Below are 72,089 nucleotides of genomic sequence, written 5' to 3'. Positions count from 1 at the left end.
AACCACTCCACACATTTCTTGTTAACAAACTATATTTTTGGCAGTTAGTTAAGACATGTACATGACAAGTCATTTTTCCAACAATTGTTTACAACAGATTATTTCTCTTATATCTCACTGTATCACAATTCCAGTGGGTCAGAAGTTTACATTCTGTCACTGTCACGTTCTGACCTTTATTCCTTTGTATTGTCTTTATTTAGTATGGTCAGGGCGTGAGTTGGGGTGGGCAGTCTATGTTAGTTTTTCTATATTTTCTATTTCTGTGTTTGGCCTGATATGGTTCTCAATCAGAGGCAGCTGTCTATCGTTGTCCCTGATTGAGAACCATATTTAGGTAGCCTGTTTTCCTTTGTGTTTTGTGGGTGGTTATTTTCAGTCTTTGTTTGTCTGCACCAGACAGAACTGTTTCGGTTGTCACTTTGTTGTTTTGTATTTTTGAAGTGTTCAGTTTCTTATTAAAAAGATGAACACTAACAACGCTGCGCTTTGGTCCTCTCCTTCTTCCACCGACGACAACCCTTACAGAACCACCCATCACAAAAGGACCAAGCAGTGTGGTAAGGCGCAGCAGCGATGTCAGGACTCCTGGACATGGGAGGATGTTTTGGGCGGCAAGGGTTGCTACACATGGGAGGAGATCCTGGCTGGAAGGGATCGCCTCCCATGGGAACAGGTGGAGGCAGCTAGGAGAGTAGAGGCAGCCGGAGAGAGGAGCCAGCGATACAAGGGAACACGGCTGGCAAGGAAGCCCGAGAGGCAGCCCCAAAAATGTATTGGGGGAGTGTGGCACGCGGGGAGGGAGTGTGGCACACGGGGAGGGTGTGTGGCACACGGGGAGGGTGTGTGGCACACGGGGAGGGAGTGTGGCACACGGGGTGGCACACGGGGAGGGAGTGTGGCACACGGGGAGTGTGGCACACGGGGAGGGAGTGTGGCACACGAGGTGGCACACGGGGAGGGAGTGTGGCACACGGGGAGTGTGGCTAAGGCAGGTAGGAGGCCTGCGCCAACTCCCCGTGCTTACCGGAGAGCGAGAGGGACCGGGCAGGCAGCGTGTTATGCGGTGGAGCGCACGGTGTCCCCGGTGCGTGCGCATAGCCCGTCGGCCGGGCTAGAGTGGGCATCGAGCCAGGTGCCATGAAGCCGGCTCTACGCACTGGTCTCCTTGGGCCGGCGTACATGGCACCAAAACCTTGAAATCAGCCCTTGCCTTGACAGGAAGCCAGTGTATGGAGGCTAGCACTGGAGTAATATGATATCATTTTTGGGGTTCTAGTCAGGATTCTAGCAGAAGTTTATTTAGTGCTTTATCCGGGTAGCTGGAAAGTAGAGCATTGCAGTAGTCTAACCTAGAAGTGACAAAAGCATGGATTAATTTTTCTGCATCATTTTTGGACAGAAAGTTTCTGATGGCTTTAGAAGCTTCTGATAGGCTCATTGACATAATTTGAGTCAATTGGAGGTGTACCTGTGGATGTATTTCAAGGCCTACCTTCAAACTCAGTTAATATTAGCTTGACATCATGGGGAAAAAAATAAAAATCAGCAAAAGACCTCCACAAGTCTGGTTCATCCTTGGGAGCAATTTCCAAATGCCTGAAGGTACCACGTTCATCTGATCAAACAATAGTATTCAAGTATAAACACCATGGGACCACGCAGCCGTCATACCGGTCAGGAAGGAGACGTAATAGAACTGTTTGGCCACAGTGACCACCGTTATGTTTGGAGGAAAAAGGGGGAGGCTTGCAAGCTGAAGAACACCATCCCAAACGTGAAGCACGGGGGTAGCAGCATCATGTTGTGGGGTGCTTTGCTGCAGGAGGGGCTGGTGCAATTCACAAAATATATGGCATCATGAGGCAGGAAATTATGTGGATATATTGAAGCAACATCTCAAGACATCAGTTAAAGAAGTTAAAGCTTGGTCGCAAATGGAGCTCCCAAATGGACAATGACCCCAAGCATACTCCCAAAGTTGTGGCAAAATGGCTTAAGGACAACTAAGTCAATCTATTGGAGTGGCCATCACAAAGCCCTGACCTCAATCCTATAGAAAATTTGTGGGCAGAACTGAAAAAGCGTGTGCAAGCAAGGAGGCCTACAAACCTGACTTAGTTACACCAGCTCTGTCAGGAGGAATGGGCCAAAATTCACCCAACTTATTGTGGGAAGCTTGTGGGAGGCTACCCAAAACGTTTGACTCAAGTTAAACAATTTAAAGGCAATGCTACCAAATACTAATTGAGTGTATGTAAACTTCTGACCCACTAGGAATATGATGAAATAAATAAAAGCTGAAATAAAGCATTCTCTCTACTATTATTCTGACATAACACATTCTTAAAATAAAGTGGTGATCCTAACTGATCTAAGACAGGGAATTTTTACTTGGATTAAATGTCAGGAATTGTGAAAAACTGAGTTTAAATGTATTTGGCTAAGGTGTATGTATATTGGTATATTTTGTTTATTGGTTGTGTGGTGCATTGGCACAGAAAAATTTTGGTGAAGAATTAGTCGCATGTATTTTATATAATTATAAATATGACATCAAAATGTTGAAAATCTGATTCCCTCCTTGCTGAGAATTGTCTACAACCGGCTCTGATCGTGAAGTAATGAAACAGGCAGGGAGAGTGAGCTCCTCTGTGGTGGTCGGTCGAACCCTCAACCTTCTGGCCCATAGCCCTGCGTGGCATCGACTGTGCCACAAAAGCATGCTGAAGTGGCAAAGCTGATATCAATGTTTATAAAGACAGGGTCACTACAGTTCTTGTTATTTGTGGTCATTAACATTATTTTGAGGTAATTCTATTAAAGAGGAGGGTGTTACATTTATTTTACAGTACAATTGGGGAGGGGGTGCATTTTTTTAATGACACCTTGATTTGGACCAGTGTCTCCCACCCCCCAGTAAATTCAGATCTGTCCCTTAAATGCATGAAGAGAAATGAACAAGTGCACACTAAGATCAAAAGGGCTGGAGTAGTGATGAGTCAAGAGCGACCTCCCGGTCGCCTCAGGAGGGCCGAATATGATGTGCGCCTGACAGGTGTAGTTCCCAGCATCTTCCTTGGTGACATTGTTGATTACCAGGGTGGTCCAGCTTTCCCCACTAGTCAGATTGTAACCTGGTTCCAGCTTGAAGGTACTGTCAGCCCAGTGGGCAATCTGTCTTTTATCGTGTTCCCACCTGATGCGGTTAGCATTCTCTACACCATGTTCCCATCTCAACCTGCCCTCCTGACCAACCGTGGCTTTCCATTCTCTACACCATGTTCCCATCTCAACCTGCCCTCCTGACCAACCGTGGCTTTCCATTCTCTACACCATGTTCCCATCTCAACCTGCCCTCCTGACCAACCGTGGCTTTCCATTCTCTACACCATGTTCCCATCTCAACCTGCCCTCCTGACCAACCGTGGCTTTCCATTCTCTACACCATGTTCCCATCTCAACCTGCCCTCCTGACCAACCGTGGCTTTCCATTCTCTACACCATGTTCCCATCTCAACCTGCCCTCCTGACCAACCGTGGCTTTCCATTCTCTACACCATGTTCCCATCTCAACCTGCCCTCCTGACCAACCGTGGCTTTCCATTCTCTACACCATGTTCCCATCTCAACCTGCCCTCCTGACCAACCGTGGCTTTCCATTCTCTACACCATGTTCCCATCTCAACCTGCCCTCCTGACCAACCGTGGCTTTCCATTCTCTACACCATGTTCCCATCTCAACCTGCCCTCCTGACCAACCGTGGCTTTCCATTCGATGGCTGCAGCTACGGGTGACAGAAAAACAAACAGAGAGGCAAGTTGCTGCATATCAACAGAGTTGAAGTTGATTGTTTGAGCATCTATAGACCATACTGTATATAGGTGACTATCCAAATAGTGGAGCTGCAAACCTTTCCCCCACAACGGAAAAGCACTAATCTGACAAACACACAGAGACTTGCCCATGAAAGAGACTCCCAAGATTAGTACCAGGATGGTTATCTTCATCTCCATCTCCTGTGACGAGAGTCGACACAAAGGCTACAAGATATGCCAATATATCATAAAACATATAGACATATAAGTATCCTTCTGCCGGAGGTTATGCAATGACATCTTCCTCTTTCACTCTGTGACATGTCCGTAGACTGTTGGCAGCACCAGGAAACTACGAGGCTTTGAGGCCTACTGCTGATTATTGTCTTGGAGCTGTTTATGTTGCATTAGTTTTAGGGCCACAACCACAGACAAAGCAGAAGCTACGAACGTAGTTAGCCACCACATAAATCAGTTGCAATAGAGAATCCTGAGAAACGATAGACAACACACAACAATATTCTAGCCTGCAGCTTCAAGGCTTCTTTATATGTGAAGCCTGCTTATAAATCGTTACCCTTTAAAAATATTGGAATCTGTAAACATCTCCTAAAGTGAGTTTACACAATTTGTCTTACACCAGTGCATTCATTTTATTAGACTCCTAAGGAGGAAGGAGCGAGTGTATTTTAGAGAAAGTCACACTGTAGGAACTGCCAATGGCAATAGGAAATATTGACCACAATTTTAAAATAAACCTCTGGACCCCAAGACCAAACTGTCTACTACGGTCTACCTATGTAAATAGTTAAGATAGATCGATAAGCCTCAAAATACAAACATACTGCAACATATGATAGGTAGTCCTAGTCTTCTGGTGTGTTCTGTTGCATAAATTAGACTTATTTCTGTAGGAAGAGGAGAGATCAGTGGTTGGGAACTTTGTGCTGTCAATCACATGATGCAGAATGAACACAGGTATTACATTGCCTTCTCTTCTGTACAGGACCACAACCCCAGACAGGAAATTACAGTGAGATGAAACTTGACTAAGTCTTTACCTAAACTTTTAGCCTTTTAGTAACACATTACATGACCTCAACCACTTCATCGACTAACCTCTAACCTCTGCTATACTGTCTAGGTGAGAACTAGTAGAGAAGAGTTTGGAGGGGATTAAACATGAAATAAAAACGGAAGTTAGGAATGTAACTATGGTTCTACTTCATACCTTTCAGACTGTCAGTACAGTTTAAAGTATGGATTATATCCCTCGCACTCCGCGCAGGTCGAGTAATAATAACAACTAAGTCACGCAGGCGACATGACAGCGTGGGAGGACGTGCCCCCACGGTTCATATAAAACCCTACGTCAGACCACGCACTGTTGTAGAGAATCTTCTCTCCCATAAGATTCAGAGTGACAGAAAAGTAGTGACGGTCTTACAGGTATACGTAGAACCATATTTACATTCCTAACTTCTGTTTTACTTCATACCTTTCAGACCGTCAGTACGGTTGAAAGTACGGATGACTCATACCAACAGGGTCATGCGGAATAGCACTACTAACCTCTGATTAATGCACCACTACCACTGGAAGAATGGCAGAGCCCATGGTGTGGCAGGATACGACGTTGACCTTGTAAAATCTTCAGAACGGGCAGGGCAGCTGTGCGTATGTCATTCAGTGGGACGCCTTTCAGTGTGCCCCCGCGGTTCATATGTGTTCAGATGTGGCAACACTTCTGGTCAAGTGACATATCACACCTTCTGGGACAGGGAGCCCTACACCCTTGTAGGCCGGAGTGATGAAATCCACAACCCACTGTGAAAGCCTCTGCTTGGACAATGCAAGGCCATTTGACTTCCCACCGAAGCACAGAAACAGCTGATCTGACTTAGTGTAGTGCTCCGAGGCTTGCATCAAGGACCCGACACAGGAGATTTGCTCGCTCCTCCGCAGCATTCTGGAAAGGAGGGGGGCAGTAGGCTGCCAGCTCGATGGCTTGATTGATGTGAAGGGGTGATAAAACCTTAGGCAAAAAAAGCTGGATTGGGCCATAAGGGATTGCCTAGGTCATCTGCCTTCCATTGTAGGCAGACAGGATTCGTATAGAGAAAGTGGAGCTCACTCACATGTTTCGCTGATGAAATAGCTAAGAGGAAAGACGTTTTCAGAGATAACACTTGTATGTCCGACTCCGTATGCTTGAAATGAGGTTTTTGTCAAAGCCTTCAATATTAGTGGCAGATCCCAGGATGCCACATGGACGGCCCCCTGTGGGGGATGCAGACGGTGGACACCTTGTAAGATTTGGCATATGAGTTAGTGGGCCGCTGCCGATTTTCCATCAATGCGTAAATGGTTAGCCGATATGGCTGAAGCTCTCACTGCAACGTCTCGATAATAGCAGGATCGCAGCCGATCAGTAGAGGGTCGGGCTCTACGGAGGCTACGCCCATAGCTGTAGTTGGTCTGGTCTGGGCTGGGATGCCATATCCTGCCGTCCAACTGTGAGAGCAGGTCCTGTCTGTGAGGGAGCTGCCATGGCTCTCCCTCCAGAAGACTAAGGGTTGGAAACCAGGGTCTCTCTGGCCATCTGGGGGCTACAAGCAGCATCCTGTGCCAAGCCTGAGAGACCCTGTGCAGCAATGCTAAGATCAGGGGGGGTCGGAGCGAAAGCATACAGTAGGCCCTCTGAACCGCTGCCATATCATCTTCACCATTTGTGGGTGAAGTCTCCATTCCCCCGGGGACAGTTTCTGTCGCGACAAGAAGTCTGCAACATCGCACACCTTGCCTGGGAGATGAATGGCTCGTAGGGAGGCCAGTTGTGGTAGGGCCCATATCAAGAGTTGTTGGGCCACTTGTAGGGACCGTACAAACCTTCTTCCCCCTTGATGATGGCTGATGTGGAACACTGTCAATGTACAGTATTGTCTGATTGAATCAGGACATGTTTGTGTTGGAGAACCGGCAGAAAGTGATTCAGGGCTAATTACACTGTCTGAAGTTCTAGCACGTAGATGTGCTCTTTCCTCCCAAGCCTGTTAATGAACTGTCGGTCGTCAAGACTTCCCGCCATGCCGGAATTGATCCGAGAGGGACGCCTGTAGTCAGGTAGGCTCTCTTCCTCCACGACAGCGGAGTAGAGTAGCACTCCCTTCCTTGTCATCCGTATTTTGGTGCTCTGTCCCGCTTGGGGTCTAAGCGGAGGTCATTGAACCGCACCTGTAGTGGCCTTAAAGACAGCAGGCCTAACGGTGTCACTGCGGAGGAGGCAGCGAGCATGCCCTTCAGTTGTTGGAAGGTTTGTACCTTCACCAATGCATTCAACTGGAGTTGTTGCAGAAGAAGAAGAATGCTGTCCATGTGCTGAGGTGTTATACTGTACATGCCCTCATAGTGCGAGAGATCAGAGCCATGCCAATAAAGTTTACCTTTTGGCTTGGCGGGAAGTTGCTCTTTTCGCTGTTCATGGTAAGACCCAGTGCGGTGACGTGGGTCAGTGTCAGTACTGTGCCCTTGGCCACACACTTGCAAGAGGTGGCGCAGATGAGCAGTCATAGAGGTAAGGAAGGATCTTGATCCCTTGTAGGTGGAGGGAGCTCAGGGCTGCCCTCACTCATCTTGTGAAGACGCGAGGAGCCAGGGAGAGACCGATGAGTAATACCTCAAACTGGTATGCCTGGCACTGGAAACTCATCCGTTCCGGCAACAGAGGAACATGAAAGTAAGCATCCTTTAAGTCCAGGGACGTGAACCATTCCCCTGCGGCTACGGTCTGGAGAACGTCGACTGTCCGCAACATGTGAAAGAGAAGAAAACATTGAACCATTTGGATGGAAGCCTCCGTCTTTCTTCAGAACCAGGAAATAGATTGAGTAAAAGCCATCTTGCTGTTCTGATGCTTTTACTCTTGTGATCGCGCCCTTCTCCAGGTTGAGGGTGTAGGCTTTCTGGGGGTCTGTGATAAGTCATTCTGATCCCTAAAAATGGTGGGAGCTGGCGTCGGAACTGCAGCCTGTACCCTTGTGAGAGGGTCATCACCACCCATGGGTCTGAGGAGTGGGATGACCAGTAGGTCAGGTTCTGCTGGGTAAATCGGTCGACAGCCGACCCCTGCCATTCAGTTTCTGCCCCCACTCCTGTTTGTGGGATTGGGGGACCGCTGACCACGGCCACGGCCACGGCCTCTTGGGGGTTGGGGGTATGGCTGCAATGCCATCTGGGTCTGGAGAACACCCGTGTTAGGCTGGTTGTAGGACCAGGGGCGTGTGTAGGGCTGGGCCGAGTGAGAGCAGTAAAGGTTCCTCTACCGTCTTTAATGACCGAAAAGAGCTTCTGGACATCAGAACTGGGATAACTCACCTCAAATTGGACGAGGAGTTCTTCTTCAATGAGTTGGATGCGAGGGATATACTACGGACACCCGACCAGGCCCAGAGCCCCGTGATTCGCTGGAAATGGAAACATAGTTTGAACTACTCCCCTCTGGGCACAGGTATAGGGCACCCCTCAGCAGGAAAAACAGAACTAGACAATCATTTGTGCCAGGTGTGATATCCCTCCAAATATCTCGGGCTAATGTTCCTGTCGACCCAGTAAGGCCAGCAGGCTAATGTTCCTGTCGACCCAGTAAGGCCGGCAGGCTAATGTTCCTGTCGACCCAGTAAGGCCGGCAGGCTAATGTTCCTGTCGACCCAGTAAGGCCGGCAGGCTAATGTTCCTGTCGACCCAGTAAGGCCGGCAGGCTAATGTTCCTGTCGACCCAGTAAGGCCGGCAGGCTAATGTTCCTGTCGACCCAGTAAGGCCGGCAGGCTAATGTTCCTGTCGACCCAGTAAGGCCGGCAGGCTAATGTTCCTGTCGACCCAGTAAGGCCGGCAGGCTAATGTTCCTGTCGACCCAGTAAGGCCGGCAGGCTAATGTTCCTGTCGACCCAGTAAGGCCGGCAGGCTAATGTTCCTGTCGACCCAGTAAGGCCGGCAGGCTAATGTTCCTGTCGACCCAGTAAGGCCGGCAGGCTAATGTTCCTGTCGACCCAGTAAGGCCGGCAGGCTAATGTTCCTGTCGACCCAGTAAGGCCGGCAGGCTAATGTTCCTGTCGACCCAGTAAGGCCGGCAGGCTAATGTTCCTGTCGACCCAGTAAGGCCGGCAGGCTAATGTTCCTGTCGACCCAGTAAGGCCGGCAGGCTAATGTTCCTGTCGACCCAGTAAGGCCGGCAGGCTAATGTTCCTGTCGACCCAGTAAGGCCGGCAGGCTAATGTTCCTGTCGACCCAGTAAGGCCGGCAGGCTAATGTTCCTGTCGACTCAGTAAGGCCGGCAGGCTAATGTTCCTGTCGACCCAGTAAGGCCGGCAGGCTAATGTTCCTGTCGACCCAGTAAGGCCAGCAGGCTAATGCTCCTGTCGACCCAGTAAGGCCAGCAGGCTAATGTTCCTGTCGACCCAGTAAGGCCAGCAGGCTAATGTTCCTGTCGACCCAGTAAGGCCAGCAGGCTAATGTTCCTGTCGACTCAGTAAGGCCAGCAGGCTAATGTTCCTGTCGACTCAGTAAGGCCAGCAGGCTAATGTTCCTGTCGACCCAGTAAGGCCAGCAGGCTAATGTTCCTGTCGACTCAGTAAGGCCAGCAGGCTAATGTTCCTGTCGACTCAGTAAGGCCAGCAGGCTAATGTTCCTGTCGACTCAGTAAGGCCAGCAGGCTAATGTTCCTGTCGACCCAGTAAGGCCAGCAGGCGTGGACTAATTTTCATTATCCAATTACATGTTCATGTATTTAACCCTCTGTTACCCCATGTTTGTTGTGCGTGATTATTCCTATGTTCAGTTCGGTTTATGATGGCTGGTTTTTTGACGGGTGCTCTGTTCACCCGTGCATAATATTCCCGTTGGTTATTGGTCAAGTGTATTTGTTTACCTTGTGCCTTTATTTTTTGAGTAAAGTACGTTGCTCACTCATTTTGCTCTCCTGCACCTGACTTCATGCACCAGCTACACTCACCTTCTGACAGTATGTAAACTTCTGACCCACTGGGAATGTGATGAAAGTAATAAAAGCTGAAATAAATCATTCTCTCTACTATTATTCTGACATTTCACATTATTAAAATAAAGTGGTGATCCTAACCGACCTAAAACAGGGAAATTTACTAGGATTAAAACTGAGTTGAAATGTATTTGCTGTATGTAAACTTCCGACTTCAACTGTACCTCTGCAACAGAATCCTGAACTTCCTGATGGGCCGCCCCCAGGTGGTAAGGGCAGGGAGCAACACATCTGCCACGCTGATCCTCAACACGCGGGGCCCTCATGGGTGCCTGCTTAGTCCCCTCCTGTACTCCCTGTTCACCCATGACTGCGTGGCCAAACACGACTCCAACGCCATCATTAAGTTTGCTGACCACCCAACGGTGGTAGACCTGATCACCGACAACGATGAAACATTCTATAGGGAGGAGGTCAGAGAACAGGCAGTGTGGTGCCAAGACCACAACCTCTCCCTCAATGTGAGCAAGACAAAGGAGCTGATCGTGGACTACAGGAAAAGGCGGGCCGAACAGGCCCCCATTAACATCAACAGGGCTGTAGTGGAGCAGGTCGAGAGTACCAGAGCGCCAAGTCTCGGACCAAAAGGCTCCTTAACAGCTTCTACCCCCAAGCCATAATACAGCTGAACAATTAATCAAACGGCCCCCCAGACTATTTACATTGACCCCCCCACCTCTCTATTTGTTTTGTACACTGCTGCTACTCGCTGTTTACTATCTGTGCAGTCACTTCACCCCTACCTACATGTACAAATGACCTCAACTAACCTGTACCCCCTCACACTGACTCGGTACCGGTACACCCGGTACACCCTGTATATAGTCTCGTTATTGATATTTTATTGTGTTACTTTATATGATTTTTTACTTTAGTTTATTTGGTAAATATTTTCTTAACTCTTCTTGAACTGCACTGTTGGTTAAGGGCTTGTAAAGTAAGCATTTCACGGTAAGGTCTACACTTGTTGTATTCGGCTCATGTGACAAATAAAGTTTGATTAGATTTGTTCTTCGAGCTCAGAATGTGAAAATACATTATTAATTATAAATATAAAATATTTGTTATGCAATATAATACAATATATACTAATTAATCAAATGAACTGAAAGAATAGTAACCGGAGACGGAATACAACAGCTACCACAATACAGGGTAGAGAGCTACAATCATTTCGCAATATAATTTCAAGTGAGCCTAGCTATGACCACAGGGCTGGAGCAGGAAAGATATCAGGTTTAAATGTAGGCTTATTTATGCGAAACATGCACAAATGGCCGTCGTTTGGTAGCATGCTAGTGATACCAGGGGAGAGGAATGCCTAGGGGAGGCAATCCGAATCTCACGTTTTATAGCTGGTTAGGCTAACCTTCCTAGATGTGTTTATCTAGGGAAGAGACCCGTTTGAGTTTTAAGTAGTTGAAGGAGAAGTAGTGCCCGGTGGCCTTAATAACAACCACAGCAGGGATATATTGACAAGGTTAACACACACACTAACTGTTGGTCTAAATAAGTACAAGACAAGGAAGCCTGATATCCTTATATAAAAGGGATAGGTAGGGGAGACCTGTCACACAGCCTTGTAGGGCGAATTTCGCACTCTGACCCACAGGTCACAGGCTGTTGGTGACAGACTGACAGTACACACAACTCACACAGTTTAGTTTACGGGAGCAGCGCAGCAGTCAACATGCGCGACACAGCTAAACTAACTGCGAGAAGGATATTAGAGACAGTGCGTGGTCTGATTTACGGTTTTATATGTCTTCCCACGCTGTCACGTCACCTGCGTGATTTAGTTGTTATTATTACTTAACCTGCGCGGAGTGCGAGGGATATAATCCATACTTTAAACTGTACTGACAGTCTGAAAGGTATGAAGTAGAACACACACACTACTACTACTACCAGTAGATGGCAGTACTTTTCATATTTAATGCTAGCTGGATGTTGCTCTGAAATGTTTTGTGTGTATACAGTATCATTGATTGGCTGTGTTGAGTTTGTTAGCCTTTATACTCTGGGGCCCAGGACAGCTTGGCTGGTGTGTTTTACACCCTAATACACTATATCATACCATTCAGTCAGTGAATCTAAGTCCGCGCTCCCAAAGACACACACGTGTGTGTACGCTCACACAGACACATGCACACACACACCAGTCAGCTTTAGCCACATTAAGACTTTATTACAAAATGTTTTTTTTGTTAAACATGACATCATAAAATACAATAGAGTTGTAAAAGAAAACATTTCCCTACTGTGCAAAATCCCTTTAATTCTGATATTCTGATTGTCTTACTACAGTCATTAATCATGTTAATAAAAAATCACACAAGACGTTATTTAACAGCCTGGTGATAGGCTATCATTTGTCACTTGTTACAGTATCAACAACAAACCCTTTTTATCTATACCAATATTTACACTAATATATCCCTTATCGGTGTTGTAGAACTCGAGACCATCTCGCAGTGTCTGCTTTCCACCAGACACCGAGAGATTAATTCACCTTTCAGCAGGACAATAACCTAAAACCGAAGGTCAAATCGACACTGGAGTTGCTTACCAAGAAGATAGTGAATGTTCCTCGAGTCCATTCTCGAGACCACATATTAAGTGTCTCGGTCTTGTCTTGTACTCACTCTTGACTCTGTCTCAGACAGTTAGGTATCAAAATGTTTTCCCGAGACCAGCAGAGTAAAAAAATGAATAATTATCAGCTCCCATTCAGTCAGGGCATAAAACCACTTAGCCAGGTCAAATATATACAACACTCCTTTCTTGAAACATTGATACAGTATCTTAACAGCCTTTATACCTGTTATAGACATGTTGCGCAATGGTGAACCTATAGGTCTTCAGTATGTAACAGGTTAGTACAGTGGTGAATCTATAGGTCTTCAGTATGTGACAGGTTAGTGCAGTGGTGAACCTATAGATCTTCAGTATGTAACAGGTTAGTACAGTGGTGAACCTATAGGTCTTCAGTATGTGACAGGTTAGTGCAGTGGTGAACCTATAGATCTTCAGTATGTAACAGGTTAGTACAGTGGTGAACCTATAGGCCTTCAGTGTGTGACAGGTTAGTACAGTGGTGAACCTATAGATCTTCAGTATGTAACAGGTTAGTACAGTGGTGAACCTATAGGTCTTCAGTGTGTGACAGGTTAGTACAGTGGGAACCTATAGGTCTTCAGTATGTGACAGGTTAGTACAGTGGTGAACCTATAGATATTCAGTATGTAACAGGTTAGTACAGTGGTGAACCTATAGGCCTTCAGTGTGTGACAGGTTAGTACAGTGGTGAACCTATAGATCTTCAGTGTGACAGGTTAGTACAGTGGTGAACCTATAGATCTTCAGTATGTAACAGGTTAGTACAGTGGTGAACCTATAGGTCTTCAGTGTGTGACAGGTTAGTACAGTGGGAACCTATAGGTCTTCAGTATGTGACAGGTTAGTACAGTGGTGAACCTATAGATCTTCAGTATGTGACAGGTTAGTACAGTGGTGAACATATAGGTCTTGTGTGACAGGTTCGTGATTCTGAAAGGACCGTAACACCAGCGCACTTATGTAGGAGAGTACACTTTTTGTAAAACACAAAGGGCCAGTGGTCTAGTTGAGGGTATATGCAGGTATAAGCCATATACCCACTTTTGTTTTTGTGGGCATTGCTTCTACTTAAGTTTTAAGGCTCGAGGGGGTGTGGTATATGGCCAATATACCACGGCTAAGGGCTGTTCTTATGCACGACGCAATGCAGAGTGCCTGGATACAAAGCTAAGCCGTGGTATATTGGCCATATACTAAAAACCCCTGAGATGCCTTATTGCTATTATAAACTGGTTACCAATATAATTAGAGCAGTAAAAATGAATGTTTTGTCATACCCATGGAATACGGTCTGATATACCACGGCTGTCAGCCAATCAACATTCAGGGCTCGAACCACCCAGTTTATAATCACTTCTTAATCCCTACTGATGCATATCAAAGTAGTTTAGTGGAGGTATACGACTTATCAATTATGTAGCACAATAGAGAAATCATGCACAAAGTAGCCTACGCAATCGCAAAGCGCGTGAAATACAGTCACATGCGTTCCACACACATAGCCTAGTTTCAGCGGAATATTATCTGCAGGCAGCAAGAGTGTGCAGCTCTCAACTAGTTTTGACATCCGTAGCCGGCAGGGTAGGAGACATTTTAACTTATGATATCTACCAGTAAATGATAACTAAGGCAACAATGGGTACGCAAACCAGGTATTGAAAAAGTTAAGTCCTTATTGTTGGTTAGAAGGCTATTTGTCATCATGTGCTGCATCCGGGGTGTAGACATGGATGGGCCAGGGTGGACAGAGGCCCACCCACTGTGGAGCCAGGCCCTGACAGATAATCAGATTGATGTGGTTTAAGCATTGTTGTGGCCTTAGACCGTCACAATTTGGTATTCTTTCTTTTAAAAAAGTGTGATTTTGAGAGTGAACATCTGAAAAATGTATAGGAAAATATAGTACTTTCACACAGGATGCCTTTCCTTCGCTGGGTGGGCCATTTGGGAACTTTTGGGCAAAATTAGAGTATACCCACTTCTCCAGACACCACTGCATGGAAAGACAGCAGTCCCACACAGCATGATGTTAAAGGATAAGCAGTCCATAAACTCAGACATAATAAGCCAGTAGGTCCCAATCATAAGAACACAAAAACACAACAATAAGGCATTTCCCAATCAAAATGTACAACTATTACTTCCATTGCAAAACACATTTCATGTTTAGCAAACAAAGTAACCGGTGACCTAAAGTTTAAAGTGAAAATGACAGCGTTATAACTAGGGATGCACGATATATCGGTGAACATATCGGAATCGGACGATATTAGCAAAAAATGGCAACATCGGTATCACCCGATATCTAGTTTAATGGTGATGTTAAAAACCAGTGTCAAAGCTACCGTGCATACTTATATAACGTAGTCATGACGTAATGACACCACGTAAAATTTTGCGCTACACGTGCAACACAGCATTCCTAACCTAGCCCACAATGTCTGCTGTGTGGATCGAGCAGTCAACACGTCCAGCAGTCATTTGAAAGAGTAAGAACATTTCAGCGAGACAACTCAAAGGCGAAATCCATTAAAGCCAAGATGATGGAATTCATTGCCCTTGACAATTTGCCGACTGGTTGAGCACCTGTACACACTACCAAGTGTGTTATTTTTCAGATGTTGCCCTACCGGAGTTACACAGTAATAGCGTCACTGCTATTAGCTTCACGACATACATACTATGGAACACCGTTTGGGTCTTTGCGTGTCAAAAAAGATACAGTAGCACTGTCAAAGCTGTACAAAAAAGTACACCGGCCACGAACGATGTGTTTACAATACCGTGTTGGTAATAAAGCATAACGTTAATTTGTTTGACCTTCTGGGGTAGCTAGCTTTAGTTATAAGAACTGTCTTATAAATTAGGGTTATTTGAGATGATGACACCTAGCTCTATAGTTAGTTAGCTAATTATAGCTACTGAAATAGATTTTTTTGCATCCATGAGCTAGCTAGCTTTTTTTATAACCAGCACTGTTGGTGCGCGAGACAACTTTACCAGCATCATAGCATACGTATCGATTAATCATTGTGAAATATGAAATACGAGTGATAGTGTAATCAATGTGTATTAACTACGTAAAAACATTATGAATGTGTTCAATTATTATGTGATGTGCAGTCACATTCAGGTCCTGATTGGTAAACAAGCTTATTTGACACATCAAATACTGTTATTTGACGTGTATCTTTTTTGACACGCAAAGACCCAAACGTGTTCCATAGAAATCCTGGTTGAGAATGAAATGACTGAACAAATGAACAACGAAACAGCACAGCAAGTAAGTTAAGTAAATCGTTTTTGATGATGTTTTACTGGTAATGGGGACATACGTAAATGCCAACAGAATAACTTTTTGGTCAGTGTGGTGTGTGTGTGTGTGTGTGTGAGTCTGTAACCTTTATTTAACTAGGCAAGTCAGTTAAGAACAAATAATTTTTTACAATGATGGACCGGACGATGCTGGGCCAATTGTGCGCCGCCCTATGGGATTCCCAATCACGGCCGGATGTGATACAGCCTGGAATCGAACCAGGGACTGTAGTGACACCTCTTGCCGCGTCCATGTGTGTGTGTGTTAACTATTTAACTGTACTAGAATGCTTAAAAAGCGGCTAAAATGTTAAATATTAGTTATCGGTATCAGGTTTTTTGGCAAGAAAGATATTAGATATCAGTATGGCCAAAAATGTCATAGCGGTGCATCACTAGTTTTAACTACAAACAGACAATCATAATATCAGTAAAAAATATACAATTCTCACTTGATGCTACAAAACCAACTTTATAAGAGGTTTTAAAAATAGGTTCAATTTGACTCAACGTTCCATGATGCAGTTCAATGCATGATTAATGTAATTCACCAAAAAATTTCTTGGTTGTTCAAAAAATATTGCTATCAGGTTGTAAATCACAGCTGGCCTGGTACATTGTTTGCTGCCTCCATTCGGGATGCACCGTTTCAGTTTCAATGACTCAATATTCTGGACAAGAACGTCAATAGAATCTAACTAGTCGGTCATAACGTGGCTATAGGCTAGCTGCTAGGCGTGACTACAGTCCCTGGTATGAATCCAGGCTGTATCACATCCGGCCATGATTGGGAGTCCCATAGTGACAGACGTTTCCCACCCATATTGTTTTTTCTGTGACTATACACAGCTGTGACTATTTTTTATTTAACCTTTATTTAACCAGGCAAGTCAGTTAAGAACAAATTCTTATTTTCAATTACAGCCTAGGAACAGTGGGTTAACTGCCTGTTCAGGGGCAGAACGACAGATTTGTACCTTGTCAGCTCGGGGGTTTGAACTTGCAACCTTCCGGTTACTAGTCCAACGCTCTAACCACTAGGCTACCCTGCCGCCCCCGACTATATTACTATCATGGTCTTGACTTAAGTCTCGGAACCCGATGTCTCCCTCCTGGTCTCGGTCTTGGCTCCCGAGTGGTGCAGCGGTCTAAGGCACTGCATCTCAGTGCAAGAGGCGTGACTACAGTCCCTGGTATGAATCCAGGCTGTATCACATCCGGCCATGATTGGGAGTCCCATAGTACGGCACACAATTGGCCCAGCGTCGTCCGTGTTTGGCCGGGGTGGGCCGTCATTGTAAATAAGATTTTTTTCTTAACTGACTTGCCTAGTTAAATAAACGTCTCGGTTTTGAGAAGGACTCGATTTGCTACGGTCTAAATCTTGAAACAGTCACGCTCTAGGTGGTCTTGAACACAACACTAATTAATTATTCATAACTCTATTCCCTCACTAAGTATTTTTACAGAGTGTGTTCATGTACTTGGAAATGTTCTTTCCACTTCTGGTGTAGTGGACAGAGACAAACTGACAGACTCAAGGCGTGAAAGTTTTTATACTCTTGTATAAAATACAACATTTTAGAAATGCATCCTTCCTTCCTTCTTCCCTACGTTTATTCATCAAAGATGTCTGACCTGACTTGACCAGATAGGTGAAGGTTTTGTGGTGGAAATATCACTCAGACCCTATCCAACTCACTACGTTTTCAAGGTACCTGCATCCACACAGGGCTGCAACAAAGCAGTCTCAATCTCAACTTGTCTTCTAAGGTACTGGTGATTTAATTAATAAATACAAAATTGTAAAGACCTGCAAGCCATATACACAGTATCTAATTATCTTACCCTGTTGGTCCACCTCTTTCCATCTCCTTTCCCAGCTAGCACATAACATTCTGAGAACAATATGTTTCTTAGAGCTTGGTGAGAGTGTGGTTGTCCTATGGTTATCTTGCATTCAAACTTCAAACAAAGTTCTTGGAATGGTGCAGGATACCCAGCTAGCACATAAGGTTCTGAGAACCATATGTTTCTTAGAGCTTGGTGAGAGTGTGGTTGTCCTATGGTTATCTTGCATTCAAACTTCAAACAAAGTTCTTGGAATGGTGCAGGATACCCAGCTAGCACATAAGGTTCTGAGAACCATATGTTTCTTAGAGCTTGGTGAGAGTGTGGTTGTCCTATGGTTATCTTGCATTCAAACTTCAAACAAAGTTCTTGGAATGGTGCAGGATACCCAGCTAGCACATAAGGTTATCAGAACCATATGTTTCTTAGAGCTTGGTGAGAGTGTGGTTGTCCTATGGTTATCTTGCATTCAAACTTCAAACAAAGTTCTTGGAATGGTGCAGGATACCCAGCTAGCACATAAGGTTATCAGAACCATATGTTTCTTAGGTGGAATTTCAGTGCTTAAGTGTAAAGTTTTCTGCAGGTTTCCTCATGGTTCTATTTAAAGTAATGTTTTCATAATGTTCAGAGAACATTAAGAAACAACAATCTTCTGTGGGAATTTCAGTACCTCAGCATAACGTTTTCTGCAGGTTTCCTCATTGTTATATTTAAAGTCATGCTCTAAGAACATTAAGAAAACTTTCCATAAAAAACACAAGAAAACATTAATAGCTTTCAAAGATCATTCTAAGAATGTTATTTAAAAACGTATACATTCAGCATCAACAGAAGTATTTTAAACCTCATGGCTAGAGAACATGGGTTTGAATCTCACTGACGCCATACCACAATGAAAAAATACATGTCTTTGCATGATTGAAACATGTTCTCAGAACGTTATTTAATTACCTTCAAATAATTAATCATTTCCGTTCGCAAAACATTAATAAAACCTCCCAAGAAAACCTTCAGGGAACCACAGTAAAATGTTCTCAGAACCTCCCTGCAACTTAAAAACCTTCAAGGAAGCACAGTAAAATGTCCTCAGAACCTCCCTGCTACTTAAAAATGTTCTCAGATCAGGCAAAATGTTCACTTCCGTTCTCAGAATGTTTAAAAGATGTTCAGTTTTACCAGTCAGGAAACGTATAGCTTTGTTCCAAGAACCAATGGAAAACAAAAAACGTACATTCCCACAACTTCCAAGGAACCAAATGTGCTAGCTGGGTTAATCTGTATTTTTCCTCTCTCCCTCTCTGCTGTCTTTAGTGTGGAGACTGGTTAATAATAGTTCTCTGGGTTCGACGAGACGTGGCGCTCCGTTGGCACAGTGTAAACCCAGACATACTTTCAGCATTACCAGTTTCCACACACACAGACACACACACACATACATACGACTGGCACAGGGAGTGTGCTGTTCTGTACAGGCATGTTTGATGGCTGGGCATGTGTTCAGTTGCTTTCTTGCAGTAAAACATGCACACACAACACACACTTTCTCTCACACATACACTCTCTCTCACTCTAGGCGTGGACGAAGGATTGTGGTGAATCGGTGAAAAGTTGTCCCATGAAGTCCATATAAGGCAAAAACCAACCTGACAACGCTTGCCTTATATGGGTACTGTTTCATCTCATGTTTCATAGTCAGTCTTTTATAGGTTTAGTACAGTATCGTCTGATCATCCGCGAAGACTGCAGTCTGAAGTCACAGGAGGTATCTGCTGTTCTTGTGTTCAGAGTGTTCTCCCTCTCTCTCTGGTCTTCTGATGATGTGTTTGGCACATATATTGCTGAATGTGAACGATGTGTGTGTGCATGTTGGTGTGTGTTTGCACGTCCTCCACACACACACTCAGCTTCCAGTCAATGTGTTCCTCAGCCATCTTTAGTTATCCCAGGTTATTCCCCATCTGTTAACAGAACATCAGGAATGACAGTGAGTGGAATACGATCTGATTCACTCTCTCATACTCCCCCTTTCCCTCCCTCATCCTCCATTTTCTCCTGTCATCCCTACCTCTCCTCTCCACTCATCCCTACCTCTCCTCTCCACTCATCCCTACCTCTCCTCTCCACTCATCCCTACCTCTCCTCTCCACTCATCCCTACCTCTCCTCTCCACTCATCACCCCCTCCTCCCCCCTTGGTGTCAGCTTTCAGTGTGAAAGATCTCTTTAGGTACTAATGTGCTTCATTGTTCACATGGTTTTAATGGTAACTTCAGTGGTAACTTAATTAAGAGCCAAACTAATGTCCCTATGACATCATATCCACAAAATTAAAACTCACTGAGTCTGTGCACTATGTACAAATATCCGAAACATTTTTTGTTGCAAATCCTTATCAAAGTATCGGGAAACAAAATAAATAAAATGTTGAGTCACATCTTTAAATAGCAGCATCAAATATATATTTCACATTAAGGGATATAATTCATAACATGTAAATGTCTCTTCTATTTAGTCAAGGGTCTGCTAAATGTAATTTATTATTGTTAATATATTATGTGGGTGTGTATTTAGTCCTCTCTACACTTCCCCTATCCTCCTCCTCTCCCTCTAAATCCTCCTCTCTTTCCACTCTCCTGTAGCCCACCTCCTCCCTGCAAACCTCCTGTCTGCTACGGTAGAGTACCTCAAAGCGGCTGTAGACCTTCTTGTCCTTCCTCATGCTCTCGATCCTCTTCAGGAGGCTATCTCTCTCCTGAGGGTTGGCCTGGGGCCTCTGGAAGCGGTTCTTTTTAAGCGTTGGCTCCCTCTCCGGCCCTCCTTTCTCCCCTGCTACGTCTACATCCTTCTCCCCTCCAGCCTCCTCTCCTCCTCCTCGCTCCAGACGGTTCTTCTGGCTGTTGGCAGAGATCTGTTCCAGGATGACCTTGGTGTCGTCTCTCAGGTTGCTACTGAACAGAACTGAGCCACTGGAGCTCTGGTACCGAGACAGACCTGTTGTTTTGGACGCAGCTTTGTGATTGGCTGCGGAGGTGGCATAGTCTGTGGCTTTAGCGTCGGCGGTGGAGCTCAGGTTTTTAGCCGCGATCACAGGCTCCTCTGAGCTTTCCGGCACAGTTCTCATGGTCTTTTCGTCTCCGTTGGATGCCGATGTCGCACCACCGGAGCTCTTCTTGTCCTTGGGTCCCAGGAAACCTTTGAATGAATTAATGTTTTAATTAATAATTGAACAAATTAATAAAAACCATTATTGCTCCGAAGGGAATTTGCTGTATACATCATGAGCACAGCAATTACATTTTTAAAATTAAAACCCAGTAAACATGGACGTAACAATCCGTGACAGACACACAGACAGTACAACATACCTTTGAGTCTTTGGGTCTGCTTCTTGAGGAAGTCTAGGGGCTTAGTGTCGGCCTTTCCCTCCCCTCCCAGGGTGTTGAGGGAGGTGTTGGAGCCCAGGTTCTTGTGGAGCCCCTCCTTAGACTCGGTCTGTGACATACTGGACGAGCTTTTGGAGCGAGACTTCTTCAGCTCGCTTTTCTCCGCGTCTGTGGCGTCCGTTGTTAGCATTTCCTCATCACAGGAGACGTGGCGTGGGTTGGAGCTCTTGAACGGCTTCAGAGTGTCCCTCTTGAAGATCTTCGGAGAAGGGAATGGTTTTAGAATCTTACCGGGCTCTTTCCTCTGTGACTCCGAGCTGCTGTCTTTTCTCTGTGCTGTGGTAGAAGCGGCAGGCTCTGAGATTTTGAAACTTGAGGTTTGAGGTTTACATTTTAGCTCTGGTGTGGCTGCGACTTGTGGTTTCTTTGGGGCAGGCTCTGGAGCAGTCACGAGAAATGAGGGGACTTTGGGGACCGAGGTGATGGCGGTCGTGCTGGAAGAAGGAGTGTCTGGAAGGTCTGGTTTCTTCTGAGGAGGTTCTTTTATCACAGCCTCTTTAGATGCGTTCCTCTTAGCAGCCAGCTCCATGAAGTACTGCAGTCTATTGGAAGGGTTGTTCATGTTAAATGACTGGGGTTTGGGGGGATCTGCAGATGCTGGGGTGTCTTTCGTGGTGTCCACCTCGGCCAGGGGGTTCTTAGACACCTCTCTGCTGGCTGAGGTTACTTTGGGGGGCTCTTTCTTTGGCTCAGCCTCCTCATTCAACCAAGCCTCTTTCTTTTCTTTCTCTTTCTCCTTCTCTTCTTTCTCCTTCTCTCTCTCGTTCTCCTCTGCCTTCTTCCTCCACTCAAAGGGTTCCCGGGTCAAGGAGCGTCGCTTCTCCAGGATCTGTTGGACGATGGAAGTGGTGCGGAGCGAGTCGGAATTCTCGTCCTCCTCGTTGGCCACCTGCATCAAATCAAATTAAACTTTATTCGTATGGCACATTTCAAAGCAAGGTTGCAATTCAATGTTAAAAAAAACTAAAATGATATGAAAGGTAATAAAGACCTTCATGCCCAGGCCTCCCATGTGGGTCTCCGTCTTGGAGGAGGAAAAGATGAGGGAGGAGCGCAGCCGGGAACTCCTCTGGAGCATCGGGTTGACCCGCATCCGGACCGTCTCGTGTTTGGAGATCGAGACCTCCCCCGGAGCCTCCCTCGACGACGGCATCTCCACGTCTGCCCCCACCTCCCTCCCCCCCACCGCCCGCTCTTTCTCTCTCTCTCTCTCCCACTCTGTGGTCCATCGGTCAGCCCTGTCCTTCCCCATGCTCTCAGGCATGAAGGGCTTGCTGTAGTGCAGCGGTCGGATATCCGGTCTAGGCTTGGAAGGGACATTCGGAGGCTCTCTTGCCTCATGGGCGTACAATTTCCCATCAGACTCAGGGTCTTGAAAAGCATCAGGGCCCAGAGGTTGGAGCAGCCCCTCCTCTCCTGTGTCCCCGTAGGCGCTGAGGTAGGAGTTGATCCTCCAGCTGCGGAGGCCCTGTCTGACGTTGGGGTTCTGGTCGTGGTCTGCCTCCGCTGGGACGGGGAACACCTGCTTCTCTGGGGGGTGCGGATGGGTGGGGACGACAGGCAGGCATAGGGCTGGCCCACCGTCGGCCTCTTGTGGCCACTGCCACCTCCGTACCTAGACAAAAGAGAAGGTGTTACATTAGTATAGACACATTTTGAGGGTCGTGGTTGATACTTGCACATTAACCTTATTGAAACATTGTGTCCGTATCACTAAAAGTTGAATTTAAGAACTCTAGTGGGAGCAGTCAACAATGAACAGACATTAGTGATTATTCTCCAGTCCAGTGGACTGTCTCTACCACGTACCTTCCCCCTGCTGGTGGATGTCCCGGGTCATGTTTCAGGTCCTCAGAGGAGAAGTAGTCTCTGCCGTAGCCCTCTGGACCAGGAGGTTCCTCATAGGGGTAGCCTGAGTCAGAGTACTGGTCCAGTGCTGGTCTGTTCCTCAGCCTGTCGTAGTGTCCATGGCCTGAGCCAGGTCCTTCTAGCCCCGACCCAGGTCCTAACCCAGGTCCCTCACCACCCTGGTAGTAGTGGCTGGACTGGCTCTGCTCCCTGGAATACAAACATAAATCATAAATCATCATCAGCAGCAGAATCATCATCCTCATCATCAGAATAACGATCATAAAAACCCAACATGCTTTACGTATCACAGATCATTTTTTTAAAGATTATAACTAGGGCCAAGAGTTTTGCCTGACCTGATCACAATATTAAGTCAAGCTGACAAAGACAACATAAACTAACTAACTAACAAATGAACTAACTAACTAGTACCTGTGGTAGTGCTGCTCTGTCTCATCCAGGTTGTTCATAACTCTGTGCTTCATGTACTGTCTGGACGAGGAGTAGCTCTCCTGGGTTCCCTCTGTGTAGCTGTGCCTCTTATAGTCACTGGCGCTTATCTCCATCTGCCTGGGAACACAGGAAACACAAACAAAACCCTTTAAATGGTAACAGAGGACACATAAAAAATGTAATACAATAAGTTAACTGTTTATGGGTGAAGTTCCCCAGAAATCGGTTGAATACTTATGATTGACTTTGGTACTCTATTCCAAGTATACACTCTTAGAAAAGGGTTCTTTGGCTGTCCCCATAGGAGAACCCTTTGAAAAACCCCTTTGGGTTCCATGTAGAACCCTTTCCACAGTGATTGCTACATGGAACCAAAAAGGGTTCTACCTGTAACCAAAAAAGGTTCTACCTGGAACCGAAAAGGGTTCTCCTACAGCCAAAGAACCCCTTTGAAACCCTTTTTTCTAAGAGTGTAGTGAATTATAGGGTTCTACATAAAATCTAGTTTTACATAAATATACGTGCACCATCCCACCTGGAGACCATGGAGCGGCTCTGCTGCATCCTGAACTGCTGTGACACTGCAAACTTCCCAAGATTCAGTCCTCCTGGGTCTATGGTATGTCGGAACATGTCATCTCTTCGGAACGCAGAGCGCTCGGAATCTCCTCCTCCGAAAGGGTAGGCCGGAAGTTCGGGGGTGTGTCGTTGGAAACCCAGAGGGTTTCGCAGGGACTGGGTCCGCTTCAAGCCAAACTGGTTACCATAGTAACTGCTGCTGCTGCTGTCAGAGGAGAAAGGCACTAGGGCGTGGTCAACAGTGAGGGGCTGTGATTGAGCGAACAGGATGCGGAACTCCTCGTCAAAGGTGGTGACCAGTTCTCCCAGGAAGAGATGAGCGATGCAGCGATGCAGCTTCTCATAGGACCACATGAAACTACAGGAAACAGGATATGACACGTTAACTTCTGCGACTAAAGAAGTATCTGATATCTGTTCTATCTGGTGTTTTTCGATGCTCAACTATAGTTGAGTGTTGAAATCTGTTATATTTCTATGTTCACCTGTAGTTTCCACTGAGCACGGCCCTGCAGTCAGCCAATAGAAAGCGGTTTTTCACCTGTCCTTTAAATGACTTCCCTGTCCGACAGAAATAGGTCACTCCCGCCACCGTCCGCACACGCATCATCTGCAACACACACACGCACACACAAAATAGTTATTCAGAGTCACAAGTGGTTAATGAATGATGTTATTCTTTAGTGAGTTCTAAGGGTGAATCAAACCAGTTTGTCCGCTCTGTTGAGATTTATGTAACCAAGCTCAGGTGTAGTCAGTTAGACATCATGTAAATATGTAGGTAAATAAATGACCTTACTGCTATGAGACAGTGGCCTGCTGCCAGTCAACACAGAAACACTGGAATACTATCTGTTAGACTGTCGGCTTAAACCATGTGTTTTTCAAACTATTCATAACTACTGTTATTTTTTTAGCCCTGTGCTGTTTGTGCTAGTGCTGGGATGGATCAAACCCCTGGACACCCAGTAGGCTTTCAGGAACAGCATTAACCTGAGTTATGGGGAAAACTGAGTTAAGGCATGGAGAGTCACCCCGCTTAAAATAGTTCAATCTAGGCCAAAAACATAGAGACTCACGTGGACAAGGTCCAAGTTGACCTTACAGTTGATCACCATGGAGACGAAGTGATGGGCATTATGTTCGTCCAATAGAATGTATACGGGGACTTGACGCGCCGCAGCATCCAGCAAGTCAGAAAACAGATCCACGTCAGTAAACATGTCCATCACCACAGCGATGACCTAGTAACGCCCAATGAGAGAGGGGGAAATATCACATTAACCAATTAGAAACTAGAAAATATCACATCAGGTTTAGGATTATTTCATTTAGTTGGACATGAAACACACACACACACAGAAAGAGGGGGAGGACAGTAACAGAGACATGGCCAGTCTGATTAACAGGTTTGTCAACCGTGTTGACATTTAGACACACACACACACAGAAAAGTAATTGTATTCTTTTGGTTGAGCTGAGTGCAAGTCATTCATGTTCAGAGACAGGGTGTGGTGGATAAGCAGGGCAAAGCAGAGCGGGGGCAGACTGACTGGCAGAGTTTAAGACAACAGCGTCCATAACTGACAAATAATCATGAACATAACTCTATCTGCAACACTGGATCCCTGTCTGAGTAAAAAATAACATAATAGATATTCAACAGGATGGGAATGCTATCGCGTTAACGGTGTGTTGCTGGGTGGACTGAGGTGAGAAGGCCTGGGTCTGGGAATCTGTAACTGTCAGTTGAACTCCACCCCTCACTGCTGGAACATACACTACCAGTCAACATTTTTAGAACACCTACTCATTCAAGGGTTTTTCTTTATTTTTACTATTTTCTACATTGTAGAATAGTGAAGACATAACACATATGGAATCATGTAGTAACCAAAAAAGTATTAAACAAATCAAAATATATTTGATATTCTTCAAAGAGCCACCCTTTGCCTTGACAGCTTTGCACACTCTTGGCATTCTCTCAACCAGCTTCATGAGGTAGCCACCTGGAATGCATTTCAATTAACAGGTATAACTTCTTAAAAGTTGATTTGTGGAATTGATTTCCTTATTGCATTTGAGCCAATCAGTTGTGTTGTAACATATTGGTATACAGAAGATAGCCCTATTTGGTTAAAATAAAGTCCATATTATGGCAAGAACAACTCAAATAAGCAAAGAGAAACGACAGTCCATCATTACTTTAAGATATGAAGATCAGTCAATACGGAACATTTCAAGAGGTTTGAAAGTTTCTTCAAGTGCAGTCGCAAAAACCATCAAGTGCTATGATGAAACTGTCTCTCCTGCGGAATGGAAGACCCAGAGTCACCTTTGCTGCAGAGGATACGTTCATTAGAGTTACCAGCCTCAGAAATGGCATCCCAAATAAATGCTTCATAAAGTTCAATTAACAGACACATCTCAACATCGACTGTTCAGAGGAGACTGTGTGAATCAGGCATTCATGGTCGAATTGCTGCAAAGAAACCACTACTAAAGGACACCAATAAGAAGAAGAGACTTGCTTGGGCCAAGAAACACGAGCAATGGACATTAGACCGGTGGAAATTGGTCCTTTGGTCTGGAGTCCAAATCTGCGATTTTTGGTTCCAACAGCTGTGTTTTTGTGAGACGCGGTATGGGTAATTCCCACCGTAAAGCATGGAGGAGGGGGTGTTATTGTGTGGGGGTGCTTTGCTGATGACACTGTCTATGATTTATTTAGAATTCAGGGCACACTTAACCAGCATGGCTACCACAGCATTCTGCAGCGATACGCCATCCCATCTGGTTTGGGCTTAGTGGGACTATCATTTGTTTTTCAACAGGACAATGACCCACACACCTCCAGCCTGTGTAAGTACTATTTTACCAAGGAGAGTGATGGATTGCTGCATCAGATGACCTCGCCTCCACAATCCCCTGACCTCAACCAAATTGAGATGGTTTGGGATGAGTCGGACCGCAGAGTGAAGGAAAAGCAGCCAACAAGTGCTCAGCATACGTGGGAACTCATTCAAGACTGTTGGAAAAGCATTCCTAGTTGAGAAAATGCCAAGATTGTGCAAAGCTGTCATCAAGGCAAAGGGTGGCTATTTGAAGAATATCAAATATATTTTGATTTGTTTAATACTTGGTTACTACATGATTCCATATGTTATTTCATAGTTTTGATGTCTTCACTATTATTCTACAATGTAGAAAATAGTAAAAAAATTAAGAAAAGTAGGTGTGTCCAAACTTTTGACTGGTACTGTATGTAAAATGTGTGTAAAATGTTTATGTAACAAAAAACCTTTGTCCTCCAAAGAAGATGCGAGATGGTGGAGGTGTAAGTCGCTCTGGATAAGAGCGTCTATTAAAATGTGGGTGTGCATCTGGGTGTGTGGGTGAGTGGAAGGGTTGTTTTGTAGCCTATAGTGTTGTGATTAGCTGTCTGATGAGTGTGCATGTGTTTTGTAAACTCCACACATACCTAGAGCTATAGGTAACCATAGTAACCAGTTACGTTATAGCCCTGCCCACTGGATCAAAAGCTGGCTGTAGTTTACTCAGCAGCAGCACTGTGACTCACCTGCAGCCTGCTAGTCAAGACTGCTAGCCTACGGCTAATGAGTAGGTGTTCTAAAACATTTGACCGGTAGTGTATGTGGGCAAGACAAAGGAGCTTATCGCGGACTAAAGGAAACAGAGGGCTGAGCACGCCCACATTAACATCAACGGGGCTGTAGTGGAGCAAGTCGAGAGCTTCAAGTTCCTCGGTGTCGACATCACTAAGGACCTATCATCATGGTCCAAACACCCTAACACAGTCCTGAAGAAGGCACGACAACGCCTCTTCCCCCTCAGGAGGCTGAAAAGATTTGTCATGGGCCCTCAAATCCTCATTGAGAGCAGCTTGACTAGCTGCATCACCACTTGGTATTGCAACTGCTCGGCATCCGACAGAGGGGAGTGTGTATGGCCCAGTATAACACCGTGGCCAAACTCCCTGCCATCCAGGACCTCTATACCAGACTCGAGCAACCCATGTCATGGACTCTTCTCTCTGCTACCACACTGCAAGCAGTACCAGAGTGCCAAATCTGGGACCAAAAGGCTCCTGAACAGCTTCTACCCCCAAGCCATAAGACTGATGAACAGTTAATCAAATGGCCACCTGGACTATTTACATTGACCCCTTTATTATTTATTTGTCTTATCTGAATTGTTCTGCACTTACTCTCCTTCACACACACTGACACTCTAACACTCACACACACATGCTCACACACACACATGCTTACACACATACACATATTGATGGCACACACACTCCCACAGATACATTTTCACACTTCACATATGCTCCTGCTACTCTGTTAATTATCAATCCTTATAAGTCACTTTTACCCCTACCCACATGTACATAATGTATTACCTCGTACCCCTGCACATTGACTTGGTACTGGTACTCCTTGTATATAGCATCGTTTTTGTTTTTATTGTGTTAGTATTTATTTTTTTATTCAGCAAATATTTGTCGTACTTTTTAACTCTGAATTGTTTGGAATAGGCTCGCCTGTCACGCCCTGACCTTAGTATTCTCTGTTTTTCTTATTATTTTGGTTAGGTCAGGGTGTGACATGGGTGACATTGTCTATTATAGGGTGTTTGTACTGTCTAGGGTTTTTTGTAGATTTATGGGGTTGTTTCCATCTGGGTGTTTATGTAGGTCTATGGTTGTCTAGATTGGTTCTCAATTAGAGGCAGGTGTTTATCGTTGTCTCTGATTGGGAACCATATTTAGGCAGCCATATTCTTTTGTGGGAGAGTGTTTCCTGTGTCAGTGTTTGTGCCACACGGGACTGTTTCGTTTCCATTTCACTTCGTTATTTTGTATCATGTTCAGTCTTTTCTATTAAAACATGGACACTTACCACGCTGCGTATTGGTCCGATCCTTGATACACCTCTTCAGACGAAGAGGAGGAAATCCGTTACATCGCCTTTCACAGCAATGTCAACACCTGTTGTGTTCGGCGCATGTGACCAATACAATGTCATTTGACATACGGTACACATCCCCTTTACACCACTTAGACCTGAACAGGTGTGTGTGTGTGTATGTGCCTCTGTAAGTGCTGTGTGTGAGTCTGTGTGAATGTACATCCCTTCTCCCCGCCCCTCCACTTACGTGCTGTGCATTCTTGATGAGTCGTCTGGCCTGCTCCTTGATGCTTGGCATGTCGGGCTCGCTGGGGTTGACCAGGGTCGTGACCTCGGTGGGGCCGATAAAGCTGTGCGCCTGGAGGGGCCAGCCCAGGTCCAACCCCGGGGCTGCTGTGTCAGAGTGCATCGGCCAGTAGGTGTCAGACGAGCCGTCGGCGTCTGCCTGGGGGAAACCGAGCAGGCTGTTAACTATATTTACACTATGACAACAGGAAAATATGAATATACACTACCGGTCAAAAGCTTTAGAACACCTACTCATCCAAGGGTTTTTCTTTATTTTACTATTTTCTACATTGTAGAATAGTGAAGACATCAAAACTATGAAATAACACATATGGAACTCTGCAATTTCTGAGGCTGGTAACTCTAATGAACTTGTCCTTTGCAGCAGAGGTAACTCTCATGAACTTGTCCTCTGCAGCAGAGGTAACTAATGAACTTATCCTCTGCAGCAGAGGTAACTCTAATGAACTTGTCCTCTGCAGCAGAGGTAACTCTAATGAACTCGTCCTCTGCAGCAGAGGTAACTCTAATGAACTTGTCCTCTGCAGCAGAGGTAACTCTAATGAACTTGTCCTCTGCAGCAGAGGTAACTCTAATGAACCTATCATCTGCAGCAGAGGTAACTCTGGGTCTTCCATTCCTGTGGCGGTCCTCATGAGAGCCAGTTTCATCATAGTGTTTGATGGTTTTTGCGACTGCACTTGAAGAAACTTTCAAACCTCTTGAAATGTTCCGTATTGACTGACCTTCATGTCTTAAAGTAATGATGGACTGTCATTTTCTCTTTGCTTATTTGAGGTGTTCTTGCCATATGGACTTGGTCTTTTACCATATAGGGCTGTTTACCCCCCCCACCTTGTCACAACACAACCGATTGGCTCAAACGCATTAAGATGGAAATCAATTCCACAAATTAACTTTAAAGAAGGCACATCTTTTTTTCCTTAAAAAAAACAAACTATTTTTAACTAGGCAAGTCAGTTAAGAATAAATTCTTATTTACAATGATGGCCTACCCTGGCCAAACTCTCCCCTAACCTGTGCGTCACCCTATGGGACTCCCGATCACAGCCGGTTGTGATACAGCCCGGGATCAAACTAGGGTCTGTAGTGACGCCTCTAGCACTGAGATGCAGAGCCTTAGACCGCTGTGCCATTCGGGGGCACAAATTAATTGAAATGCATTCGAGGTGACTACCTCATAGGGTTGCACATTCGCGGCCGGTTACGACAGAGCCTGGGCGCGAACCCAGAGTCTCTGGTGGCACAGCTGGCGTTGCAGTACAGCGCCCTTAACCACTGCGCCACCCGGGAGGCCATTGGCAAAAAAAATTGATGAATTTAAGCTAAATTCCCCAAATTCCAGGGCTTAACTTCCAATGGAAAATTTCCAGATTAATTCCGGAAATTTACAGTAAAGTTTCCGGCCCTTTGGTTGAGAGAATGCCAAGAGTGTGCATAGCTGTCACCTAGGCAAACAGTGGCTATTTGAAGAATCTCAAATATAACATTTATTTTTGATTTGTTAAACACTTTTTTTGGTTACTAGATGATTCCATGTGTTATTTCATAGTTTTGATGTCTTCACTATTATGTAGAAAATAGTCAAAATAAAGAAAAATCCTTGAATGAGTAAGTGTTCTAAAACTTTTGACCGGTAGTTTTGACAATAGTATACAATACTCTATTTTAGTGACATCAATTAATTAATCACTCAATCAAATCATTTGCAGACTCCTGTCACCTGAAAACACACATTTTTACTATGATGCCTTCATGTAGCTCAGACTGTCATAAATCATTATCATTATTAACGCTACCTCATGATAGGGCAGCTCCGGTACGTTCGAGGTCGGGGCCTGGTTGGGTGTCTGGATCGTGGTCTTGATGTGTTCGATTTCCGGTTGACAGAGAAAGTTGACCACATCTGCTTTCTGAATAAATTCATAGTAGCCCTGGAGAGAGAGTACACACACTGAGTTCACACACAAACACATACACACACACACACACACACACACACACACACACATTCCTCCTGTACCTGTAGGTCTGTCTCCACCAGAGCATCAATGGCGAGACGGTATTCTTCTCTGTAGTGGGGGGGCAGGAAGTTAGGGTCCAGGGGGTTGTCCCCGATGTCCGAACTCTGGGACCGGTGGGCCATGATGGGGTCGGGGTTAGGGGGAAGGGACTCAAACCTTTCGGAGAAAAATGTATACATTATTTTTTTGCAGATAGATTGTAGCTTCCATAATTTTTTACTTGATTTAGTAAGGTTCCTCTTATAGTGATATAGTACCCTAAACAAAGTTGTGTATTCATGTGACAGAGCAAACACCCTTCCTAAAACAATATGTTGCCTAGTGTATACCAACATAACACCAAAGATAGTACAGTATGAAGATATGCAAAAACTGCTTTTCCAATAGAAATCCCTGATCACACTTGTAGGCGATGTCCTGGTGACATTGGCTAGCATGTGCAGAAACACATCATTAGGTCTAACGGTCATGTTGCGCTGAACTGCGCATGTGCATGCTGGCACTCCGTTGTTTTGGAGAAAAATAATGTACATGCCAGTTTGTCACTTTCACGATGTTGTAGTAATGACTGGTTCAGCTACTTAAGACATTGGCTCCAATCTACTGCCATTAGATTTCGACAAAATTAACAACTACGGACACATTTTTCACTTCTCCCATTGACCTGCAAACTCCGGTCTGGTCTGTCGAGTCTGCTTCGCAACGAATTCCCGGAAGTGTCAATGGTTGCGCCTCTGGGGAAAACTCTATGATAACACTCTCTATCAAAAAGCAGCACACAAAAACCCATGCTGTACCCAGAGAGGGGCAGGTAGAGAGAAATAGATTATAAAGAGAGCAATGGGTCGTAGGATAGAGATAGGGTGAGAGAGACACAGGGCAAGATAGAGAGAGAGGGCGAAAGCATTCCCTCCCACATATGCCCCCCTAGGCACAACTACAACAACATAACCAACAAAAATGTGTCACAACTCCTGCAGCTCTGTCGCACACTGGGTCTGTATTAGAGGTCCACCGATTAATCGGAATGGCCGTTTAATTAGGGCCGATTTCAAGTTTTCATAACAGTCGGAAATCAGTATTTTTGGGCGCCGATTTGCCGAATTCTTTTTATTTTTTATTATACCTTTATTTAACTAGGCAAGTCAGTTAAGAACACATTCTTATTTTCAATGACGGCCTAGGAACGGTGGGTTAACTGCTTCGTTCAGGGGCAGAACGACAGATTTTCACCATGTCAGCTCGGGGGAACCAATCTTGCAACCTTACAGTTAACTAGTCCAACGCAATAACGACCTGCCTCTCTCTCGTTGCACCCCACGAGGAGCCTGCCTGTTACGCGAATGCAGTAAGCCAAGGTAAGTTGCTAGCTAGCATTAAACTTATCTTATAAAAAACAATAAATCATAATCACTAGTTAACTACACATGGTTGATGATATTACTAGATATTATCAAGCGTGTCCTAATCTGACTGAGTATACAAGCATACAAGTATCTAAGTATCTTACTGAGCGGTGGTAGGCAGAAGCAGGCGCGTAAACATTCATGCAAACAGCACTTTTGTGCGTTTTGCCAGCAGCTCTTCGTTGTGCGTTAAGCATTGCGCTGTTTATGACTTCAAGCCTATCAACTCCAGAGATGAGGCTGGTGTAACCAAAGTGAAATGGCTGGCTAGTTAGCGCGCGCTAATAGCGTTTCAAACCTCACTCGCTCTGAGCCTTCTAGTAGTTGTTCCCCTTGCTCTGCATGGGTTACACTGCTTCGATGGTGGCTGTTGTCGTTGTCGTTGTGTTGCTGGTTCGAGCCCAGGGAGGAGCGAGGAGAGGGATGGAAGCCATACTGTTACACTGGCAATACTATTACACTGGCAATACTAAAGTGCCTATAAGAAGATCTAATAGTCAAAGGTTAATGAAATACAAATGGTATAGAGGGAAATAGTCCTATAATAACTACAACCTAAAACTTCTTACCTGGGAATATTGAAGACTCATGTTAAAAGGAACCACCAGCTTTCATATGTTCTCATGTTCTGAGCAAGGAACTGAAACGTTAGCTTTCTTACATAGCACATATTGCACTTTTACTTTCTTCTCTGTTTTTGCATTATTTAAACCAAATTGAACATGTTTCATTATTTACTTGAGGCTAAATAGATTTGATTGATGTATCATATTAAGTTAAAATAAGTGTTCATTCACTATTGTTGTACTTGTCATTATTACAAATAAATAAATAAAAATCGTCCAATTAATCGTTATCGTCTTTTTTGGTCCTCCAATAATTGGTCGACCTCTAGTATGTACATAGTCATTGGTAGGCTTTGAGGGGACTCCTATGGTAGGTCATCTCTTGGCAGTAGTACTGTAGACTACTTTATCACTGACCTCAACCCAGAGTCTCTCAGAGCAATCACAGTCAACCCACTGACACCCCTATCAGATCACAGCAAAATCACAGTCTACTTGAACAGAGCAATACTCAATCATGAGGCATCAAAGCCAAAGGAACTGAATAATATAAAAAAATGCTATAGATGGAAGGAATGTAGTGTGGAAACCTACCAAAAAACTATGAGAAAACAGAACACAGAAGAAAATGAACAACAATGACAAATTTTTTGATGAAGAATGCAAAAACCTAAGAAAGAAATTGAGAAACATATCCAACCAAAAACATAGAGACCCAGAAAACCTTAGTCTACGCCTTCACTATGGTGAATCACAAAAACAATACAGAAATACACCATGGAAAAAGAAGGAACAGCACGTCAGAAATCAGCTCAATGTAAATGAAGAATCCATAGACTCTCACCACTTCTGGGAAAATTGGAAAACACTAAACAAAAAACAACACGAATAATTATCTATCCAAAATGGAGATGTATGAGTAAACCGCTTCTCCAATCGTTTTGGTCCTATAACAAAGAATAAAGAGAAAAAACATATACATGATACAAATCTTAGAATCAACTATTAAAGACTACCAGAACCCACTGTATTCTCCAATTACATTGAATGAACTACAGGACAAAGTACAAACCCTCCAACCCAAAAAGACCATTGGTGTTGATTGATGGTATCCTCAATGAAATTATGAAATATACAGACAACAAACTCCAATTGGCTTAAAATCATCCTTAGCTCTGGCATCTAACCCCAATATTTGGAAGCAAGGACTGATCACCCCAATCTACAAAAGTGGAGACAAATTTGACCCCAATAACTAATATGCATCAACAGCAACCTTGGGGAAATCCTCTTCATTATCATCAACAGTGGACTCGTACATTTCCTCAGTGAAAACAATGTACTGAGCAAATGTTAAATTGTCTTTTTACCAAATTACCGTACGACAGACCAAGTACTCCCCCTGCACACCCTAATTGACAAACAAACAAACTAACCAAAACAAAGGCAAAGTATTTTCATGCTTTGTTGATTTCAAAAAAGCTTTTGACTCAATTTGGCATGAGGGTCTGCTATACAAATTGATGGAAAGTGGTGTTGGGGGAAAAACATACATCATTATAAAATCCATGTACACAAACAACAAGTGTGTGGTTCAAATGGGCAAAAAACACACATTTCTTTCCAAAGGGCCGTGGGGTGAGACAGGGATGCTGATTAGCCCCACCCTTTTCAACATACAGTTTAATTCGGAAAAATACATACACTTAGGTTGGAGTCATTAAAACTAGTTTTTCAACCACTCCACAAAATTCTTGTTAACAAACTATAGTTTTAGCAAGTTGGACATCTACTTTGTGCATGACACAAGTCATTTTTCCAACAATTGTTTACAGACAGATTATTTCATTTATAATTCAGTGTCTCACAATTCCGGTGGGTCAAAAGTTTACATACGCTAAGTTCACTGTGCCTTTAAACAGCATGGAAAATTCCAGAAAATTATGGCATGGCTTTAGAAGATTCTGATAGGCTAATTGACATCATATGAGTCAATTGGTGGCGTACCTGTGGATGTATTTCAAGACCAGCCTTCAAAAGCAGTGCCTCTTTGCTTGACATCATGGGATTCTTTTTTTAAAGAGTCCAGGAAAAAATGTAGACCTCCACAAGTCTGGTTCATCCTTGGGAGCAATTTCAAAATGCCTGAAGGTACCACGTTCATCTGTACAAACAATAGTATGCAAGTATAAACACCATGGGACCACGCAGCCGTCATATCGCTCAGGAAGGAGACACATTCTGTCTCCTAGAGATGAATGTACTTTGTGCGAAAAGTGCAAATCAATCCCAGAACAACAGCAAAGGACCTTGTGAAGATGCTGGAGGACACAGGTACAAAAGTATCTATATCCACAGTAAAACAAGTCCTATATCGACATAACTTGAAAGGCCTCTCAGCAAGAAAGAAGCCACTGCTCCAAAACCGCCATAAAAAAGACAGACTACGGTTTGCCACTGCACATGGGGACAAAGATCGTACTTTTTGGAGAAATGTCCTCTGGTCTGATGAAAAAAAAATAGAACTGTTTGGCCATAATGACCATTGTTATGTTTGAAGGAAAAAGGGGGAGGCTTGCAAGCCGAAGAACACCATCCCGACCGTGAAGCACGGGGGTGGCAGCATCATGTTGTGGGGGTGCTTTGCTGCAGGAGGGACTGGTGCACTTCACAAAATAGATGGCATCATGAGGTAGAAAAATTATGTGGATATATTGAAGCAACATCTCAAGACATCAGTCAGGAAGTTAAAGCTTGGTCGCAAATGGGTCTTCCAAATGGACAATGACCCCAAGCATACTTCCAAAGTTGTGGCAAAATGGCTTAAGGACAACAAAGTCAAGGTATTGGATTGGCCATCAAAATGCCCTGACCTCTCCCGGGTGGCGCAGTAGTTAAGGGCGCTGTACTGCAGCGCCAGCTGTGCCACCAGAGACTCTGGGTTTGTGCCCCGGCTCTGTCGTAACCGGCCGTGACCGGGAGGTCCGTGAGGCGACGCACAATTGGCCTAGCGTCGTCCGGGTTAGGCCGGTAGGGATATCCTTGTCTCATCGCGCACCAGCGACTCCTGTGGCGGGCTGGGCGCAGTGCACGCTAACCAAGGTTGCCAGGTGCACAGTGTTTCCTCCGACAAATTGGTGCGGCTGGCTTCCGGGTTGGATGTGCGCTGTGTTAAGAAGTAGTGCGGCTTGTTTGGATTGTGTATTGGAGGACGCATGACTTTCAACCTTCGTCTCTCCCGAGCCCGTACGGGAGTTGTAGTGATGAGACAAGATAGTAACTACTAACAATTGGATACCACGAAATTGGGGAGAAAAGGGGTAAAATTCACAAAAAATGTTTACATTTTTTTTTTTTAAATGCCCTGACCTCAATCCTATAGAAAATTTGTGGGCAGAACTGAAAAAGCGTGTGTGAGCAAGGAGGCCTATAAACCTGAATAAGTTACATCAGCTCTGTCAGGAGGAAATGGCCAAAATTCACCAACCTGTTGTGGGAAGCTTGTGGAAGGCTACCCAAAACGTTTGACCCAAGTTAAACAATTTAAAGGCAATGCTACCAAATACTAATTGAGTGTATGTAAACTTCTGACCCACTGGGAATGTGATGAAAGAAATAAAAGCTGAAATAAATAATTCTCTCTACTATTATTCTGATTTCACATTCTTAAAATAAAGTGGTGATCCTAACTGACCTAAAACAGGGAATTTTGAAAAACAATATATTTGGCTACGGTGTATGTAAACTTCCGACTTCAACTGTATATATCAATGAATTTGAGAGAGCACTAGAACAATCTGCAGCACCCGGCCTCACCCTACTAGAATCTGAAGTCAAATGTCTACTGTTGTCTACAAATGTCTACTCTAGGGCCTACAGCAGCACTTAGATCTTCTGCACAGATTCTGTCAGACCTGGGCCCTGACAGTAAATCTCAGTAAGACAAAAATAATGATGTTCCAAAAAAAGTCCAGTCGCCAGGACCTCAAATACAAATTCTATCTAGATAACGTTGCCCATGAGCACACAAAAAAACTATACATAGCTTGGCCTAAACATCAGTGCCACAGGTAACTTCCACAAAGCTGTGAATGAGCTGAGAGACTAGACAAGAAGAGACTTCTATGCCATCAAAAGGAACATAAATTTTGACATACCAATTAGGTATCTGGCTAAAATACTTGAATCAGTTATAGACCCCATTGCCCTTGATGGTTGTGAGGTCTGGGGTCCGGTCACCAACCAAGAATTCACAAAATTGGACAAACACCAAATTGAGACTCTGCATGCAGATTCCTGCAAAAATATATTCTGGGTACAACGTAAAACACCAAATAATGCATGCAGAGCAGAATTAGGCTGATACGAAATACAGACAGACAGAGAGAGAGAGAGAGAGAGAGAGAGAGAGAACTCTTAGTGACGGTGCACTCAGGTAGACATGCTGACTAGATCAAGACGATCAACATAATTCAGGTATTGTTGAGTCATTGACAACTGGTGTAACGAGTACATACTTTACATTAACAAACACACACCTGTTTACTGTAACACATATGCACAAGATTGAACAGAAATTACAGACAACGACAGGATGTAGTTATTAATATGACAGTAAATACTGATATTTAGCATGGCAATGCCATTATGATACAGATGATTCATCGAATATTAAATCAGGTCGGGATTAAAAAAGAGAGACAGACAGAAAGAGATACAGAGAGAGAGATTAAGAGAGAAAGAAGGAAAGAGAGAGAGATCTGTGTAGACAGGTTCATCCATAGTTGTGTTGAGTAAACATGTCTTACAGGTGTGTCAGGCTGTAGGTACAGATGTAGGATCTTCATTTGATCCCGTTTTCGTAATGGCAGAAAACATTCAAAGCGCTACTTGAATTTGTGGGTGTCCCTGACCTAAGTTCTCTCAAGTTTGGGCCAACTAGAAAGTTCAAGTAACACTTGACCGAAAAGTTAAGTAAACTAAAAGGCTGTGGAACCAGTTACTGAATAATAATTTGTTAAATCAACTAGATGTTGTTTTTTTACAGTGCCTGTCTGGGGTAAATACATGTGCTGTTACATATTACAGTGCAATTGCATGTTTATTTGTTCACATCAACCAACTGAAAACACTGCTAAGAGTGTTCCACATGCTGAAACAGTACATGGTATATGGAGACTGGGCATATCTGAAATTACACCATATTCCTTATACTGCACACTATATAGGGAGGCATTTACTGGGTATGATCTGAACATGAGTCTGAACATGTCAACTAGACAGGAAGTGTTTTTACCCGTTTGCTCACATCACCATGAAAACCTGCAGCCTGTGACTGACTTATTAGCCTGTAGGCTTGACAGACTGACTGTGTTGCTCAATTGGTAGAACATGGCGCTTGCAATGCCAGAGCTGTGGGTTCGGTTCCCATGGGGAACCAATACAAAAAATGTGTGAACTCACTACTGTAAGTTGCTCTGGATAAGAGTGTAAAATACGTGGGTGTGAATGTGTGTTAACCCTACAAATAGCAGTGTTGGGTGATTTGGAAAGCCATAGTAAATCTATCAACATTATAATAATACTCTTAGGAAAAATATTTATCTTTAACGTACAATCTGTGGATACTATGCAATTGGATAAGTTCAAAGTTCATGTGAGACAGCACAGTTAAAATATATGGTGCGTGGAAATCAAAAAGGGGTGGTCTACAGAGATAGGTGGGATGGGCTGAGGGAAGCAGAGGGCTGGGTTTAAAATGCTTATTACCGGTAATAGTTATTACTGAAAACAATATATAGATGTCCAAGTACTAACTATCCAAAAGATTGTGTGTGTATATACTGTATATACACTACATGACAAAAGTATGTGGACACCGCCTCGTCGCACATCTCATTCCAAAATCAAGGGCATTAATATGACGTTGGTCCTACCTTTGTTCGTATAACTGCCTCCACACTTCTGGGAAGGCTTTCCACTAGATGTTGGAACATTCCTGTAGGGACTTGCTTTCATTCAGCCACAAGACCATTAGTTAGGTCGGGCACTGATGTTGTGCGATTAGGCCTGGCTCGCAGTCGATGTTCAAATTCATCCCAAAAATGTTTGATGGGGTTGAGGTCAGGGCTGTGTGCAGGCCAGTCAATTTCTTCAAAAAACATTTCTGTATGGACCTTGCTTTGTGCCTTGAGGGCCTGTTCATGTTGAAATAGGAAAGGGCCTTACCCAAACTGTTGCCACAAAGTTGGAAGCACAGAATCGTCTAGAATGGCATTGTATGCTGTAGTGTTAAGATTTCCCTTCACTGGAACTAAGGGGCCTAGCCCAAACCATGAAAAACAGCCCCAGACCATTATTCCCCCTCCACCAAACTTTACAGTTGGCAAATAGCGTTTTCCTGGCATCCGCCAAACCCAAATTTGTCCTTCGTACTGCCAGTTGGTGAAGCGTGATTCATCACTCCACATAATGCCTTTCCACTGCTCCAGAGTCTAATGGTGGCAAGCTTTACACCACTTCAGCCGACACTTGGCATTGCGCATGGCGAACTTAGGCTTGTGTGCGGCTGCTTGGCCATGGAAACCCATTTCATGAAGCTCCCGACGAACAGTTCTTGTGTTGACATTCCTTCCAGAGGCAGTTTTTAACTAGGTAGTGAGTGTTACAACCCAGGACAGACAATTTATACACGCTATGTTCTTTAGCACTCGCCGGTCCTGTTCTAAAAGCTTGTGCGGCCTACCACTTTGTGGCTAAGCCGTTGTTGCTCCTAGACGTTTCCACTTCACAATAACATCACTTACATTTGACCAGGGCAACTCCAGCTAGGCAGAACTGACTTGTTGGAAAGGTGGCATCCTATGACGGTGTCACGTTGACGTCACTGAGCACTTCAGTAAGACCATTCTACTGCCAATGTTTGTCTATGGAGATTGCACGGTGTTTCCTCTGACACATTGGTGCGGCTGGCTTCCGGGTTGGATGCGCGCTGTGTTAAGAAGCAGTGCGGCTAGGTTGGGTTGTGTATCGGAGGACGCATGACTTTCAACCTTCGTCTCTCCCGAGCCCGTACGGGAGTTGTAGTGATGAGACAAGATAGTAGCTACTACAACAATTGGACACCATGAAAAAGGGGTAAAAAATATATATATATAAAAAAAATTAAAATAATAATAATTCACTGTATCACAATTCCAGTGGGTCAGAAGTTTACAAACACTAAGTTGACTGTGCCTTTAAACAGCTTGGAAAATTCCAGAAAATGATGTCATGGTTTTAGAAGCTTCTGATAGGCTAATTGACATAATTTGGAGGTGTACCTGTGGATGTATTTCAAGGCCTACCTTCAAACTCAGTGCCTCTTTGCTTGACATCATGGAAAAATCTAAAGAAATCAGCCAAGATCTAAAAAATATATATATTTGTAGACCTCCACAAGTCTTGTTCATCCTTGGGAGCAATTTCAATAGTACGCAAGTATAAACACCATGGGACCACGCAGCTGTCCTACTGCTCAGGAAGGAGACACGTTCTGTCTCCTAGAGATGAATTTACTTTGGTGCGAAAAGTGCAAATCAATCCCAGAACAACAGCAAAGGACCTTGTGAAGATGCTGGAGGAAACAGGTACAAAAGTATCTATATCCACAGTAAAACGAGTCCTATATCGACATAACCTGAAAGGCCGCTCAGCAAGGAAGAAGCTACTGCTCCAAAACCGCCATAAAAAAGGCAGACTATGGTTTGCAACTGCATATGGGGACAAAGATTGTACTTTTTGGAGAAATGTCCTCTGGTCTGATGAAGCAAAAATAGAATTTGGCCATAATGACCATCGTTATGTTTGGAGGAAAAAGGGGGAGGCTTGCAAGCCGAAGAACAGCATCCCAACCTTGAAGCACGGAGGTGGCAGCATCATGTTGTGGGGGTGCTTTGCTGAAGGAGGGACTGGTGCACTTCACAAAATAGATGGCTTCATGAGGAAGAAAAAGTATGTGGATATATTGAAGCAACATCTCAAGACATCAGACATCAGAAGTTAAATCTTGGTTGCAAATGGGTCTTCCAAATGGACTATGACCCCAAGCATACTTCCAAAGTTGTGGCAAAATGGCTTAAGGACAACAAAGTCAAAGTATTGGAGTGGCCATCACAACGCCCTGACCTGCAAAGAAACCACTACTAATGGACACCAATAATAAGAAGAGACTTGCTTGGGCCAAGAAACAAGAGCAATTGACATTAGACAGGTGGAAATATGTCCTTTTGTCTGATGAGTCCAAATCTGGTGACACTGTCTGTGATATATTTAGAATTAAAGGCACACTTAACCAGCATGGCTACCACAGCATTCTGCAGTGACATGCCATCCCATCTGGTTTGCACTTAGTGGGAATATCATTTGTTTTTCAACAGGACAATGACTCAAAACACACCTCCAGGCTGTGTAAGGACTATTTAACAAAGAAGGAGAGTGATGGAGTGCTGCATCAGATGACCTGGCCTCCACAATCACTTCAACCCAATTGAGATGTTTTGAGATGAGTCGGACCGCAAGGTGAAGGAAAAGCAGCCAACAAGTGCTCAGCATATGTGGGAACTCCTTCAAGACTATTGGAAAAGCATTCCTCATGAAGCTGGTTGAGAGAATGCCAAGAGTGTGCAAAGCTGTCATCAAGGCAAAGGGTGGCTATTTGAATAATCTAGCATCTAAAATATATTTTGATTTGTTGAACACTTTTTGGTTACTACATGATTCCATATGTGTTATTTCATAGTTTTGATGTTTTCACTATTATTCTACAATGTAGGAAATAGTACAAATAAAGAAAAACCCTTGAATGAGTAGGTGTGTCCAAACTTTTGACTGGTACTGTATGTAAAATGTGTGTAAAATGTTTATGTAACAAAACACCTTTGTCCTCCAAAGAAGATGCGAGATGGTGGAGGTGTAAGTCGCTCTGGATAAGAGTGTCTATTAAAATGTGGGTGTGCATCTGGGTGTGTGGTTGAGTGGATGGGTTGTTTTGTAGCCTATAGTGTGGTGATTAGCTGTCTGATGAGTGTGCATGTGTTTTGTAAACTTCCACACACACCTAGAGCTATAGGTAACCATAGTAACCAGTTATAGTTATAGCCCTGCCCACTGGATCAAAAGCTGGCTGTAGTTTACTCAGCAGCAGCACTGTGACTCGCCTGCTAATCAAGACTGCTAGCCTACGGCTAACATGCTACATCCTGCACAGTGACTGTCTGTTGGCTAACGCTACCCACAGGCCTAGCCTGCATGAGTCTGTGCTCCAAGGATAACATTACCTCAAGGCATTAAATAGTCCTACTCTCAAATCACAGGATGTCTTTGTCATATTTGGTTAAGACCTGCACTAACCTATCCTCTGAGTCTGAGGTAAGTTGTTAGATCAGAGTGAGAGAGTAACTGTACAGGTGGGGTTACTCAACCTGACCTGAAGGCAGGTAGAAATTACACAACAAACACTACACCTGAGATATCTTCCACAAGCTGTCTGTGTGTGTGTGTTTGTGTGTACGCGTGTGCTCATTGGGTTGAGATTGGGTTAAGCCAATCACGTGCTGTTTTACTGGAACAAGGGGCACACTGATTGGTTTACAGACAGAGGAATGACAACATCCAGTGCTGACAGTGTCTGATGTACCTGTCTAACAAGAAACATTCACACACGGAACATCTATTTGTTTGTGTTGTGGCAACAACAACTTTTTACCTCAAGTGGTGACACAGGATTAATGACAGGAACTGTGTGTGTGTGTGCGCGTGTGTGTGTGTGTGTCTGCGTGTGCATGCGCGCGTGTGTTTGTTATGTGTTTCTCAGAAAAGGGCAGGACTGTTTTAAAGGCAGCAAACAGAATGGGTTTGAAGCCATAAACCACTTCAGGAGGATTTAAGAACCAAACCTCCACTCCAGGCTATATAGTTATATCTATCATCACTGTCTGACTCAGAGTTGCCGAACCCATGCTTGTTCATTCAATGTTCCGACCAGTCATTCCCAGCATTCCTGTGTGAACTTCGGGAGAGAGGGGGACAGAGGAAAATAGAGAGAGCAAGAGGGGGAGGGAGAGGGAATGATAGAGGGGGCAAGAGGGGAGGGAGAGGGAATGATAGAGGGGGCAAGAGGGGGAGGGAGAGGGAATGATAGAGGGGGCAAGAGGGGGAGGGAATGATAGAGGGAGCAAGAGGGGGAGGGAGAGGGAATGATAGAGGGAGCAAGGGAGAAAAGGCAGGAGAAAGAAAAAGAGAGAGGAGGATTGATAGAGATAGAGGGAGGGAGCATGATAGGGAGTGAGGGATAGAGAGGGAATTAAAGAGAGAGGCAGAGGGAACATTTGTCTCTGTCTCAACACGTGAACAAGTAACTGAGGCTGTGTTTACACAGGCAGCCCAATTCTGATATTTTCTGCACTAATTGTTCTTTTGACGAATCAGATCACCTCTGCAAAAGATCTGACGTGAAAATATCTTATGTGATCGGTTAAAAGACCAATTGGTGCAGAAAATATATGAATTGGACTGCCTGTGCAAACAGAGGTAGACCAATCAGATCCGCTATCATTTACATTTACATTTAAGTCATTTAGCAGACGCTCTTATCCAGAGCGACTTACAAATTATGAAAAATATTGATGTGATTGGTCAAAAGACAAATTAGTAGAAAAAATATTTGAATTGGGTGAACACAGCGTGAGGAGACAGAACCTGTACGATTACACACACACACACACACACACACACACGAACACGCCTCACTAAACAAACACACAGATTGATCCTGCATACCGATTCAGGTGGATTCTACAGTTAGTCGTTTAAATAGGTCAGTGAGAATAGTACAGGGCGAGAGAGAGAGAAGGGGGAAGGGTACCTGTCCTTCTCTATATCATCACTGGCACTCACACGGGCAGATCTGAAATGACACCCTATTCCCAAGCGTAATTCACATAGGGCTCTGTCAAAAAGTAGTGCACTTCATAGGGAATTAGAGTGTAATTTGAGACACAGACAGAAGTACATCTACCTGTCCTGTATCATCAGGATATCATCACTGTCTGACTGAAAAGACAACAGCACCACATACAGTACAATGACTCAAGGTCAGATACTATAAGTACACAAAGGGATAGAATGAATTGTCGTAAGCACGAGAACGCACACGGATAGACATTGACCCTTATTAAGACAATGCAAACAAAGGGTGCAGCCATGACAGCATAATGGTCTAACAGGAAAACATGAACACACACACACACACAAACAAATGTGCTATTCCAATCTGCAAATCTACTATTTTGTAATATAAAGACTGAAAACTTAGATGTGAAGGTTGGTCATTAAGTTTACAAGTGTGTAGGTTGTACATATTCTAGAGTTAATGTTGTATGGTATAGAAGTTATGATTCAGAGGCCAAAGCACATACATACATATATTGAAGCGACTGAGGGGGAGCAGTCTGCTGAAGCGAGGTTTGAACCAGCAACTCTATGCTTGTGGGGCAAGTTTTTTGTTTTTATTTCACCTTTATTTAACCAGGTAGGCTAGTTGAGAACAAGTTCTCATTTACAACTGCGACCTGGCCAAGATAAAGCAAAGCGACACAAACAACACAGAGTTACACGTGGAATAAACAAACATACAGTCAATAATACAATAGAAAAAGTATATATACAGTGTGTGCAAATAAGGTAGGATTAGGGAGGTAAGGCAATAAATAGACCATAGTGGCGAAATAATTACAATATAGCAATTAAACACTAGAGTGATTGATGTGCAGAAGATGAGTATGCAAGTAGAGACACTGGGGTGCAAAGGAGCAAAATAAATAAAATAAATAACAGTATGGGGATGAGGTTGTTTGATGGGCTATTTACAGATGGGCTATGTACAGGTGCAGTGATCTGTGAGCTGCTCTGACAGCTGGTGCTTAAAGCTAGTGAGGGAGATATGAGTCTCCAGCGTCAGTGATGTTTGTAGTTTGTTCCAGTCATTGGCAGCAGAGAACTGGAAGGAAAGGCGGCCGAAGGAGTAATTGGCTTTGGGGGTCACCAGTGAAATATACCTGCTGGAGCGCGTGCTACTGGTGGGTGCTGCTATGGTGACCAGTGAGCTGAGATAAGGCGGGACTTTACCTAGCAAAGACTTATAGATGACCTGGAGCCAGTGGGTTTGGCGATGAATATGAAGCGAGGGCCAGCCAACGAGAGCATACAGGTCGCAGTGGTGGGTAGTATGTGGGGCTTTGGTGACAAAACGGATGGCACTGTGATAGACTGCATCCAATTTGCTGAGTAGAGTGTTAGAGGCTGTTTTGTAAATTACATCGCCAAAGTCAAGGATCGGTAGGATAGTCAGTTTTACAAGGATATGTTTGGCAGCATGAGTGAAGCATGCTTTGTTTTGCGAAATATGAAGCCGATTCTAGATTTAATTTTGGATTGGAGATGCTTAATGTGAGTCTGGAAGGCGAGTTTACAGTCTAATCAGACACCTAGTTATTTGTAGTTGTCCACACATTCTAAGTCAGAACAGTCCATAGTAGTGATGCTGAACGGGCGGGCGGGCAGGTGCGGGCAGCGATCGGTTGAAGAGCATGCATTTAGTTTGACTTGCATTTAAGAGCAGTTGGAGGCCACGGAAGGAGAGTTGTTTGGCATTGTGGGATTCTAAATGGTCGGTGATCTGTTTGTTAACTTGTACACTACCACCTGCGCCCTAAAAGGTTGGCCCCCTGGGCAAAAGCCGAAGCAGTAGTAAACACACACACAAACACACACACAGGGAAAGTAGTAGGCTGACATACAGGAAGGCTAAAGTAGACCTATTATCTGACATGGACCAAAGTCTCAGTCAGATACAAAGCAGAACATCTGTACTCAGCATACACACACACATACCTTCTGTATGGTAATTTACAAGACATAGGACTTTGATTATCAATCGACTTTAGTCCAACTATGCAGTCTATATTATTAGATAACACGACATACAACATATTGTCCTGTTTATGCACAACAATATGTAGGTTATAATAGAGGGCTACTGTAATACATAAGTTTCTTTGTGTGTATGTGCATTTATGTAAATTAATTGAAGACTGCCAAGCAAGTCTAGCAGAGTTTATATTGGTTGGCAGCTTTCAATGAAACCAGACGTTATTGCATAGTTATTACTAGAGAAGCCTAATCCAACAGTGATCGCGATAGGTACTGTAGGCTACAGAACTACTGGTAACATTTGACTGCTTCAAGGTTCAAAGTGCTATTTCATTCTCTTGTTATAGTATAGGCTACATACACTGAGTTACATAGAGATTATTGCAATAGGCTAATTTATAGAAGGCACGGAGAGATCACCTGGATAGATTATCACTTGGATAGATTTACCTTTTTCAGAGAGAGTTGTTATGGACATAATGATTCAGTCTCTTACCCTCAAGTGGGCATCAACCTGTAGACTACCTTGTCTTTTTTTGCTAGAACCACGGTGTATGGCCGTATATCCCTTCCGCGGTACTGCCACTAGTGTTCCTCGGCTCGTCTGTGTATTACATTCCTTTCTCCCGTTGGGACTCCACCCTATCCGATCAAAACGCCCAGGAACTCCACACTACTCAAGTTCGACCTGTCTGCGTCTGCTAAAACCTACCTCTTTGCCCGCGCTCTTCCACACCGCGGGGAGATAAAGCAGGGAAGAAGTTGACTAACTCACTCCCTCCCTCCCAACTCCTCCTATTATCACTGCTGTTAAAGCTGACAGTTGAAAACTATTGGAAGTTGACTGGTGGCATATTTCAAAAACTGTTACCACAGAGTTTCTAAAACCAGAGCCACAACATCGCAAGACTTCCGGGAACGCGCGCTAAACCGACCAAGCATACCAGGTAGGGGTTTGGGTTTTTAGAAGTCAATGAGAGAAGTGAAAATGTCTTCCTTAGTTCTTAATTTTCTCGAAATCTAAAGGCACAACCTATATTCGAGCCAATGTCTTAAATCGTTGAACATGATCTTAAAGTGACACTGACACGTTTTCATTTTCCTGAAAAACAACTTTATATTGTTTTGACGGCCTGCACGTGCGCAGTTCGGCGTGAGGCTACACACGATGACGTGTTTCTGCGCACGAGCATAGCTAGCCAACGTCGTCATGACATCGCCTACAAACGTTTTCTGGAATATCCATTGGAGAAGCAGTTTCTGCCTATCTTAATACTGTACTATCTTTGCTATTACCACCTCCCCCCTCTCTCTGTCGCTCTCTGTTGCGCTCTCTCTCTCCACCAGTGAGCTGTAGCATGGTTTGTGCTTCAGACAGTTGTGTGCTTATTACCCAGTGTGCACCCCTCTCTCTCCTTCTCCCCTATTTTTTTTCTTTCCTCTCCCTCGTTCTCTCCTTTTCTTTATGTCCCCCTCCCCTCTCTCTCTCTCCTTTTAACTGCGGACAGGGAAGTCTGAGAGATAGAGCTCTTGTTTCTTCATGACTTTGCCATCCTTCATGCTGATTCAGCTGCATAGTGTTAACATAGCAAAGTTGTCCATGTCTACCAGTAGGTCACTCTAACCCATCAAGTTGCACTTGTTCTGTTTGTCCTGCCCAGTACAATACCACTGGGCAAAACTGCTTCCATGTCATTTCAACAACAAAAAATGCAATCTGATGATGTTGAATCAAAGTGGAAAACTGATTGGATTTTGTTTTTAAGTCATCAACATAAAGGGAATTTTGTTGTTTTTTCACCCAACTTTTAACCTAAATCCAATGACATGGTGACATTTTTAGTTGATTTCAGGTTAGTTGACAACTAACTAACAAAATTCATGTTTCCCATATCTACACTAAGGGGCACTGAGTTTGTGTGTGTGTGTGTTTGACGTGAGCTGTCTTTTGTTCTGTCAGATCAGCTCCACCCTACTCCCCTGATATCCTGCAGCACACACACACACACACTTGTTCGGCGCAGGGTGTGTCTCACGATTGTGGATCTCTGCCCACGTACTTTGGTGCACCCTGCCCTGTGTTACACACACACACACTACATGCACACACCTGATCTAGACCGAGATAAGCAAATCTACTTCTCCCTGGTGTGTATGATAACACAACTAGTCTCACGTTCATCTATGTTTCTGAAACGTCAAATTTCTAAGTTGTTCCAAACGTCAAATTTCTAAGTGTTTAAGGTTAAGTTTAGGCATTAACTCCTATTGGTTAAGGTAAGTGTTACGGTTTGGGATAGGCTTAAAACAAAAATCTCAAAAACAACTTTCTATCGCTGGATTCTGGCAACCTTTGGAATCAGAGGCAGATGCCCTCTGCCATCCACATCGCCAAAACCTACTTGAAGATAACAGTGCTCACTGTTGCCCCTAGTGGCCGGTTTCCACGTATTCTCCCGACGACCTCAGACATAGGTGGAAGTCAAATACTGACTTGTATCACAGGTGACCTGGCTGTGATAACAACACTCCATGAAAGTGAATTTGTATACCGTGTGAGTGTATAACCATACGTGTGTATGATTGAGAATGTCTTAGACTTAGTGTGTGTATGTTGTTCACCTGAGCATTTTTTAGCTAAATTAGCAGCTGGAAATGTGAGTGTGTTGGAGGTGCGATTGAGGGTGTGGTCTCTTCTAGGAATGTGCCACGGGCTTCAGGACCACACCCAGCTCCTCTCTCTCTCCCCCATCGTCACCCCTCTCTCTGACTCACCTCCTAGCCATAGAGCAGAACCACAGGTCTGGGCCTGACTCTGGACAGCAGATAAAACCTGGCATGGACCAACACACTTGGAACTGGACAGTAAGCTGGGACTCAGAGAGAATGGATCAGGAGTCTGAGAAATCCTGTCGGCAACAGCATTAGCCTATTGCTTTCTCTCTCAACTTCAAGTCTCAACTCTAGAGACACTGGGGTTTGGAAGGGAGGTTAGGTGTTGGTTTAGATCCTCCTCCAATGAACATAGACACAGAGTACACTCACATCCACCTACACACACTGAGAAAATGAAACACGTGAAAATGTCTAGTAAGCTTTCCAAAATGCTTTTTCCATGCTGTAAATCAAATCAAAGTTTATTTGTCACGTGCGCCGAATACAACAGGTGTAGTGGACCTTACAGTGAAATGCTTACTTACAGGCTCTAACCAATAGTGCAAAAAAAGGTGTTAGGTGAACAATAGGTAGGTAAAGAAATTAAACAACAGGGAAAAAGACTGAAAAACAGTAGCGAGGCTAGATACAGTAGAAAGGCTACATACAGACACCGGTTAGTCAGGCTTATTGAGGTAGTATGTACATGTAGATATGGTTAAAGTGACTATGCATATATGATGAACAGAGAGTAGCAGTAGCGTAAAGAGGGGTTGGTGGGTGGTGGTTGGTAGGACAATGCAGATAACCCGGTTAGCCAATGTGCAGGAGCACTGGTTGGTCGGGCCTATTGAGGTAGTATGTACATTTGTACATAAATGTATAGTTAAAGTGACTATGCATATATAATAAACAGAGTAGCAGCAGCATAAAAGAGGGGTTGGGGGGGGCACACAATGCAAATAGTCTGGGTAGCCATTTGATTACCTGTTCAGGAGTCTCATGGCTTGGGGGTAAAAACTGTTGAGAAGCCTTTTTGTCCTTGACTTAGCACTCCGGTAACGCTTGCCATGCAGTAGTAGAGAGAACAGTCAATGACTGGGGTGGCTGGGGTCTTTGACAATTTTTTGGGCCTTCCTCTGACATCGCCTGGTGTAGAGGTCCTGGATGGCAGGCAGCTTAGCCCCAGTGATGTACTGGGCCGTACGCACTACCCTCTGTAATGCCTTGCGGTCGGAGGCTGAGCAATTGTCGTACCAGGCAGTGATGCAACCAGTTCTCGATGTTGCAGCTGTAGAACCTTTTGAGGATCACAGGACCCATGCCAAATCCTTTTAGTTTCCTGAGGGGGAATAGGCTTTGTCGTGCCCTCTTCGACTGTCTCGGTGTCTTTGGACCCTTCTAGTTTGTTGGTGATGTGGACACCAAGGAACTTGAAGCCCTCAACCTGCTCTACTACAGCCCCGTCGATGAGAATGGGGTTGTGCTCGGTCCTCCTTTTCCTGTAGTCCACAATCATCTCCTTAGTCTTGGTTACGTTGAGGGAGAGGTTGTTATTCTGGCACCACCCGGACAGGTCACTGACCTCCGTCTCGTCGTTGTCGGTGATCAGGCCTACCACTGTTGTGTCGTCTGCAAACTTAATGATGGTGTTGGAGTCGTGCCTGGCCATGCAGTTGTGGGTGAACAGGGAGTACAGGAGGGGACTGAGCACGCACCCCTGGGGGGCTCCAGTGTTGAGGATCAGTGTGGCTGATGTGTTGCTACCTACCCTCAAATAATGTCACACCTGCGTTTCAGGTGACTCACTGCAGCCAAAATGCACTGAAGTCACACAAACACACACACATAGTGGAGCTGAAATGCTGGAAGGTCATCCCTTTGACCCAAGAAAACGACTCCGAAAAGAGGGAAACGTAGCGGTCTTCTGGTCAGACTTCGGACAAGGGCACATCGCGCACCACTCCCCAGCATTCTTCTTGCCAATGTGCAGTCTCTTGACAACAAAGTTGATGAAATCCGAGCAAGGGTAGCATTCCAGAGGGACATCAGAGACTGTAACGTTCTTTGCTTCACGGAAACATGGCTTACTGGGAAGACGCTATCCGATGCGGTGCAGCCAACGGGTTTCTCCACGCATCGCGCGGACAGAAACCAACATATTTCTGGTAAGAAGAGTGGCGGGGGCGTATGCCTCATGACTAACGAGACATGGTGTGACGAAGGAAACATACAGGAACTCAAATCCTTCTGTTCACCTGATTTAGAATTCCTCACAATCAAATGTAGACCGCATTATCTTCCAAGAGAATTCTCTTCGATTATAATCACAGCCGTATATATCCCCCCCCAAGCAGACACATCGATGGCTCTGAACGAACTTTATTTAACTCTTTGCAAACTGGAAACCATTTATCCGGAGGCTGCATTCATTGTAGCTGGGGATTTTAACAAAGCTAATCTGAAAACAAGACTCCCTAAATTTTATCAGCATATCGATTGCGCAACCAGGGGTGGTAAAACCTTGGAACATTGTTACTCTAACTTCCGCGACGCATATAAGGCCCTGCCCCGCCCCCCTTTCGGAAAAGCTGACCACGACTCCATTTTGTTGATCCCTGCCTACAGGCAGAAACTTAAACAAGAGGCTCCCACGCTGAGGTCTGTCCAACGCTGGTCAGACCAAGCTGACTCCACACTCCAAGACTGCTTCCATCACGTGGACTGGGACATGTTTCGTATTGCGTCAGATAAAAATATTGACGAATACGCTGATTCGGTGTGCGAGTTCATTAGAACGTGCGTTGAAGATGTTGTTCCCATAGCAACGATAAAAACATTCCCTAACCAGAAACCGTGGATTGATGGCAGCATTCGCGTGAAACTGAAAGCGCGAACCACTGCTTTTAATCAGGGCAAGGTGTCTGGCAACATGACCGAATACAAACAGTGCAGCTATTCCCTCCGCAAGGCTATTAAACAAGCTAAGCGTCAGTACAGAGACAAAGTAGAATCTCAATTCAATGGCTCAGACACAAGAGGCATGTGGCAGGGTCTACAGTCAATCAAACTACAAGAAGAAACCCAGCCCAGTCACGGACCAGGATGTCTTGCTCCCAGGCAGACTAAATAACTTTTTTGCCCGCTTTGAGGACAATACAGTGCCACTGACACGGCCTGCAACGAAAACATGCGGTCTCTCCTTCACTGCAGCCGAGGTGAGTAAGACATTTAAACGTGTTAACCCTCGCAAGGCTGCAGGCCCAGACGGCATCCCCAGCCGCGCCCTCAGAGCATGCGCAGACCAGCTGGCCGGTGTGTTTACGGACATATTCAATCAATCCCTATACCAGTCTGCTGTTCCCACATGCTTCAAGAGGGCCACCATTGTTCCTGTTCCCAAGAAAGCTAAGGTAACTGAGCTAAACGACTACCGCCCCGTAGCACTCACTTCCGTCATCATGAAGTGCTTTGAGAGACTAGTCAAGGACCATATCACCTCCACCCTACCTGACACCCTAGACCCACTCCAATTTGCTTACCGCCCAAATAGGTCCACAGACGATGCAATCTCAACCACACTGCACACTGCCCTAACCCACCTGGATAAGAGGAATACCTATGTGAGAATGCTGTTCATCGACTACAGCTCGGCATTCAACACCATAGTACCCTCCAAGCTCGTCATCAAGCTCGAGACCCTGGGTCTCGACCCCGCCCTGTGCAACTGGGTACTGGACTTCCTGACGGGCCGCCCCCCAGGTGGTGAGGGTAGGCAACAACATCTCCTCCCCGCTGATCCTCAACACGGGGGCCCCACAAGGGTGCGTTCTGAGCCCTCTCCTGTACTCCCTGTTCACCCACGCCTCCAACTCAATCATCAAGTTTGCGGACGACACAACAGTGGTAGGCTTGATTACCAACAACGACGCGACGGCCTACAGGGAGGAGGTGAGGGCCCTCGGAGTGTGGTGTCAGGAAAATAACCTCACACTCAACGTCAACAAAACTAAGGAGATGATTGTGGACTTCAGGAAACAGCAGAGGGAACACCCCCCTATCCACATCGATGGAACAGTAGTGGAGAGGGTAGCAAGTTTTAAGTTCCTCGGCATACACATCACAGACAAACTGAATTGGTCCACTCACACTGACAGCGTCGTGAAGAAGGCGCAGCAGCGCCTCTTCAACCTCAGGAGGCTGAAGAAATTCGGCTTGTCACCAAAAGCACTCACAAACTTCTACAGATGCACAATCGAGAGCATCCCGGCGGGCTGTATCACCGCCTGGTACGGCAACTGCTCCGCCCTCAACCGTAAGGCTCTCCAGAGGGTAGTGAGGTCTGCACAACGCATCACCGGGGCAAACTACCTGCCCTCCAGGACACCTACACCACCCGATGTTACAGGAAGGCCATAAAGATCATCAAGGACATCAACCACCCGAACCACTGCCTGTTCACCCCGCTATCATCCAGAAGGCGAGGTCAGTACAGGTGCATCAAAGCTGGGACCGAGAGACTGAAAAACAGCTTCTATCTCAAGGCCATCAGACTGTTAAACAGCCACCACTAACATTGAGTGGCTGCTGCCAACACACTGTCATTGACACTGACCCAACTCCAGCCACTTTAATAATGGGAATTGATGGGAAATGATGTAAATATATCACTAGCCACTTTAAACAATGCTACCTTATATAATGTTACTTACCCTACATTATTCATCTCATATGCATACGTATATACTGTACTCTACATCATCGACTGCATCCTTATGTAATACATGTATCACTAGCCACTTTAACTATGCCACTTTGTTTACTTTGTCTACATACTCATCTCATATGTATATACTGTACTCGATACCATCTACTGTATGCTGCTCTGTACCATCACTCATTCATATATCCTTATGTACATAGTCTTTATCCCCTTACACTGTGTATAAGACAGTAGTTTTGGAATTGTTAGTTAGATTACTTGTTGGTTATCACTGCATTGTCGGAACTAGAAGCACAAGCATTTCGCTACACTCGCATTAACATCTGCTAACCATGTGTATGTGACAAATAAGATTTGATTTGATTTGATTTGGTGAGTAAAGGTACGCAGTAACATGCCATGTCAGCAGTGTGTGTGTGGTTTTCCCTGTATGTCTGTGGTTGTTTGAGTACCTGTAATCATAAATTACATATGTGTTAGTTAAACAACTAACACATGACACACTGTGTTAGGTACCTCTGAGTTGGCCTTAGATAACCGTCCCTGTAGAGTTGTGGTGTGTACCTTCATGATAATATATTGTGACACACACACCAGAATGAAGGAACCAGAAAAATAAGTTACTGTAGGTATGACTCCACCAATATGTGACATAATACTAGAGGGATGAAATCTGAACCTTGCGAAAGAGACTGACAAGTTCTCAGGTTCAACAGACCTCAGAGAGGAGCATGCAGCCATGGCCTCAGCTCGGTGTGTGTGTGTCTCTCAGCTCCCTCCCACCGTCAACAGGTTCTACAGCATTAGTACATACAACTTCAGGTGGAATGGTGCTGATGCTATAATTAACATAATTACAGATTGTTACAGTGTAATGCATGTAAAGGTTGCTCACAAGCCAGAGGACACACATACACAGTGGTATTTATTTAACCTTTAACCAGGAAAGATCCTTGAGCTCTTTATAAGGGACGTAGTTCTTCTCATCCCAGCCATTGGCCGTGTATATACAGTATACTGTATATTTGACCAGCAGAAGCCTATGCTAACTCCATTTTAATGTCTATTATGCCTTTCCCTAACCCTAACCTCACTGAAACTACACCTAACCTCACTGAAACTACACCTAACCTCACTGAAACTACACCTAACCTTCATTCATTTTGACACCTATGCCAAATCTTGCATTTGTCTTCTGCCAGTCGAATATCCGCTTCCTTTAAATAAAGCCTGAATAAGAAAATCAAATAATATGTACAATTCATCCAGAACCACAATTCCAAACAGAGGAATACAATACACAATATCAAGGGCAGAAGGACAATTGCCTAGTTAAATAATTTAATTGAAATACATTTAAAATAGGAACAATCCCAAAACGTTCACCAATTTGCTGAGCATGGGAGCATCTGTAACTTTGATTTACACTGTGGCCACTATTAGTGTGAAGTTCCAGGGTTTAGTCTGTGTGTGTCTGTTGTCTCTGTCTCTGTCTCTTGGCCTCATCCAGCTCCTCCTCTAGATAGCAGAGCTGAGACAACTTCAGCTGTTCTATAAACACACGCATGCACACACTCATATCAAGCACAGATACATCATAGTTGCACACCCGATGGTGCACTAGCCCCATGTTAAAGTCTACAGTACACTACAGTCATCATGTGTAGAGGTTCAAACCAGCCTTCAACAGCTGAGACTTGGTGTTTTCTATCCTCTCTATTTCAGCAGACAGTCTGTCTGGGCTCTGGAGCGAAGAGACAACATTTAGTATTCACAGATCTGGAGAGACTGGATAGATAAAAGCAATATGGTGGATGCTCTCTAAGTCTATTGGCAGGCTAGGTAGAGTCATTGCCATTTACTTTAACAGCTATTCAGTTCTATTGGATTTATAGATTTCAAACAGGTATAAGCAAACAAACTCACTCATAAATGTGCTTATGCTCTTCTATCTGCTGCTGGAGCTGGTTTTCAAACTTTATCCTGTCAGAAAAAATACAGGATCATTGGTGATTTTAGCATGTAATTCTTGGTGGGGCAAAAAAATTAAATACTTGCCAGCAAAGCCACTACACAACACATTAATTGCACAATAACAGTAACAAATGGTGCCCACAAACTTAGGGCCTACGTAAAGCTGTCCCAACAGCAGTCCCAACACCTTACCACTGCTACACCTGGCTATCTGCGGAGCCTTATCTGGCAGCAAAACAGTTCATTCAGTCTCATTTACTGCCTTTAAAAAAACATAGCTGATATGGCTGACTTAGTTAAACAAATGTGGTTTCTACTGACAATTGAGATGTAAAAACTATGGCATAAGGGGACGACGAGCGGATAAGAGACGATCCGTAATTTCGATTAAGACAATATTTCTCAGAATAACTCAACAAGAAAAGAAACGTCCCTTTTAGGACCCTGTCTTTCACAGATTATTTTTGCAAATGCAAATAACTTCACAGATCTTCATTGTAAAGGGTTTAAACACTGTTTCCCATACTTGTTCAATGAACCTATGAGGGCACAAGGCGAGACCCAGATGCAGACACGGGAGGCAGATGGTTTGAGTCTTGATATTTATTAAACAATCCAAAAGGGGTAGGCAAGAGAATGGCCATGGACAGGCAAAAGGTCAAAAACAGTTCAGAGTCCAGGAGGTACAGAGTGGCATGCAGGCTCGAGGTCAGGTCAGGCAGGCGGGCACAGAGTCCAGAAAAACAGGCAAGGGTCAAAAACCAGGAGGACTAGTGAAAGAGAATAGAAGCAGGAGTACGGGATAAACGCTGGTTGACTTGAAAAACATACAAGACGAACTGGCACAGAGAGACAGGACACACAGGGATATATACACCAGGGAAAATAAGCAACACTTGGAGGGGATGGAGACAATCACAAGACAGGTGAAACAGATCAGGGTGTGACAGAACCATAAACATTTAATGAACATGCACCTGTTGGGGGTTACCCTGGGGGTCAGATGTGGGGCTACAACAATGCCATGATCACTGTATATATGTGATAACCTTTGTATACTTGCAATGCACAATGATGGAAAAGTACTGGGTAAATGGAGATGTACTGCTTTAGTTCTCAGGCTGAGAATTGCCTGCACCTGCTGATAGTAACGCAGCCTCAAGGCCGAGATAGTAGAGTAAGAAACCACAAGCTAGACATGTTTTTCTCATTTGAGATACTTTGTATGTAATGTGGAAGGACCACCAGAGGGCAGGCTGGGCTCACGGATAGTAGCCCAACAAGGCATGTGAGACAAGGTAACCAGAGGCAATTAAGCACAGCTGACGGTACTAATGACATATTCTCTTTCCCCTATAAGAGGGAGGAGGGAACCAGCAGGAATGGGGGGAGATATATAAACTATCTCTGTAGAATGGCTACCAAGAGAGGGGAGCGATTCCAAGAAGATCCATTAAGATAAACTATCTCTGTAGAATGGCTACCAAGAGAGGGGAGCGATTCCAAGAAGATCCATTAAGATAAACTATCTCTGTAGAATGGCTACCAAGAGAGGGGAGCGATTCCAAGAAGATCCATTAAAGACGGTGACAAATCTGTGATTGTTGTTATAATTGAAAGATAATCATCTTGTGTTCTTGTGTCATCTAAAGAAGAAGATGTAAGTGGTTCCTTGGGAGATTCTCATTGATTGTGTTGGAGTGTTTGTATTGTCAGAAATCTCTCAATAGAGAACTGTTCAATCAAGAAAACCTACTCCTGACTCGTTTATTCCACCTTTCCGCTTTAGAGTGACACCAAATTACTTTGTCCGCTCACACAAATAAAATGCAACAATATTAAGATATGATTGACGGTAGGTTGTCCACACCAACTAAGTTGCCACACAGATCTTTACTATAGACTACTGAGGTATTCTGTATGTGAATCTCTGTCTGCAATTGCATTGTATTACTAAAGAGTTTTAAACTAAGGTTCCTGTGTCTGTGTCATCTATCTGGAAGACTGAGTGTTGAAGGAAACTTACATCACCCCATGCAAACGGTCGTTAAGACACTAAAAGCTTACAGAAGGTAGGCAATTTAGATCACAGTTACGAAAACTTAGGACACTAAAGAGGCCTTTCTACGGACTCCAAAAGAAAGATGCCCAGGGTCCCTGCTCATCTGCGTGATCATGCCTTAGGCATGCTGCAAGCAGGCATGAGGACTGCAGATGTGGCCAGGGAAATAAATTGCAATGTCCATACTGTGAGACGCCTAAGACAGCGCTACACGGAGACAGGACGGACAGCTGATCGCCCTCGCAGTGGCAGACCACGTGTAACAACACCTGCACAGGATCAATACATTTTAACATCACACCTGCGGGACAGGTACAGGATGACAACTGCCCGAGTTACACCAGGAACGCACAATCCCTCCATCAGTGCTCAGACTGTCCGCAATAGGCTGAGAGAGGCTGGACTGAGGGCTTGTAGGCCTGCTGTAAGCCAGGTCCTCACCAGACATCACCGGCAACAACATCACCTATGGGCACAAACCCACCGTTGCTGGACCAGACAGGACTGGCAAAAAGTGCTCTTCACTGACGAGGCGCGGGTTTGTCTCACCGCGGGTGATGGTCGGATTCTCGTTTATCGTCGAAGGAATGAGCGTTACACCGAGGCCTGTACTCTGGAGTGGGATCGAGGTGGAGGGTCCGTCATGGTCTGGGGCGGTGTGTCACAGCATCATCGGACTAAACTTGTTGTCATTGCAGGCAATCTCAATGCTGTGCGTTACAGGGAAGACATCCTCCTCCCTCATGTGGTACCCTTCCTGCAGGCTCATCCTGACATGACCTTCCAGCATGACAATGTCACCAGCCATACTGCTCGTTCTGTGCATGATGTCCTGCAAGACAGGAATGTTAGTGTTCTGCCATGGCCAGCGAAGAGCCCGCATCTCAATCCCATTGAGCACGTCTGGGACCTGTTGGATCAGAGGGTGAGGGCTAGGGCCATTCCCCCCAGAAATGTCTGGGAACTTGCAGGGGCCTTGGTGGAAGAGTGGGGTAAGATCTCACAGCAAGAACTGGCAAATCTGGGGCAGTCCATGAGGAGGAGATGCACTGCAGTACTTAATGCAGCTGGTGGCCACACCAGATACTGACTGTTACTTTTGATTTTGACCCCCACCCCCACCTTCGTTCAGGGACACATTATTCCATTTCTGATAGTCACATGTCTGTGGAACTTGTTCAGTTTGTCTCAGGTGTTGAATCTTATGTTCATACAAATATTTACACGTGTTAAGTTTGCTGAAAATAAACGAAGTTGACAGTGAGAGGATGTTTCTTTTTTTGCTGAGTTTAGTTGTCTTGAACTCACATAAGTCTGAGATTTCTGAGTTTCCAGTTGTTTTGAGTGCGGCAGAAGTCATGCTGGATTGACAGCATTGCCAGTTGAATGTTTATCCTTTTAAGCTTGGAAAAGATACCCTTAAACCCAGACTTGGACCACACACCCACTCCACTGAATATCAGGCTAGTGATTGCTTTGCAATGCCTGCAGTTAGCCACTGATTCCTTCCAAACCACTAATTGTTGAATTTGCGATTTCCAATTTCTTGTGTAATGTTTATGTCCATTGGCCGATGAGCACCGATACGTTTTATCGTGGAGGAGAGATTGACTTCATCACAACTCGTATTTGTGAGATGTATTGACATTGTTGAATGTAACAAGCTGACTGTTTTGAAATACTGGCACACAGCTCGGACACCCATGCATACCCTACAAGACATGCCAGCAGATGTCTCTTCACAGTCCCCAGAACAGACTATGGGAGGCGCAGAGTACTATATAGAGCCATGACTACATGGAACTCTATTCCAAATCAAGTAACTCATGCAAGCAGTAACATTAGATTAAAAAACAGATAAAAATACACCTATTGGAACAGCGGGGACTGTGAAGAGACACAAACACAAGCACAGACACATGCATACACACGATAACATACGCACTGCACTATACACACACGTACACATGGATTTTGGGTTGTAGATATGTGGTAGTAGAATAGTGGCTTGAGGGCACACACTTAATGTGTTGTGAAATCTGTTGTGAATGTATTGTAGTGCTACTCTTCCTGTGCCCCAGGAAGAGTAGCTGTTGCCTTGGCAGCAGCTAACGGGGATCCATAATAAATACAAATTAGTAAAACAGTATGTAAACATAATTAAAGTGAGGCAGCAGCCTCTAAGATGTAGGGTTGAGTAACTGGGTCGTAGCTGGCTAGTGAAAGTGACTATGTTCAGGGCAGGGTACTGGGTGGAGGCCGGCTAGTGATGGCTATTTAACAGTCTGATGGCCTTGAGATAAAAGCTGTTTTTCAGTCTCTCGGTCCCAGTTTTGATGCACCTGTACTGACCTCGCTTTCTGGATGATAGCTGGGTGAACAGGCAGTGGCTCAGGTGGTTGAAGTTCTTGATTATCTTTTTGACCTTCCTGTGACATCGGGTGCTGTAGGTGTCCTGGAGGGTAGGCTGTGTGCCCACGGGGATGCGTAGGGCAGATCGCATCACCCTCTGCAGAGCCCTGCAGGTACGGGAAGTGCAGTTGCCGTATCAGGCGGTGATACAGGATCACCGATTTCAATTGTGCATCTGTAAAAGTTTGTGAGGGTCTTAGGGTCCAAGCCAAATTTCTTCAATCTCCTGAGGTTGAAGAGGCGCTGTTGCGCCTTCTTCACCACATTGTATGTGTGGGTGGACCATTTTAGATTGTCAGTGAGTGTACCCTGAGGAACTTGAAGCTTTTCACCTTCTTCACTGCAGCCCGTCAATGTGTATGGGTGCGTGCTCCCTCTGCTGTCTCCTGCAGTCCAGGATCAGTTCCTTAGTTTTGTGGACATTGAGGGAGAGGTTATTTTCGTGGCACCACTCCACCTGGCTCCTCACCTCCTCACTGTAGACTGTCTCGTCATTGTTGGTAATCAGGCCTACTACTGTTGCGTCATCAGCAAACTTTGCCACGCAGTCAAGGGTGAACAGGGAGGGGCCCCTGTGTTGAGGATCAGCGTAGTGGTGGTGGTGTTGTTTCCTACCTTCTTGTGGTAGCAAGAAGGTTCTGGGATTTTTGCTCACCGTTCTTGTGATCATTTTGACCCCACAGGGTGAGATCTTGTGTGGAGCCCCAGATCGAGGGAGATTATCAGTGGTCTTGTATGTCTTCCATTTCCTAATAATTGCTCCCACAGTTGATTTCTTCAAACCAAGCTGCTTACCTATTGCAGATTCAGTCTTCCCAGCCTGGTGCAGGTCTACAATTTTGTTTCTGGTGTCCTTTGACAGCTCTTTGGTCTTGGCCATAGTGGAGTTTGAAGTGTGACTGTTTGAGGTTGTGGACAGGTGTCTTTTATACTGATAACAAGTTCAAACAGGTGCCATTAATACAGGTAACGAATGGAGGACAGAGGAGCCTCTTAAAGAAGAAGTTACAGGTCTGTGAGAGCCAGAAATCTTGCTTGGTTGTAGGTGACCAAATACTTATTTTCCACCATCATTTGCAAATAAATTCATTAAAAATCCTACAATGTGATTTTCTGGATTTTTTCTCTCTCATTTTGTCTGTCATAGTTGAAGTGTACCTATGATGAAAATTACAGGCCTCTCTCATCTTTTTAAGTGGGAGAACTTGCACAATTGGTGGCTGACTAAATACTTTTTTGCCCCACTGTACAAAGGAAGCTTGTTTTTGCCATTATATGATGAGGGATTTTAAATTGTCTGTCTGGTGTTTCAGTGCCACTCAAGAAAACCAGCCCTTCAACAAGATGTTATTCCTGATCTATATAATTTCCTCTCTCCATCTCTTTCTTACTGGTAAGTAAAGGCTTCACTTTGGCTATTAGTGATGCGTGGATTGACTCATAACCCATGCAATTTATATCTATGGGCTACATTTAGGTTTTTCTTTCATTATTTTATTTATTTCATTATCTGGCATTAGTGCATAAGCCTAAGCTTCAGGGCCTATCTGTACATGTGCCAAATAGCCTGAACACCAAATGTTTTTGGGAATGGGCAGAAAAAGTTCATGCCAATCCATAGAGGCAAAAATAAATGTCGGAGTTTAATTCAATAAGATAAAAGCTGTGAAATGAAGTTTAAAATAAAGAGAAGGGAGGCCAGAAAAGTCATGTTTGGTAAAGATTTGTTGAAGTGGTAAAAGAGGATGATGGCAGTGCCAGCTATGTTTTGTGTGATTGTAAGAGGCGCTATACAAATTCCACAGTCACAAGATGGGGACTTCAAAGAGGCCCATCAAGGAAACTGTAGCCTACAGTTCAGATGGGTTGAATGGAAACTGAAATCTGCACACTGACTGTAGGTCTATAACTTTTCACATAGTCTTAATATTAACTCTTGTAGAATTAGGTGCACATATTCTGCTAATTCTAATTGTAAAAATCCTTTCCTTCACGACCACAGATGTCAGATATAGATAACTACCTGGTCCACAGGAGGATGGTGACACCTTCATTGGGGAGGACGGGCTCATGGTAATGGCTGGAGCGGAATTGGTGTATTGGTATCAAATGTGTTTGATGGAGCAGTGACAGAATGTAGTGACCCTAATGGCTCAGGCATCGCTGTTCCTCTTCCTCTCTCAGGTTAGACTTCATCTTATGTCACTCTCTAAACTTACCTGTTTCAAAATGATGATTCAAACTGTGTTTCAATATCAACTCTATTTGGGGTGGTGCTGTGTTTTAATATCAACTCTATTTGGGGTGGTGCTGTGTTTTAATATCAGCTTTATTTGGGGTGGTGCTGTGTTTTAATATCAACTCTATTTGGGGTGGTGCTGTGTTTGAATATCAACTCTATTTGGGGTGGTGCTGTGTTTGAATATCAACTTTATTTGGGGTGGTGCTGTGTTTTAATATCAACTTTATTTGGGGTGGTGCTGTGTTTGAATATCAACTCTATTTGGGGTGGTGCTGTGTTTGAATATCAACTCTATTTGGGGTGGTGCTGTGTTTTAATATCAACTTTATTTGGGGTGGTGCTGTGTTTTAATATCAACTTTATTTGGGGTGGTGCTGTGTTTTAATATCAACTCTATTTGGGGTGGTGCTGTGTTTGAATATCAACTCTATTTGGGGTGGTGCTGTGTTTTAGTATCAACTCTATTTGGGGTGGTGCTGTGTTTTAGTATCAACTCTATTTGGGGTGGTGCTGTGTTTTAGTATCAACTCTATTTGGGGTGGTGCTGTGTTTTAGTATCAACTCTATTTGGGGTGGTGCTGTGTTTTAATATCAACTTTATTTGGGGTGGTGCTGTGTTTTAATATCAACTCTATTTGGGGTGGTGCTGTGTTTTAGTATCAACTCTATTTGGGGTGGTGCTGTGTTTTAGTATCAACTCTATTTGGGGTGGTGCTGTGTTTTAGTATCAACTCTATTTGGGGTGGTGCTGTGTTTTAGTATCAACTCTATTTGGGGTGGTGCTGTGTTTTAGTATCAACTCTATTTGGGGTGGTGCTGTGTTTTAGTATCAACTCTATTTGGGGTGGTGCTGTGTTTTAATATCAACTTTATTTGGGGTGGTGCTGTGTTTTAATATCAACTCTATTTGGGGTGGTGCTGTGTTTTAGTATCAACTCTATTTGGGGTGGTGATATGGGTGAGTCTTTGCTGGACACCATTCATTACTTCTCTCTTAATTGTATTATAATGTTTTTATAACCACCATTGCTGTTAGTATGATAGGCACTTATTTCTTAGTCTGATAAGGAAACAGGACGGGAGGAAGGTGATTTACATTTCACATTTTCTGACCCCGTGTCCTTTTTGATGCCCCAGCTCTTCTAATGGGAGCCCTGTTGTTGGTCATTCTACTGCAGCTCTTCTAATGGGAGCCCTGTTGTTGGTCATTCTACTGCAGCTCTTCTAATGGGAGCCCTGTTGTTGGTCATTCTACTGCAGCTCTTCTAATGGGAGCCCTGTTGTTGGTCATTCTACTGCAGCTCTTCTAATGGGAGCCCTGTTGTTGGTCATTCTACTGCAGCTCTTCTAATGGGAGCCCTGTTGTTGGTCATTCTACTGCAGCTCTTCTAATGGGAGCCCTGTTGTTGGTCATTCTACTGCAGCTCTTCTAATGGGAGCCCTGTTGTTGGTCATTCTACTGCAGCTCTTCTAATGGGAGCCCTGTTGTTGGTCATTCTACTGCAGCTCTTCTAATGGGAGCCCTGTTGTTGGTCATTCTACTGCAGCTCTTCTAATGGGAGCCCTGTTGTTGGTCATTCTACTGCAACTTCTAATGGGAGCCCTGTTGTTGGTCATTCTACTGCAGCTCTTCTAATGGGAGCCCTGTTGTTGGTCATTCTACTGCAGCTCATCTAATGGGAGCCCTGTTGTTGGTCATTCTACTGCAGCTCTTCTAATGGGAGCCCTGTTGTTGGTCATTCTACTGCAGCTCTTCTAATGGGAGCCCTGTTGTTGGTCATTCTACTGCAGCTCTTCTAATGGGAGCCCTGTTGTTGGTCATTCTACTGCAGCTCTTCTAATGGGAGCCCTGTTGTTGGTCATTCTACTGCAGCTCTTCTAATGGGAGCCCTGTTGTTGGTCATTCTACTGCAGCTCTTCTAATGGGAGCCCTGTTGTTGGTCATTCTACTGCAGCTCTTCTAATGGGAGCCCTGTTGTTGGTCATTCTACTGCAGCTCTTCTAATGGGAGCCCTGTTGTTGGTCATTCTACTGCAGCTCTTCTAATGGGAGCCCTGTTGTTAGTCATTCTACTGCAGCTCTTCTAATGGGAGCCCTGTTGTTGGTCATTCTACTGCAGCTCTTCTAATGGGAGCCCTGTTGTTGGTCATTCTACTGCAGCTCTTCTAATGGGAGCCCTGTTGTTGGTCATTCTACTGCAGCTCTTCTAATGGGAGCCCTGTTGTTGGTCATTCTACTGCAGCTCTTCTAATGGGAGCCCTGTTGTTGGTCATTCTACTGCAGCTCTTCTAATGGGAGCCCTGTTGTTGGTCATTCTACTGCAGCTCTTCTAATGGGAGCCCTGTTGTTGGTCATTCTACTGCAGCTCTTCTAATGGGAGCCCTGTTGTTGGTCATTCTACTGCAGCTCTTCTAATGGGAGCCCTGTTGTTGGTCATTCTACTGCAGCTCTTCTAATGGGAGCCCTGTTGTTGGTCATTCTACTGCAGCTCTTCTAATGGGAGCCCTGTTGTTGGTCATTCTACTGCAGCTCTTCTAATGGGAGCCCTGTTGTTGGTCATTCTACTGCAGCTCTTCTAATGGGAGCCCTGTTGTTGGTCATTCTACTGCAGCTCTTCTAATGGGAGCCCTGTTGTTAGTCATTCTACTGCAGCTCTTCTAATGGGAGCCCTGTTGTTGGTCATTCTACTGCAGCTCTTCTAATGGGAGCCCTGTTGTTGGTCATTCTACTGCAGCTCTTCTAATGGGAGCCCTGTTGTTGGTCATTCTACTGCAGCTCTTCTAATGGGAGCCCTGTTGTTGGTCATTCTACTGCAGCTCTTCTAATGGGAGCCCTGTTGTTGGTCATTCTACTGCAGCTCTTCTAATGGGAGCCCTGTTGTCGGTCATTCTACTGCAGCTCTTCTAACGGGAGCCCTGTTGTCGGTCATTCTACTGCAGCTCTTCTAACGGGAGCCCTGTTGTCGGTCATTCTACTGCAGCTCTTCTAACGGGAGCCCTGTTGTCGGTCATTCTACTGCAGCTCTTCTAACGGGAGCCCTGTTGTCGGTCATTCTACTGCAGCTCTTCTAATGGGAGCCCTGTTGTTGGTCATTCTACTGCAGCTCTTCTAATGGGAGCCCTGTTGTTGGTCATTCTACTGCAGCTCTGAGAAAACCCACTATCACACTGGATTCTGAGTCTGATGCGTGTGAGCTCTCGATAAATGGTTTTTGCTTTATATTATATCCTAAATAAATCAATGGAAATGAGAAAATGCATAGGAACAAAGAAAATGTTGACTTAAAAGGTTTTGCTCGCTTGCTGTGTTGTAGTGAATGGAAATGCAATATCATTTAAACACATTGTCACCAAGTGTGTGTATGACATTTTGAACAGTGCGACAACTAATTAGGCAGCAAACATATTCTTCATAGGAATTTCACTGACTATTTATTTGACAGAGATGTGTTAATATATTAGTATATACAGTATTAACACGGTGATAACCCCCTAACAGTACTAGCTAAGAGTGGAAAGTGAAAATGTTACCCATAGAAGAGACAGAGGATATGATTGTATTTACAGTGCATTCGAAAAGTATTCAGACCCCTTCATTTTTCCCACATCAATCTACACACAAACCCCCCATAATGACAAAGCAAAAATAGGTTTTTAGAAATGTTTAGAAATGTATTCAAAGGTTAAAAAATCTATCACATTTACATAAGTATTCAGACCCTTTACTCTGGACTTTGTTGAAGCACCTTTGGCAGCGATTACACCCTTGAGTTTTCTCTGGGATTATGCTACAAGCTTGGCACACCTGTATTTGGGGAGTTTCTCCCATTCTTCTCTGCAGATTCTCTCAAGCTCTGTCCGGTTGAACGGGGAGTGTCACTACACAGCTATTTTCAGGTCTCCTGCAATGCCTTAGCTGTGTCCCTAAGGTCATTGTCCTCTTGGAAGGTGAACCATCACCCCTGTCTGGGGTCCTGAGCGCTCTGGAGCAAGTTTTCATCAAGGATCTCTCTGTACATTGCTCCATTAATTTTTCCTTCGATCCTGACTAGTCTCCCAGTCGCTGAAAAACATCCCCAAAGCATGAAGCTGCCACCACCATGCTTCACTGTAGGGATGGTATTGGACAGGTGCTGAGCAGTGCCTGGTTTCCTCCAGATGTGATGCTTGGGCATTCAGGCCATAGAGTGGTTTTATCAGACCAGAGAATCTTGTTTCTCATGGTCCTTTAGGTGATTTTTGGCAAACTTCAAGCAGGCTGTCATGAGCCTTTTACTGAGGAGTGGCCACTCTACCATAAAGACCTGATTGGTGGAGTGCTGCAGAGATGGTTGTCCTTCTGGAAGGTTCTCTAATCTCCACAGAACTCTGGAGCTCTGTCAGAGTGACCATCGGGTTATTGGTCACCTCCCTGACCAAGGCCCTTCTGCCACGATTACTCAGTTTGGCCAGGTGGCCAGCTCTAGGAAGAGTCTTGATTGTTCCAAACTTCTTCCATTTAAGAATGATGGAGGCCACTGTGTTCTTGGGGACATTCAATGCTGCAGACATTTTTTGGTACCCTTCCCCAGATCTGTGCCTTGACACAATCCTTTCTCGGAGCTCTACGGACAATTCCTTCGACCTCATGGCTTGGTTTTTGCTCTGACATGCACTGTCAACTGTGGGACGTTATATAGACTGGTGTGTGTCTTTCCAAATCATGTCCAATCAATTGAATTTACCCCAGGTGGACTCCAATAAAGTTGTAGAAACAGCTCAAGGATGATCAATGGAAACAGGATGCACCTGAGCTCAATTTCAAGTCTCATAGCAAAGGGTCTGAATATTTATGTAAATAAGGTATTTCAGTTTTTATTATTAATACATTTGCAAAAATGTCGCTTAGTCATTATGGGGTATTGTTTGTAGATTGAGGAAAAAATGATTTAATCAATTTCAGAATAAGGCTGTAACGTAACAAAATGTGGAAAACGTGAAAGGGTACGAATACTTTAGAATGCACTATGTTCAGGGGTTTTCTGTATTGCTTTCAAGAGGGGACAACAGAGCGTTCAAACAGAAATATATTATGTATACTGAACAAAAATATAAACTTAACATGCAAGAATTTCAAAGATTTTACTGACTTAGAGTTCATAGAAGGAAATCAGTCAATTGAAATCAATACATTAATCCCTATTCTATAGATTTCACATGACTGGGCAGTGGTGCAGCCATGGATGGCCCTGGGATGGCATAGGCCCATCCACTTAGGAGCTAGGCCCAGCCAATCAGAATGAGTTTTCCCCCACTAAAGTGCTTTATTACAGACAGAAATACTCCTCAGCACCCTCCCTTCCCCTCCTCAGACGATCCTGCAGGTGAGGCCGGATATGGAGGTCCTGGGCTGGCGTTGTTACATGTGGTCTGCGGTTGGCCGGTCAGAAGTACTGCCAAATTCTCTAAAACGATGTTGGCTGAGGCTTATCGTAGAGAAATTAACATGAAATGATCTAGCAACAGCTCTGTTGGACATTCATCCAGTCAGCATGCCAATTGCATGCTCCCTCAAAACTTGGGATATCTGTGGCATTTTGTTGCATGACAAAACTGCACATTTTAGAGGGGCCTTTATGGTCAAGAGTTTCTGGGTCACAACCACAAAATACACATTTCTTATCAATAGCTATTTTAAATCTGTGTATAATAAAGGTCTTTACAGGGTAGATTCTATGAATGAGTTTGTATGATACTTATTTTACCTTATTAGATATACAATATTTACCAGACAACAAAACTTTGTTCCAGTTCACTTGTCCTGGGGCTGCATTCCAGTACCTTTTAGCAGAGGAAATAGTAACATATTGATAGTTTCCTTATATACATGTTATTACATTTATAGTTTAAAATGTCAATTCCTTCTAATTGTATTGAGGCTACAAAATCCTCAACAGTTACACTTGGAGTGTTGTTATATTCTCCTAAAAGAAGAATAGCACCTTTAGGGACAGCTCTAACAACAATTTGATACTCCTCAGGAGTGAATGGAACATTGTGTGTTCTAATAAGTTCTGGATAATCATATAATTGTCCATCACTATTCAATAATTGTTTAACCCAAAAAATGTTGTCAAACCAGTTCTGTTTTTGTATTTTAATGTCTTTATTATTCCAGATTGGAAACGTATGTGGGGAGAAATGGTGTTTGTACATGAGGTTCCAAGATAGAAGTACTTGTTTATGAACGTTTGCAAGCTTAATAGGGATTTTACCCACATCAACGTTGCATTTGAGTAAGAATTCTAGACCACCAATCTGTTGGAATATTAAATTAGGGAGGATATTCCAAAGGCAATCCTTATTTGTTAAATAGTTTTCTATCATTTTAATCTTAAATATTATATTAGAGGTTTTAAAATCCAGAGCATTCAACCCTCCCTCACCTTGGGTGCTACATATTACCGCTTTTCTTAAATAATCATTTTTATTCCTCCATATGAAGTTAAATAATTTAGTATCAACCATTTTAGTTACTGACAGAGGAACATCCAAGGCAAGGGAGGTATAAACTAATCTGGACCTTCAGATTTTGATAAAAGTACACGTCCAGATAAAGAAAGATCTCTTAATAACCAGGAGTTAAATCTCTCTCCAATGTTCTCTACAAAAGGAGAGGTATTTAAAAGTTGTCCCTTTCTTTCTGATCTTTGCTAAATTTAATACCAAGATATGTGATCACATCTTTTACAGGGATATTACATACTGAGTTTAAGTCACATCTTTTTAGCACAAATAATTCACATTTCCTAATATTCAGAGATAAACCTGATACATGTGTGAAGGCATTAATACACTCAATAGCTTTCCTGACTTCATTATGATCTTTCAAAAAGAAATGCTGCTGTCGTCAGCCAATTGTGAACATTTTCTCTCTTTGTCTTGTAACTGAATACCCCTAAAACTATCCTTATTTATATTAAGTGCCATAACTTGTGACCAATAAAAATAAGAAAGGAGAAATTAAGCATCCTTGTATAATTCCACGTCTAATGTCGAATCTTTGTAAAGTTCCATGGGATAATTTAACAGAGCTGTTACTATTATTGTAAAGTGTCTTAATTACACTTTGAAAATATTGACCAAAACATTGAAGAGTCTGTTGTGGTAATTTCCTGTATTACTAAGTAAAAGGAGAGTTTACAAACTACACACAAGTCAGAGTTATACTTTAAAACTTCATCTTTTAATAATATGAGCTTCAACATAGCCCTGTGACTCTCAGATCAATTCAGTGTCTATAAATGAATTCAACATAATGGCAACAGATATTTTATAGCAAAGATCCACCCCTCTCAACTCACAATGACGAACCACAGGTCTTAGGAAAACTGCACAAAAGAAGACTTTTACTTGAGAGAAGAGTATCCCATAGCCAGAGAGCATTAGCTATAAATTATTGTCCAGTTTGCTCTCTTAGACGAGGTTCTACTTCTCGTTCTTGTTACTTCCTATTACCAAAACATTACCTCATCCAATGGCATATATCAATTGTCAATTCTAGATACCCCAATCTCAAATACAACCCCTCCTGGACAAGCTCACGGAGAGGAGTGAGCCTCTAGGTCATATACCATGAAAGACAAGTTTGGACATCAGAGGGGACATACAATGGTTCCAGACACTGTCATACACCTCCCCCCAATGGGAAAAGGAGGGACTGACTGGAGTACAGACATAGTGGAGCCAAGAGATAATTGGTTCCCCCTCAATCATCCCTTCACATGGTTTAAAAGATACATTCACATATGAAGACAAGCCTGACCTCTCCCCTCTCTGGTCTCCAAGTGACTTTCCCACATAAGCATATTTATGAAAGTAGATAAAACATCTTATTTACCAATGTTACCGAACTAATTCTGATTCTGCTACGACAAGTCTCAAAAATAAAATAATGTTCAACTGTATCAAATGCCTTGTAAGTCTACAAATAAAATAAAGCTATCTTCCATAATGTGCTCATTGTAGTCTATCAAGTCCAATACTAGTTTAATATTATTACATATATGTCTGCCCTTCACAAAACCAGACTGGGTATCATCAATGATTTGGTCAAGACCTTTTTTAAGTCTTTCTGTAAAGATGGATGCAAGTAGCTTTCCATCATTGTTCATTAATGTGATTGGTCTCCAATTTTCTAACATCATAGAATCTTTGTTTGGTTTGGGTATTACAGAAATGAGGCCTTGTGTCATAGAAACAGGCAGGACCCCTAAATCAACTGCCTCCTTAAAAACATTCAATATAAATTCAGTAATATCCTCCTGAAAATATTTATAGAATTCACTGATAATAATGCCCTCATTCCCTGGAGATTTGTTCTCTTTTAACTTGCAGATATTTTTTTATTTCATTGATAGAAATAATTTCATTACAAGACTTTTGGAAGTCTTCATCTGTGAATTTTGCACAGTCTCTGACAGAGTCTAGAAAGTCAGATATGTCACTAGTAGGACAGGCATTACTGGTATAAAGATTACCATAGAATTATGAAACATATTTTGAAATATCTTTGGGGTTTTAATTTTCTTTGCCATCTATATTAAGCTTATGAATATATGTATATTCAGAATTTTTTCGTTCTAAATTGTGAAAGTATTTAGCATTTTTTTCCACCTTCCTCCATCTCCTTCTTGATCTAACAAATGTCGTGTTTGCTTTCTCTTCATACATTCAGTCCATTTCTAGTTGTAAAGAGAAAAACTGACTCTTTCCTTCTTCATCAAGGTCCTCCATAGAGATTAGAGAAAGTATTTCCTAAACAAGTTTATCTTCCCTCAATCTTTTAAGTTCAGGATCTCCAAATATCTACTAATCCAAGACATAGGTTATTAAACTCAGGATTAACAATGCTGGATCTGTTAGGAGGGAGATATCTGACAATCATCACATTAGATACAGAAATAAAATCTCCACCTGAGATCATTTTGATATCCTGAAATACACCTATAACTGTATTAATCACTTCATCAAATTCTAAAAATAATATCTTGTTGTTTTGTTTGTTGTTGGATGCATAAATATTCCCTAATAAAAACAGTTCACTGTTGAAATTTACTGTTAAAATGAATTAATGTCCAGAGTGGTGAGTTCTCAGGTCAGCCTTTTCTCATTCAAGTGCTTGTGTACATTTTTTATAGTAAAAGGCTGCTTTTCACCTGGCAATCCGTTTTTTGCCTGACAGTTCTGTCCGATTTAGACTCTGGCTCTCTCTCAAATGTTCTGGTTTGGCCGCATTTCTTTCCCATCGATGATCACTCCTGCACTGAGAAAAAAAAGCAGTTTTCACTGCCTTTCTAGCTGCAGCCACCATTGGCCAGTTTCTCTCTTCACTTTGTCTGCTGAGGTCAGATCCTCCGTGAACCTAAATTTTTGCTTGATGAGGAATTCTTCGCTTGCCTCCAGAGAAGATCCCATGTAGATCTGTTGTTGAACCGGATGATGGTTGTCCTCGGTCTCTTGTCTTGATCCTTGAGTCTTCCCAAACGATGGACGATGTCTACATTTTCCTGAAGTTTGGCTTTTGATTCGGGAATGACAGCACCACAGATGTCATCAACTCTGAATTTGATGTCATCACCCACCTGCTCTGGAATTCCATGGAGCCTCAGGTTCCACCTGCGCTGGTATCTCTCCGCCTCATTCACCTTTTGCTTGAGTTCAGCCACCTTCTTTTCATTTTCCTGGCAGATAACTTCCACTTTCTTCATGTCACTTTTGAGGGTTTTCACTTCTCCAAAGATTTTTTAATGGTCTCAATTTATCGTATTCTCCCTAACCATGACCTCCA

At 43.9% G+C, this 72,089-nt stretch overlaps 1 protein-coding gene across 1 annotated transcript; it reads right to left on the bottom strand.

Moving 5' to 3' along the window:
- Positions 1-17,343: 17,343 nt before the first annotated feature.
- LOC115128632 (protein FAM83H-like) lies at positions 17,344-47,011 on the bottom strand. The gene is given in 14 exon segments (XM_029658667.2): positions 17,344-19,618; positions 20,343-20,851; positions 21,025-21,991; positions 22,094-22,656; positions 22,659-22,717; positions 22,912-23,160; positions 23,386-23,523; positions 23,942-24,343; positions 24,471-24,595; positions 25,065-25,229; positions 29,167-29,364; positions 31,028-31,162; positions 31,252-31,408; positions 46,906-47,011. Coding segments are annotated over 13 exon segments (3,654 nt in total). The 5' UTR covers positions 31,375-31,408; positions 46,906-47,011; the 3' UTR covers positions 17,344-19,597.
- Positions 47,012-72,089: the final 25,078 nt, after the last annotated feature.

The sequence above is a fragment of the Oncorhynchus nerka genome, linkage group LG4, assembly GCF_034236695.1.
Source record: "Oncorhynchus nerka isolate Pitt River linkage group LG4, Oner_Uvic_2.0, whole genome shotgun sequence".
NCBI lineage: Eukaryota > Metazoa > Chordata > Actinopteri > Salmoniformes > Salmonidae > Oncorhynchus > Oncorhynchus nerka.
This window is presented reverse-complemented; position numbering and strand designations above follow the sequence as displayed.